At 45.3% G+C, this 65,000-nt stretch overlaps 1 long non-coding RNA gene and 1 pseudogene across 1 annotated transcript; both read left to right on the top strand.

Annotated features, from left to right (window-relative positions):
* Nucleotides 1-27,614: 27,614 nt before the first annotated feature.
* LOC139999398 (uncharacterized) lies at nucleotides 27,615-29,915 on the top strand. The gene is made up of 3 exons (XR_011804837.1): nucleotides 27,615-28,130; nucleotides 29,351-29,480; nucleotides 29,633-29,915. It is a non-coding gene; the product is annotated as an uncharacterized lncRNA (long non-coding RNA).
* Nucleotides 29,916-48,485: 18,570 nt separating this feature from the next.
* LOC139999411 (ubiquitin carboxyl-terminal hydrolase 42-like) lies at nucleotides 48,486-61,502 on the top strand (annotated as a pseudogene).
* The last annotated feature ends 3,498 nt before the right edge of the window (nucleotides 61,503-65,000 follow it).

Raw genomic sequence — 65,000 nt, 5'->3', positions numbered from 1 at the left:
AACTTAAAATCCTAAACATAAACCCTGAGAATACTTACCCTGAAACCCAACCCTAGTGCCCTACCCCTGAAACCTTAAAAGCGTCAATCAATCTTTGGAAAATAACATAGGCTCAGGAGAGGATCTCACTACGCTTACCCTGACTCTGACCCTTACCCTGACCCTAACCCTAACCCTAACCCCTAACCCTAACCCTAACCCTAACCCTAACCCTAACCCTAACCCTACCCCTACCCCTACCCCTAACCCTAACCCTAACCCTAACCCTAACCCTAACCCTAACCCTAACCCCTAACCCTACCCCCCTAACACTACCCCTAACCCCCTAATGATAACCCTAGCCCTAACCCTAACGAACCCTAACCCTAAACCAAAACCCTAACCCTAACCCTAACCCCCTGGCAACCGCACCCCGCACACTTGGTTCCCCCCTCATTTTGGTTCCCCCCCCCCCCCCCCTTGGGTTCCCCTCAAGCCCCATGGACCCCCCTCGGTGCTCCCCGCAAATGCGTCCCCCCGGCAACCGCACCCCGCACACTTGGTTCCCCCCTCATTTTGGTTCCTCCCCCGGTGCGCCATGCAAATGCGTCCCCCCGGCAACCGCACCCCGCACACTTGGTTCCCCCCTCATTTTGGTTCCCCCCCGGTGCGCCCCGCAAATGCGTCCCCCCGGCAACCGCACCCCGCACACTTGGTTCCCCCCTCATTTTGGTTCCCCCCCGGTGCGCCCTGCAAATGCGTCCCCCCGGCAACCGCACCCCGCACACTTGGTTTTCCCCTCATTTTGGTTCCCCCCAACCCTTGGGGTCCCCCCAAGCCCCATGGACCACACCCCCCTTGGTGCCCCCCCACAATTTTGTACCCCCTGCCGTCCTACCCGTGCCCGCAGCAGCCGCTCGCGTTCCGCCAGTGCCTCCCGCACCCGACGCTGCATCTCGGCCAGGTGGAGGCAGGCGCTGGGGGGGGGGAATAAATTGGGGGGGGCCAATTTGGGGGGTTCTGGGGGCATTTGTGGGGCTGCGGGCACATTTAGGGGGCGGAGGGGACTGGTTCTCATCTGTAGGACTCGGCGTTGAGCCCCCCCGGGGGCAGCTGCAGGGCCAGGATGCCTGGAGGGGTGCGGGGGGGGGCATGTCAGCACCCCCCAGACCGAAACCCCAAAACCGCTGCCGTTGACCCCAAAATCGCCGCTGTTGACCCCAAGGTGGCCGCTGGTGACGCCGGTAGGGCCACCGGGCGCCCCGCGGGCCACTGGGAGCGGAAGACGGGCATGAAGCTGCCGGTGGACGGCGGCCACGCTAAAATGCTAGGTCAGCCGCGGGTTGGGTCTTTGGGGGGGGCACCCCATAGGGTCACAACCCCCCCAAAACCCCCCCGGCCCCATAGAGACCCCCCCCAGCCCCACAGATCCCACCCCAAACCCTGCAGGTGCTCCCCCAAACCCTACAGGCACCTTCTCCAGATGTTCCCCACAACCTCCCAGCCCCACAAGTACAATGTGTCCGGGCGGCGCCGCGCTAAAATGTGTCTGGGCGGCGCCGCGCTTAAATGTGCCCAGGCGGCGCCGTGCTTAAATGTGTCCGGGCGGCGCCGCGCTAAAATGTGTCTGGGCGGCGGCGCGCTAAAATGTGCCCTAACCCTAACCCTAACCCTAACCCTGCATTTCCAGGCATGCTCTGGGCACCCAACATGGCCTCCCGGAAGCCTGGTGCCGGAAAACTATATTTACCAGCATTCCTTGGACAGCCGGAACAGCCAATCACGGGCCGAGTTTTCAAGAATTACATTTACCAGCACGCACTGTAACCCTAGCCCTTACCGCCTTTACAAAAAAGCCTCAAGCCCTAACCCTAAAAATCCTCGAAACCCCTACAGACATAACCCAAAATATTTACCACACTAAACACCTGAAGACCTATGCCTAAAACTCCTCACCCAATAAATTAAGACCTTCAAATCCCAAGCCCACAAAATTAAGACGTTCAAATCCCAAGCCCAAAAAATAGGACTCTCAAAACCTAAACCCAAAAACTAAAACCTAAAAACCCAAAAACCTAAACCCAAAAACGCTCCAAACACTAATCCAAAAAAATAAGACGCTCAAAGCACTAACACAAAATATTAAGATGCTCAAAACCCTAAGGCAAAAAATTAAGATGCTCCAAACCCTAACCCAAAAAATTAGGACACTCAAAACCCTAACCCTGGAGAACCTAACCTGAAAAAATAAATAAATAAATAAATAAATAAATAAATAAATAAATAAATAAATAAAAATAAAATTTTAAAACCCTAACCCTAAATAATTGACCAAAAAGAAAACCCTAAGACCCTAACCCTAAAAAACCTTTCAACACTACAACCCATAAACGCTAAAACCCTAACACACTGACCCTGAAAAACTTAAAAACTTAACCCCCAAATCCCTAAAATACTAACCGTTAAAAATCCAAACCTAAACAACTTAAAATCCTAAACATAAACCCTGAGAATACTTACCCTGAAACCCAACCCTAGTGCCCTACCCCTGAAACCTTAAAAGCGTCAATCAATCTTTGGAAAATAACATAGGCTCAGGAGAGGATCTCACTACGCTTACCCTGACTCTGACCCTGACCCTAACCCTAACCCTTACCCCTAACCCTAACCCTAACCCTAACCCTAACCCTAACCCTAACCCCTAACCCTACCCCCCTATCACTACCCCTAACCCCCTAACGATAACCCTAGCCCTAACCCTAACGAACCCTAACCCTAAACCAAAACCCTAACCCTAACCCTAACCCCCTGGCAACCGCACCCCGCACACTTGGTTCCCCCCTCATTTTGTTTCCCCACCCCCATCCCTTGGGTTCCCCTCAAGCCCCATGGACCCCCCCGCCGGTGCGCCCCGCAAATGCGTCCCCCCGGCAACCGCACCCCGCACACTTGGTTCCCCCCTCATTTTGGTTCCCCCCCCCCGGTGCGCCCCGCAAATGCGTCCCCCCGGCAACCGCACCCCGCACACTTGGTTCCCCCATCATTTTGGTTCCGCCCCACCCTTGGGGTCCCCCCATGCCCCATGGACCCCCCTCCCCTTGGTGCCCCCCCCAAATTTTTTCCCCCCCGCGGTCCTACCCGTGCCCGCAGTAGCCGCTCGCGCTCCGCCAGCGCCTCCCGCACCCGATGCTGCATCTCGGCCAGGTGGAGGCAGGCGCTGACGGGGGGGGAATAAATTGGGGGGGGGCAATTTGGGGGGTTCTGGGGGCATTTGTGGGGCTGGGGGCGCATTTAGGGGGCGCAGGGAACTGGTTCTCATCTGTAGGACTCGGCGTTGAGCCCCCCCGGGGGCAGCTGCAGGGCCAGGATGCCTGGGGGCGTGCGGGGGGGGGCATGTCAGCACCCCCCAGACCGAAACCCCAAAACCGCTGCCGTTGACCCCAAAATCGCCGCTGTTGACCCCAAGGTGGCCGCTGGTGACGCCGGTAGGGCCACCGGGCGCCCCGCGGGCCACTGGGAGCGGAAGACGGGCATGAAGCTGCCGGTGGACGGCGGCCACGCTAAAATGCTAGGTCAGCCGCGGGTTGGGGCTCTGGGGGGGGCACCCCATAGGGTCACAACCCCCCCAAAACCCCCCCGGCCCCATAGAGACCCCCCCCAGCCCCACAGATCCCACCCCAAACCCTGTAGGTGCTCCCCCAAACCCTACAGGCACCTTCTCCAGATGTTCCCCACAACCTCCCAGCCCCACAAGTACAATGTGTCCGGGCGGCGCCGCGCTAAAATGTGTCTGGGCGGCGCCGCGCTTAAATGTGCCCGGGCGGCGCCACGCTAAAATGTGTCTGGGCGGCGGCGCGCTAAAATGTGCCCTAACCCTAACCCTAACCCTAACCCTGCATTTCCAGGCATGCTCTGGGCACCCAACATGGCCTCCCGGAAGCCTGGTGCCGGAAAACTATATTTACCAGCATTCCTTGGACAGCCGGAACAGCCAATCACGGGCCGAGTTTTCAAGAATTACATTTACCAGCACGCACTGTAACCCTAGCCCTTACCGCCTTTACAAAAAAGCCTCAAGCCCTAACCCTAAAAATCCTCGAAACCCCTACAGACATAACCCAAAATATTTACCACACTAAACACCTGAAGACCTATGCCTAAAACTCCTCACCCAATAAATTAAGACCTTCAAATCCCAAGCCCACAAAATTAAGACGTTCAAATCCCAAGCCCAAAAAATAGGACTCTCAAAACCTAAACCCAAAAACTAAAACCTAAAAACCCAAAAACCTAAACCCAAAAACGCTCCAAACACTAATCCAAAAAAATAAGACGCTCAAAGCACTAACACAAAATATTAAGATGCTCAAAACCCTAAGGCAAAAAATTAAGATGCTCCAAACCCTAACCCAAAAAATTAGGACACTCAAAACCCTAACCCTGGAGAACCTAACCAGAAAAAATAAATAAATAAATAAATAAATAAATAAATAAATAAATAAATAAAAATAAAATTTTAAAACCCTAACCCTAAATAATTGACCAAAAAGAAAACCCTAAGACCCTAACCCTAAAAAACCTTTCAACACTACAACCCATAAACTCTAAAACCCTAACACAGTAACCCTGAAAAACTTAAAACCTTAACCCCCAAATCCCTAAAATACTAACCGTTAAAAATCCAAACCTAAACAACTTAAAATCCTAAACATAAACCCTGAGAATACTTACCCTGAAACCCAACCCTAGTGCCCTACCCCTGAAACCTTAAAAGCGTCAATCAATCTTTGGAAAATAACATAGGCTCAGGAGAGGATCTCACTACGCTTACCCTGACTCTGACCCTTACCCTGACCCTAACCCTAACCCTAACCCCTAACCCTAACCCTAACCCTAACCCTAACCCTAACCCTAACCCTAACCCTAACCCTACCCCCCTAACACTACCCCTAACCCCCTAATGATAACCCTAGCCCTAACCCTAACGAACCCTAACCCTAAACCAAAACCCTAACCCTAACCCTAACCCCCTGGCAACCGCACCCCGCACACTTTGTTCCCCCTTCATTTTGGTTCCCCCCCCCCCCCTTGGGTTCCCCTCAAGCCCCATGGACCCTCCCTCGGTGCTCCCCGCAAATGCGTCCCCCCGGCAACCGCACCCCGCACACTTGGTTCCCCCCTCATTTTGGTTCCTACCCCGTTGCGCCTTGTAAATGCGAACCCCCGGCAACCGCACCCCGCACACTTGGTTCCCCCCTCATTTTGGTTCCCCCCGGTGCGCCTAGCAAATGCGTCCCCCCGGCAACCGCACCCCGCGCACTTGGTTCCCCCCTCATTTTGGTTCCCCCCCCCCGGTGCACCCCGCAAATGCGTCCCCCCGGCAACCGCACCCCGCACACTTGGTTTTCCCCTCATTTTGGTTCCCCCCAACCCTTGGGGTCCCCCCAAGCCCCATGGACCACACCCCCCTTGGTGCCCCCCCACAATTTTGTACCCCCCGCCGTCCTACCCGTGCCCGCAGCAGCCGCTCGCGTTCCGCCAGTGCCTCCTGCACCCGACGCTGCATCTCGGCCAGGTGGAGGCAGGCGCTGACGGGGGGGGAATAAATTGGGGGGGGGCAATTTGGGGGGTTCTGGGGGCATTTGTGGGGCTGGGGGCGCATTTAGGGGGCGGAGGGGACTGGTTCTCATCTGTAGGACTCGGCGTCGAGCCCCCCCGGGGGCAGCTGCAGGGCCAGGATGCCTGGGGGCGTGCGGGGGGGGGCATGTCAGCACCCCCCAGACCGAAACCCCAAAACCGCTGCCGTTGACCCCAAAATCGCCGCTGTTGACCCCAAGGTGGCCGCTGGTGACGCCGGTAGGGCCACCGGGCGCCCCGCGGGCCACTGGGAGCGGAAGACGGGCATGAAGCTGCCGGTGGACGGCGGCCACGCTAAAATGCTAGGTCAGCCGCGGGTTGGGGCTCTGGGGGGGGCACCCCATAGGGTCACAACCCCCCCAAAACCCCCCCGGCCCCATAGAGACCCCCCCCAGCCCCACAGATCCCACCCCAAACCCTGTAGGTGCTCCCCCAAACCCTACAGGCACCTTCTCCAGATGTTCCCCACAACCTCCCAGCCCCACAAGTACAATGTGTCCGGGCGGCGCCGCGCTAAAATGTGTCTGGGCGGCGCCGCGCTTAAATGTGCCCGGGCGGCGCCGCGCTAAAATGTGTCTGGGCGGCGGTGCGCTAAAATGTGCCCTAACCCTAACCCTAACCCTAACCCTAACCCTGCATTTCCAGGCATGCTCCGGGCACCCAACATGGCCTCCCGGAAGCCTGGTGCCGGAAAACTATATTTACCAGCATTCCTTGGACAGCCGGAACAGCCAATCACGGGCCGAGTTTTCAAGAATTACATTTACCAGCACGCACTGTAACCCTAGCCCTTACCGCCGTTACAAAAAAGCCTCAAGCCCTAACCCTAAAAATCCTCGAAACCCCTACAGACATAACCCAAAATATTTACCACACTAAACACCTGAAGACCTATGCCTAAAACTCCTCACCCAATAAATTAAGACGTTCAAATCCCAAGCCCACAAAATTAAGACGTTCAAATCCCAAGCCCAAAAAATAGGACTCTCAAAACCTAAACCCAAAAACTAAAACCTAAAAACCCAAAAACCTAAACCCAAAAACGCTCCAAACACTAATCCAAAAAAATAAGACACTCAAAGCACTAACACAAAATATTAAGATGCTCAAAACCCTAACGCAAAAAATTAAGATGCTCCAAACCCTGACCCAAAAAATTAGGACACTCAAAACCCTAACCCTGGAGAACCTAACCTGAAAAAATAAATAAATAAATAAATAAATAAATAAATAAATAAATAAAAATAAAATTTTAAAACCCTAACCCTAAATAATTGACCAAAAAGAAAACCCTAAGACCCTAACCCTAAAAAACCTTTCAACACTACAACCCATAAACGCTAAAACCCTAACACACTGACCCTGAAAAACTTAAAAACTTAACCCCCAAATCCCTAAAATACTAACCGTTAAAAATCCAAACCTAAACAACTTAAAATCCTAAACATAAACCCTGAGAATACTTACCCTGAAACCCAACCCTAGTGCCCTACCCCTGAAACCTTAAAAGCGTCAATCAATCTTTGGAAAATAACATAGGCTCAGGAGAGGATCTCACTACGCTTACCCTGACTCTGACCCTGACCCTAACCCTAACCCTTACCCCTAACCCTAACCCTAACCCTAACCCTAACCCTAACCCTAACCCCTAACCCTACCCCCCTATCACTACCCCTAACCCCCTAACGATAACCCTAGCCCTAACCCTAACGAACCCTAACCCTAAACCAAAACCCTAACCCTAACCCTAACCCCCTGGCAACCGCACCCCGCACACTTGGTTCCCCCCTCATTTTGTTTCCCCACCCCCATCCCTTGGGTTCCCCTCAAGCCCCATGGACCCCCCCGCCGGTGCGCCCCGCAAATGCGTCCCCCCGGCAACCGCACCCCGCACACTTGGTTCCCCCCTCATTTTGGTTCCCCCCCCCCGGTGCACCCCGCAAATGCGTCCCCCCGGCAACCGCACCCCGCATACTTGGTTCCCCCATCATTTTGGTTCCGCCCCACCCTTGGGGTCCCCCCATGCCCCATGGACCACACCCCCCTTGGTGCCCCCCCCAAATTTTTTCCCCCCCGCGGTCCTACCCGTGCCCGCAGTAGCCGCTCGCGCTCCGCCAGCGCCTCCCGCACCCGATGCTGCATCTCGGCCAGGTGGAGGCAGGCGCTGACGGGGGGGGAATAAATTGGGGGGGGGCAATTTGGGGGGGGTCTGGGGGCATTTGTGGGGCTGGGGGCGCATTTAGGGGGCAGAGGGGACTGGTTCTCACCTGTAGGACTCGGCGTCGAGCCTCCCCGGGAGCAGCTGCAGGGCCAGGATGCCTGCGGGGGTGCGGGGGGGGCATGTCAGCACCCCCCAGACCAAAACCCCAAAACCGCTGCCGTTGACCCCAAAACCGCCGCTGTTGACCCCAAGGTGGCCGCTGGTGACGCCGGTAGGGCCACCGGGCGCCCCGCGGGCCACTGGGAGCGGAAGACGGGCATGAAGCTGCCGGTGGACGGCGGCCACGCTAAAATGCTAGGTCAGCCGCGGGTTGGGGCTCTGGGGGGGGCACCCCATAGGGTCACAACCCCCCCAAAACCCCCCCGGCCCCATAGAGACCCCCCCCAGCCCCACAGATTCCACCCCAAACCCTGCAGGTGCTCCCCCAAACCCTACAGGCACCTTCTCCAGATGTTCCCCACAACCTCCCAGCCCCACAAGTACAATGTGTCCGGGCGGCGCCGCGCTTAAATGTGTCCGTGCGGCGCCGCGCTTAAATGTGCCCAGGCGGCGCCGTGCTTAAATGTGTCCGGGCGGCGCCGCGCTTAAATGTGCCCGGGCGGCGTCGCGCTAAAATGTGCCCTAACCCTAACCCTAACCCTAACCCTGCATTTCCAGGCATGCTCTGGGCACCCAACATGGCCTCCCGGAAGCCTGGTGCCGGAAAACTATATTTACATTTTGGTTCCCCCCCCACCCCCCTTGTTTTCCCCCCAAGCCCCATGGACCCCCCCCAGTGTGCCCCGCAAATGTGTCCCCCCGGCAACCGCACCCCGCACTCTTGGTTAACCCCTCATTTTGCCCCCCCCGGTGCGCCCCGCTAATGCGTCCCCCCGGCAACCGAACGCCGCACACTTGGTTCCCCCCTCATTTTGGTTCCCCACCCCGGTGAGCCCCGCAAATGCGTCCCCCCGGCAACAGCACCCCGCACACTTGGTTCCCCCCTCATTTTGGTTCCACCCCCGGTGCGCCCCTCAAATGGTTCCCCCCCGGTAACCGCACCCCGCACACTTGGTTCCCCCCTAACCCTAACCCCCCCTAACCCCCTAACCCTAACCCTAACCCTAACCCTAACCCTAACCCTTACCCTAACCCTAACCCTAACCCTAACCCGCCTAACCCTAACCCTAACCCTAACCCTAACCAACCAATGAATGACAGAAACCGGTATCTTTACAGATTGTTTAAAGCTTTAGAAACACATCCCACTGGTGACTACTGCCAATCACCCAATCACAGGCTACTGGCATGGGATCAGATCCAATTTTTTCAAATACCACAGTACCCCCATGACATTTTGGCTGAATTACAAATAATACATTTGTATTTGTACTTTGGGGTGAAATACAATAATTTCTCTTAAACATTTTTAACTTATGATAGAAAGTAAGTTTAAGTAACTTGTCTAGAGGTGACCAAACATAAAGTAGTGATAGAATAAAACCCGTAAACCTGTTTCAGTTCCTTGCTCTGACCATTATAATGCCTCTTGAAAGAAGTAAAAGCTGCTCAGTAAAGAAAACAAAGCGAGCTCCCTACAGTACAGACAGCTCCCCACTTGCCCTAAGATTCTCCATGTAGTTATGTACAAACTACTATGTGTTGATCACAGAAGACAGCTTTGTGATCTTGGTTCTGTTCAAGGAGATGCATTGCTGCCCTTACCAATGTAGAGAGACATTACTTTGAGGTAAAGTACATGCATTCCAGATTTCCTGACACTTACTAAAGCTACTGAAGGGTCCAAATTCATGATCTTCATTCTATGTGGGGCTTCCTGGCAGTGGAAACTCTCATCGTCAACCGTGCCATTTTCTTCTGAATCTACAAAGCTTTGAGTGGTGTGAGGGTCCAGATAGATCAGCTCATTGCCTGGATGGGTAAAAGCCGTATGTTAAAAATAAGCAAGTGACATTAATAAGCACTTGGTCCAGAACTGTAAAATAGAAATTAGATTGCCATCGCAGTCAGTATAATCTAGACTTTCCAGCTAGGGATTCTTTAAGAGAATCGGAAGGTTTAGCCACAACGTTTCCCACAGGGTATTTAGTATAACTTCCTATTGGTGACCTATTACTGTAATTTTTTGGTTGGTTATGTTCTATCTTTGTCACATACTTTTATTTTTCCATGTGAGATCCAGTACTTTTTTTTTTTTTTTTTAAAATCTCAAGTGTTGTAAACACTAACATTTGACAGATTAAAAGGTACAGGATGTTCACAGATGCAATCTGTAATCCCATTAGGCATTCATTCAGAAATTGGAACAAAAAAGCCTAACTAAAACAGGTTAGGTTTTACAAAAGGACAAAATAGGGTTGCAAAATTTTGGCCCAAAGTGGGGTGAAATCTGAAGGAATGCATTTTAAATTAATTAGAGCAATACTTAATAACAGAAGGTATGCAAAAGGTGAAAAAGATACTGCCATCAGAAACAGTTTTGAAATACAAGAAAATAAAAGTGACATTTGACCAATACACTTGTCAAATGCTATCAGCTATTCTTAGTATGCTGCTCTTGTTGATGTCATCACTTATTTTTACACCTAGCTTTGCTGTTAACTTTCTGCTCCTGTTAAGGATCATCTCATACTGTTTCTAAACTCTTTTAGATATGCTTCTTCATTTATTTTATTCTATTCTCATCTTTCTTTACTTCTAGAGGTTCACGCTTAGACCCCTTACTATTTCCCCTTCAAAAAATGTTCTCTTTTGATCATCTGCACATTTGGAATAAGTTTCTTTTTTCCTTACCTAAAAATCCTATGAAATAATAGGCATTATTTGGTTTCCCTCCTAATGCTCCCAAAGACTGTGGCATCTTAAAGCATTCCTAGGAGTTCAAAAGGAGTAAAGGAAATTGTCATTCATTTCTTTACTGACATCACAGATACCCAAACTTATTTGACAGTAACGAGCAATGAATTGAAAGAAAACCTTACTTTAAATGCATCAATATATATGGGATTTATGTGATTTATCCCTAGTCGTAGAGGTATAACAAGCAAGAGGGCTTTCCAGCCTGTGCAGAGTCCTCCTGCGTTCTTGCTTCGGCCAAGAGCACTTCTGTGCAAATGTGCACTGCTGTGGGACGCGCTGCTGCTCTGAGGAGGGGACCAGCACATTTTTTCTGCGGGAATAAAACTGGAAATCAGTCAACGCACAGAGGAACACAAAGCAGATCTTCCTCTCAGTAGTGAATTAAGCTAGTTTGCCAGGGATCTTTATAGGGCACCCAAGACAAAACGAGCCGGGCATGGCAATTACAGCTATTTAGTAGAAGTAATTCTAGCAGACAGTATGTGCTGGCACGTCCAAGTGAGACGTTAGATAAATGATTGGGGGATGACAATTTAAGACTGCAGTGGCATGTACTATTAATGTTATTAATACTGTCAAGCTTTGCCTATAAAACGACAGAGAAATGAAATGGCAGAAATGAGGACAGTAGAAATTCTTCAAGGAGCTCTTCACATCCAGTGATGTGAGCACGGAGTTGGCATCAGGGATCAAAAAAGCACAACTGAGTTTGTATGTCCTTCTTCCCTCTTCTTACCCTTGCAAGACAAAGCCATGGCCCCCCAAGTATTTGTTCATGTTTAGATACATGCTGGCAAATGGAGTCAAATCAGAAACTGTTACCAGAAAACTGATGAGGTGTCACTTACTGATGTCTTCAATGACCACCGTATTGCCCATAGATACATAAACTGCTAATGAATTCCATTCATCAAATAAAGCAAGCTTCCTAGAAAACATTAAGGTACTAATTAATATAAACTAGTTGGATCAAAAGGGTAGCTTTACACTCAGAACCCTTTATTTTTTTTTTTTCTTAAGAAAAAACATCCTTTCTGCATTTTTTAAAGTCTCCATGTAAGAAAAAGAAAACTTTAAACATTAAATGTTTAATATCTTTAGAAAAATAGGTACTGAGTGGTACCAGGAAAAACATATGCGCTGCACCATGTGCAAACTGTTTTGTCTTACTGCTAAGTGCAGTGACAGTAACAGTCCAACTACATCAAGTTTATTACTTTTTATTGCACTCGACAGTCTCTGCAATGGGTTCTTGCCCAATTGTGTCTTTTCTCATCTGGAAAAGAAAAAAATTCCTATGCCAGTTTTGCAGATTACTTTTTGCTTAAGAAATTCCACTGAATTCAGTGGAATTACTTCTGCCTGAGCCTGCGTGCACAGCAGAAATGGGGCGTTAAAAGCTAAATCAGCTAAGGGTTTGGGGCACCAAAACTTCAGTGGGAGACAGCAGCACACAGTTTTATGTCCACTTCTGCAAAATCCAAACCTTTGGGGAAGGGAGCTACACTCTTAAGCTGCACTGGCAGAATTAGCTGTTTCAAATAAGCCAGAAAGAAATGGGGGTGAGTGTTTCACCATGAAAAACTTGGCCATGAAAGATCTGGAGTCCAGGGCATGCTTCAGCTCCCCTCCCTCTTCAGATCATGTGCCTGTTCCAGGGTGTCAAAGACTTGCTGCTGAGCTCGCAGGACCTGTAGCCTAGCCCCTGCCTGAGGTAAGACACCTCCACGTACCCCTGGAGAACTGAGCAGCCTCAGTTCCTTTCAGTGTGGCTCCCAGACTATGAGGAGCTGCCCATCTTTATCCAGTAGCCTTGCTGGCAGAACTGCTGCTCAGAAAGGGAGGGATTGCAGCTCAGTTCCCTCCTCAGCCGAGATGGCTTCTCTCTGATGTTTCACACCACCACTCCGACCTACACGGTGGCACTCTCGACCTGCCAGAGCTGTGCCACTGTGCAGAAAGGAATATACATCTGTGGTGTGACTGGTGAGGGCATGCAGACGGCATAGCAGGAGACTTTCCTGCAGTTTCTTCTCCTCAGGCTCTTCCTTTATTAAAATTTAGAGGTCACCCATTCCCAACTCAGTACCTGCACACCGAGCTGTGGCATGACATTCCATGCTGCACTTGTAAAGAGATGGCAAGTACATTCCTGACTGTGGGACAGGGGGAGATGCAGCCTTCAAAACTCTGCCTGGGCCTTGTCTTGGCTGCCCCAGGGGAGTACGTTCTGAATGAGACTGGTATGATCTCACTTACTTTAGTACTTGAGCAACTGTATTTGGTCCAAACCATTCTCCAATTGACTTCCCCTCTCCAACACCCACCTGTGCTGTTTTCATAGTGAAAAAAAGACACACGTACACAAAATCAAAGAAAAATGAGACCATAAAGAATGTGGGAACAATATACAGTAAATACCGTGACTGTCAAACATTCTAGAGTAACTGCAATCTGTATTTAGCAATAACAATTATTTTCTCAATCTATGCTCTTTTCAAAACTTAGGGAGTGCCAGTTTCTTTAATAAACAAAAGGCTTCTAAACTACAATGAGAATTACAAGTTAACAAATGTTAGTGCCCTTTATTACAAATTACAGCAATAAGCTACAAGACTGCCTATTCTAACATTACTGACTCTGGTACCCAAGGCTTACAGAGTTTATCAAGAGCTAGATTCTAGTACATGGCTTTATTTAGGTCTCAGGGAATGTTTCTGTACTACTAGTCTTTGCGCCCATCTGCATACCTTTTTATTTTTGTATAAGCATACACATTGTCTTCACATCCACTTTTTAAAATTATGAATTAACATACTGCAAATTAGTGATTCAACACAGTAGAAATTCCAGTGGAAAAAACCTGAAAGTTTATGTTTGTTCTTACCCATCTGGTGGATTGAATAACAGCAAGCCTTCCTGTCGAGAAAGCATCGTAGGATTCTGTGATATTCTTCTGGTTGTTTTTTGTGTTTTTCCCATTGCCAATCTGAAAGGAAAAATTGATATAGAATAAAAAATGGTGACGTTTTCATTACACTGATCAAATGTCTAGACAGCAGAAAGCTTTATAATGAGATGTTAAAAGACATTTCAATTCATCTCGAATATTTACATTTTGTGTAGAGCTCCTAGAATTCCAAGCTTGTTATTTATCATCAAGCTGCCCTTTATCATCATAGGCTAGATTGTAAAAACAGGGAAAATAAAACAAAACAAAAACATCAACTGCAAACATATTCTGACGGATCATGCTGTGTGTTGATAGCCATTCCAGTATCTATGAGCTTCCAAGATTATTTAAAAGTACAGGCTGTGTTTAGACCTTGTTGGATTTCTAAGCACCCATTAAATAACAACATAAGATCCATACAGAAAGTCCAAACACTCCACTGGCAGCATCCTGGGATGTGACATGCATGCTTAAGAGCTTGCACCAGGGGGGTTTGGACCTCGTGCTGCTGACAAGTGAGTAGTGAAGAGAAGGGTAAGAGCACTGTCCCACGGTGGCAGGTTTTCCCTTGGCCTCAACTTGGGTGTTACACTTGGGTGAGGTTTATAAAATAATGGCGACAGGATTCCCCATTTGTTCTCCTTCTATGCCTATTTCTCTGCTTCAGGCTGGGATGATTTCACCCAGCTGAATATGAATTGATTCATTAGGAACTGTTACCAGGGCATCAAAGAAAGTCTCACTAATAAATTCAGGGTTTGTGCTTTTAATGGAGTACTTACGAAGAAGCGTCTGCAGACAATACCAAAGTTCCCTCAGGACCAGCACTCACCTCTCCCTAAGTGTCTGCAGATCAGTGCTTGGGCCAGCATCATCTGCCCGCATCGCAGCATACATCCCCAGCCAGCGTCCGACGAAGGACCCGTGCCTCCTGTTAGGAAAGTTCATCACAATCAGTGCAGGCTTTCAACTGGGTGCAGCACCACAGAGGACATTTCAGACTGCTAGAAAACAGATAGGGCTGCTGAAGCCTCCATGAACTGTCCTACAGATAAAAGGCACACAGCAAGACTTTGGTTCCATGCTGTTGGTCTAATTCTAATCTCTGCATTGCACAAATAAACACAATTCATTTATTCCTTGTGGAGCTGACTTACTCTTTTCATTCTTCAAGCAGCATTCACAAACCATTTACTGCATGCTATACAACATGATCACCTGTTTACATACAGACATAAATAAACACCGATTTTAATAATCTTCATGTTTGCATAAACAGTTAAAATGATGCTCAAAATGCGCTAATACTCTAGAAATGTTTTCCCAGCCTACGATGCCATCACTTATCTTGCTATTTCATTTAGAACAATGCAGCAAATCTGCAGTATACTCACCAATAGGCGAAAACTTTCTTCTATACGTAAACCACACGTAAACCACAGTAAACCACACGTGAACACACCTTGGCTTATTGTCTGACTTTGGCTTATGGTGCGTCTGTTGCTGTGTCCAGCACAGTGCAGCCCCTAAATTGCTACCAAAAGCTTGCCACAAACCTCAATCCCCCTCTTAAAAGAGACCCTCTTGTTTGTTGCCCTTCTTTCGACACTCTCTAACAGGTTTATGTCTTCATACATATATATACAACAAAACATCAAAGAGCTCAGCAAGGTCCACCAAGGAAAGGAAGCAATGCAGGAGAAAGAAGACAGGACAACAGGGAGAATGGGCAGCATAAGGGAGGAGGCAGCCAGTGGCCTTAAAAACAAAGCCTAAAAAATAACTTCCACTAGTGGGACATAGTGAATTGGAGCTCTGGGGTCTGCATCTAGAGATGTCTTTTCTATTTATCGTGTTGTTGCGGAGATGGGTCCTCTGGCTTTGGTTGTGTTTTTTCATGTTGGGCAATTATCTCCCAAGAAGAACCCCCTGTTGGACAGAAAGGTAGAGGTGTGCTCCAGAAACACAGTGATGGCAAGGAGTCCTCCACTTCATTCTGGCATTTTTTTCCAGCTGGAAGCATTCCCAGTTGTCAACGGAATTGGTTTTGAGGAGTAGGAAAGACAGCATTGCTGGATTTCTGCTTTCTCCTCCATCCTATCAGACCACATCGTGAGAGTTGTCTTTGTTTGATGTTCTTATGTCGCGTTCTGTTATTCTATATTTTTTTCTCTCTGATGTGATTTTATGTTCTTCTGTTACATTATGTTCTTATGTTCACAACAGGACTCCTTGCCAACACCGCCTCACAGACACCTGGGCCAAAGAGCAGGGCCTTGAGCGGCTAGCTCACCATGACAGAGCTCATTTCCTTCCCAGTAGCTGCCAGGTGCCCTCTGGGGGCATTTCGGGGCTACAGCATGGGAAGACTTCCTTGGGGTGGGAAGCCATTGGGCTAGGAAATGGGCAATGTTCCCTAGGAAGGAAATCCCTGGGAAGCAAAAGCCTTGGGATGGGAAGTCTTGAATGGGGTGGGTACCATTCCCTGGGGAAGAAAGTGCTTGGAGAAGTCCTCCAAGAGAGGGGAATTCTTTGGGACAAGGTCTCTTTGGCTGAAGAAACGCTCTGTGTTGATAGGGCAGATTTCGTCTGGGTTGCTGGGAATGTGCCATGCGGTGAAATGGCAAGGACGGGCACTGCCGCTGAGGCCGAGAAGCTGGTCGTGGGCTGGGCAAGCCTTGGGCCGGGCAAGTGGTGGTGTGGAAGCGTCCTGGGCATGGCAAGTGCTGCGTGGGAGGGAAAGCCTGCTGGGGATGGCCAAGTCTTGCGCTGGGCAGCCTGCTTGGCTCCAAAGCCTGCAGTCCTCCCCAAGATGTTGGCGAGGGGCTGGTCAGCCGTTGGGACGGAACCCCTGTTGCCCGCGTTCCCCAAGCGACCGCCAGCACCCAGACGGCGACGCCCGATGGTGAGTTTGGGGCTGGCACAGCCGGCCGCTTGTGGCCCCACACCCAGGGGCCATGGCAAAGCTGGCAGTGGGGGATGCTTGGGGGATTGCATTGGCTTGCTTTTTCCTCAGCGGCGACACTTGCAGAGGTGCCTGAGGAGCCCCTGGAGCTGCTGGAGCTGGGCCCCGATGCCTTCGCCGAGGCCTTTCCCCAGCTGGCAGGGGACAGCCAGCAGCTGCAGCACCTGCAGGACCAGCTCCCGGCCGACCTGGACAGCTCCGGCTTGGAGGAGCTGCTCAGCTGCCTCGATGCCGTGGAGCCCCACGACGCCTTCGCCGCTGTCCCCAGCAGTCCTGTCCTCAAGCGCTTCCTCTCGCAGCTGCCCGACCTCTGCGAGGACATCGAGGAGCCCAGCACACAGGGACTGGCAGCCACCAGAGCGCTGGGTGAGGTCCCCTCAAGCCCTGGGCTGCACCCCGACAAGGTGCAGGCTGGGCGGGCGCTGCAGCCCCCTGCAGCTGCTGTGCCACCACTCAGCTCCCCCCTCAAGCCTGCAGCCCGGCCCCAGCTCAGGAGAGCCCTGCCCAAAAGGCCCCCCCAGCAGGAATTCATCCCTGCCTGCAGGAGAACCCTGCCCCAGCCTCCCTTGGCTCCCCTCAAGAGGCGCCCCGACCCTGACTGCCTCCCTGCCCACAAGAGACCCCTGCCCCAGCCTCCCCAGGCTCCCGTCCAGAGCCCCCCCGACCCTGACTTCCTCACTGCCCTCAGGAGAGCCCTGCCCAAGCCTCGCCTGAGTCCCCTCCAGAGCCCCTCTGACCCTGCCCGCAGGAGACCCATGCCCAAGCCTCTCCCCAAAAGGCCCCCCCAGCAGGAATTCATCCCTGCCCGCAAGAGAACCCTGCCCCAGCCTCCCTTGGCTCCCCTCAAGAGGCCTCAACTTCTCCCAGCCCTCAGGAGAGCCCTGCCCAGTCCCCCTTGCAGTCCGGCGCAGCCCCGCGGGGGACTACGTGCCCTGTGTGGGGCCCTGGGCGGGCGGCGACGCAGCGCCCACACCGCTGGAGGAGCAGGAGTTGTCGGTGCCCATCACGCCGCAGCAGCGTCCCGAGCGGGAGCGCCTCAAGAAGCTGGCCCAAGAGGAGCGGCAGCGGGCGGCCCACCACATGAAGATCGGCCCCGGGCAATTCTTCGAGCAGCGGCAGAAGGACCACGCCAGTGCCTACTCTTACGGCTACCCGTGACCGACCTCGGGCTTCTCCTCGACGGCCCCCGCAGCACCATCATCAGATCAGGGGATCAGAACTGGGAGGTTATTGGGATAGGAAATGATCAGTGGGATGGGAAGTGATGATGGGGATAGGAACACATTGGGATGGGAAAAATGGGTTTTATTTGTATTAAATTTGCATTTTTAAATTTTATTTAATTTCCTGGGTTTTATTATTTATTTAATTAAATCCACTTGATTGACTGTGTTGTACGGTATGGCATTGTTTCATTATTATAAAATGATAAGTATTTAATATTATTAATTAAACAATATTTCTATATTTTATACGCGTAAGGGGGTGTCTAGAGGCAGGAGACCTTTTCTCCATGAACACCAGCGACAGGACCCACGGGAACGGGGTTAAGGCAGGAGACCTTTTCTCCATGAACACCAGCGACAGGACCCACGGCAACGGGGTTAAGCTGAGGCAGGGGAAATTTAGGCTTGACATAAGGAGGGGGTTCTTCACAGAGAGGGTGGTTGCACACTGGAACGGGCTCCCCAGGGAAGTGGTCACTGCACCGAGCCTGTCTGAATTTAAGAAGAGATTGGACTGTGCACTTAGTCACATGCTCTGAACTTTTGGGTAGACCTGTGCGGTGTCAAGAGTTGGACTTGATGATCCTTAAGGGTCCCTTCCAACTCAGGATATTCTATGCTTCTATGATTCTATGATACATTATAAATTATCAATATTCTCATTTCTTATTTTGTTTGTTTTTATTCCTTTTGTACCCTATTAAAGTCTCTTTACCACAGTGCACTGGTTTGTTCTTATACTTTTTCTTATACTGTGGAGCCCAAAACTGCACTCAGTACTCAGTACATGGAATACCAAGAGAGACTGCCTGGCATTTTCTCTTCTCTGCAGAAGCTCTGTTGCTAACACTGTCCAGAAATCACCACTGTCACAGACAGTAGTAGCATTCCCTCCTCCCACAGTTGGTTCTTCCCCCCCAAGACTTAGACACCATCCAGAAAAATAAGAAGAATAATACTAATAAAGAAAATAAAATAAAATAAAATAAAATAAAATAAAATAAAATAAAATAAAATAAAATAAAATAAAATAAAATAAAATAAAATAAAATAAAATAAAATAATAAAATAAAATAAAGTAAAGTAAAGTAAAGTAAAGTAAAATAAAATTAATTAAAATAGTCAAAAGCCGTCAGGAAGGCAGTGGTGCAGACTGTGGAGAGCCTGGGTTGAAATCCTTCTTCTGTGAGGCTCTGAACCTATATCCCACCACAATCTCTCTGCTAATGTATGGCAGGGAAAGGAGGAAGAAAGAACATATCTCCTGCACTTTCCATTTATTGTTGACTGACAATTCTGTAGAGTTATAAAGCCTCAATCAGTGAGATACAGGGTTCTTCTCACATTGTCTCACTGTGCCCTAAGCGGAACAGCTCTCATTTAGTAGATGCTTCACCACAAAATCATGAGTCATCTGCAGTTTTGAACTTTTCTGGGATCAAGTCCCTTCAGATGGTTGAGGAATCTGCTCCAGCACCTATGTAAACTGGTGCTCTACTAAGCTAGTGAGTGAACAAGAGAGAAATCCTCTGCTAGATGACTTGACAAATTGGGTCTGAAAATAGTGTTGAGGCAGAATAGTCCACGATTTTTGCCTTGGGTGCACAGAGGGATTGGGTGTTGTAGACTTCTTTTATTCTTCATTAAGATAAACATTTTCAAAAATGTGCTTGTTCAACCTTGCTCCCACTGTGTGCATGGGAGGGAGATAACTGAAAGTGGGGAGCGTTGCTTGGATCCTGCAAGTGGCTGAGGTCCAGTGGGGTTGGAGGCTTTCTTCCTCCTTTTGGAAATGCAAAGCAACCCTGCACCTCCCCTGCACTTGCAGGAGGATCGTGACAGCCCAAAGCACAGCGGCTTTGTAATTGCTGCATACACTTCGATCGGATTTACGTGGCAAGGGTTTGGTAGCAGGGGCCTGCAGGGATGGCGTCTGTGAGAACAGTCCAGACAACAGCCAGCTCCAGATAGCTCCAAAAGGGCCCCGGCGCTTGCCAGAGCTGAGCCAATAAGCGATGTTGTTTGCACCTCTGGGAGAGCAGATGGAAGAAGGGGGAAATACTGCTGCACAACAGAAGCTGGAAGAGCAAGGAGTGAGAAGCAGCCCTGCACCCCCAAGGTGAGTGCAGCAGGAGGCAGGAGGTGCTCCAGGCTCACAGCAGCAGTTCCCCTGCGGGCTGTGCAGGGAGAGGCCCCTGGTGGAGCAGGCTGTCCCCCTGCACCCATGGGTCCCACATGGAGCAGATCTCCACGCTGCTGCCCCCCTGTGGGTGGAGGAGCCCCCGGTGGAGCAGGTGGCTGTGGCAAGGAGGAGGCTGCGGCCTGTGGAGAGCCCCCGCAGGAGCAGGCCCCGGGCCGGAGTTGCAGCCATGGAGAGGAGCCCACGGGGAGCAGGGGCAGAGAGGGACCTTGGAGGAGGGAACTGTATCCTCTTTTTTCATCGGTGCTGAGATTGAGGATCAGGATTTTGTGGTAGGAATTTGTTTAGATGAACCAATTTACATATGGGCTTTGTATGTTTGTTTCACCTTGTCTTGCAGGACCATCTTGGCTGGGTCTGCAGTGTTGTGCAAAAGTGAAGTTTTTCACAATAAAGAGCAGCTTTTTTTTCGGGGAAAAGGCTGAGGTGGCCTTCATCAGAGTCTTGTGACCTGAAAATGCAGAAAATGGGTGCATGGCTGGCTGGATGGGTGGGTGGGAGTTGGGAATTCAGCCTTGGGATCAGAACTGGGACGTTGTTGGGATAGGAAATGATCAGTGGGATGGGAAGTGATGATGGGGATAGGAACTCATTGGGATGGGAAAAATGGGTTTTATTTTTATTGCATTCAATCCACTTTATTGACTGTTTTGTACAGTATGGCATTGTTTTATTACTATAAAATTATAATGATTATTATTTAATCTTATCATGTTTGCATCTGTTGTTGTGAAGCAATGTTAAGAACAGCAACAAAATAGTTCCCTACTTGCTAGCAGCATCCCTACGTTTGCTGGGGTCTGCTCTGTGCATTTTGAAGACCGTTCCATGCTATTCAGCCCCTTCAGGAGGAAATGGATGGTTCTAGGAAAATGCGTCTTGACCTGATGCAAAGCTGTGACTCAGCACCCTGCAGCCCCCGCAACCCCTGGCATTTTACCTGCAGCCCCTCCAACAACTCTGATGTTCCCTGCATCGACTTCAACCACTGCGCTGGGACCTGAGGCCCCTCAAAGCCTTGTCACTCGCCTTGCAGCCCCTCGAGCCCCTGGCATGTTCCCTGCAGCCCCTCCAAGCCTGGCACAGGCCCTAAGAGCTGGCTCCGGGGACTACCCCGGTGCTGTCTCAGGCGCCAATACACACAAGGGGAAGGAATGCATGCAGAAGTCATCTCGTTTTGGAAGGGCAGAAAGTCCTCCCAAGAAGGGGAAGGAGCAAGAGGAAGGCAAGGCAGCCTACCCCAAGGTAGGGCCATCCCAGGGAACAGGAGGCTGTTGGAAAGGAGAGCAGAGAGAAAAGCAGCAGCAAGCAGGTGATCCCCATCCCTGGGCGAGCTGCGAGCCATGGGACAAGATTGCAGCTGTCCTCCAGGCGAGCACATTGTCAGCTGGCTGCTGCGCTGCTGGGATAGCAGCTGCGGGAGCCTGGCAGCAGAGGGCAGGGAAGCCAAGCAGCTGGGATCCTTCTCTGGGGAAGGGGGCACTGAGAAAGCGCTTGCAAACGGGGCACAAGCCCTCAGCCTCTGGAGGCGGCGCCTGGCAGGCGTGAAGGAAAGGGATCCCTTCAAGGAAGATGCTGTGGGCTTGCTGAGGCTCGAAGAACAGACGCTGCTGGCTGCTACCAGCGTGCTGCAGCAGCGGCAAGAGAGAGCAAACCGTGGTGGTTTTCCTCAGCTGGGCAGCTGAGCTCCAGCACAAGCGCTCTCTCCCTGCCCCTCCTCCAATGCCAAGGGGAGAAAAGAGGCTGGAAAGGGCTCAAGGGCTGCCAGAAGGACAGGGAGATCACTCCACAAGGAGCGTCACGGGCAAAGCAGGCTCAGCACAGCCTGTTCCAGTCCAGCCCAGGGCCTGCTCCTGCGGGGGCTCTCCACAGGCTGCGGTCTCCTCCAGGCCACAGCCACCTGCTCCACCGGGGGCTCCTCCAGCCACAGGGGGGCTGCAGCGTGGAGATCTGCTCCACGGGGGACCCATGGGCTGCAGGGGGACAGCCTGCTCCACCAGGGGCCTCTCCCTGCACAGGCCGCAAGGGAACTGCTGCTGTGAGCCTGGAGCACCTCCTGCCTCCTGCTGCACGGCCCTTGGGGGCTGCACAGAGCTTTCCCACTCCTCCCTGAGCCAGAGGCTGCTGGGCAGCAACTTTTGTTCCCTTTCTTAGATGCAAGATCCCTTCTTAAATTCAGTCCAGCCAAGTAGGAAAAGTAAATGTGGACAGCTGTACCTTGGCAAAGAAGATAGTAGGGGACAAGGAGGTTTAGCAGTCAAGATGGAAGGTGATGCCATGAGGCTTACAGGCTAGTAATGTTCTAGTGAAACCCAGCCTTCCTAAAGAAACCTGCCTGACTACTTCACGTGAATAACAGACTCTGTTCAGCTATTTCCTAACATAGAAAGGGTGCTGACTGCTTCTTCAGAGTAACATGGTAGTGATACTGCTGAAATAGTTGTGGTTCAGACGTAGATCTGATTTCTCCTAAGCACGCTGAATTCACAGCTGTTGATCCTCCAGCGGAGGCTTTGCAATTGAACACCTGGAGAATAGGTAAATTTCCCGCTGTTGTTCTCCTCTCCTCTTGTTTTGTTTTGTTTTTTTTTCCTAGTAGCATAGGCTTAAGACTCTGAAGAAACGGGCTGCTTTTTTTCATTTCCAACACTGGCTGTTCCTCCTGTAGAGATTATATCAAACAGTCTTGAAGTGCTTGATGACTTACCAGTCTGCAGATGTATTATCAAACCAAAAAAAACCCCGACTTGGTAGACTATTTTTTTCCCACTTTTGAATGACTACTAGGAAGAAGGTTGTTCCGGCATCAAGAAAGTCACGTGGAATGTAATAAAATTTACTGAACCAGTAAATAAAAATTATATTTTTCTATTAGTTCCATTGTTTCAACTCTTCTGACGCTTATGGATGGCATAGATAACAGAGGGGAGATCGTGGTAATCGGAGCTACCAACAGACTGGATTCTATAGATCCTGCTTTACGAAGACCAGGACGCTTTGGCAGAGAGTTCCTCTTCAACTTGCCAAATAAAGAGGTGAGAACTTAAATTGAATGTTAGTGCTACCATGGCAAAGTCCAACTTTATAGGAAAAAAAAATAATTGACAACTTGAACAAAAGAGTGATATGTGGAGACACTGCAAAGTTGTACCTGTTTGCTTAATTATTTAGTCCACTTGGGCGTTTTCATCATGAAGTTGTGTTTTTGGTCTCAATCCTTCACTTCTGAATGAATAGGGGACGTGTTTGCATTTGATTGTGCCCCGGATTGGTGGTAGTAGTTTGAGTCATAATTATTTTCTTCTTTATAGTAATTGTAGCAATTTGAAGCATTGTGCCAGAAGTGCTTTCTGTGCATTTACTGACTGAAAAGCAAATGTGATGAAGTAATGAGACTGTCACAATGAAAGCTTGCTAAGTTTTAGAGAAGATTTTTGGACAACAAAGAAATGTTTCTGGATAAATTTTTCATTACAGTATTTTCCTCTGGGTCATTAGGTCTCGTAGTTTGGAAACTTGTTATTGAAGCTATAAATGCCTTTTCTTTCATTGTAGGTTCCTAGAAAAAGTTCAGTATAACAAATAAGAAATATTCAATTTCCTGGTTGAAAATGCAGAGTGTATATTAAATAACTGTAAAATACTTGAAAGTTGAGCAAGTAAGAAAAGTGTATTAATAGATGAGGGGTTTTGAGGAAGGACTGGTTTTTTTTTGTTTGTTTGTTTGCTTTTTGGTTTGTTTGTTTCTTCTTGGTATTTTTAAGGAAAACTTGGGACAAGCTAAAACGCAATGATTTTGCTTCCAGGCTAGAAAAGAAATTTTCAAGATTCATACTCGTGACTGGACCCCTAAGCCACCGGACATGTTGCTTGATGAACTAGCTGAGAAATGCATTGGTAAGACTGAAACCAAAATGGATTCTTGCTTGTGAGCAAGTTGTAAAGAACCTTAGCTTGTACCAGGCAGTACCCAAGCTCTTGTGCCTTGCTGCACAACTAGTCAACGAGGCAGCTGGCACGCCTTCATAGCAATCAGAGTTAGATGCTTTCATCTATTTACTCTTTGTTGTCGTTCTTTCTGTTGTCTGAAAACGTTAAATGGTTCTGGGGCATCTTCCTCAAGAGTATAGTTTTTGATGAGGAGTCTGCTTCAGCTGCATAAGCGCAGGGTATCAGGCAGTGAGCAACATGAAACTTCCCTGCAGAGCGGTAGCACTTTGAATTCCCTGTTAACCTGTTTGGTTTTGGCATTACAAATTGTTTAAATGTTGCATGTTGTAAACCTGGGCCTTGACTTATGTAACGTTTGATTTTTGTTTGTTAGGATACTGTGGTGCAGATATCAAATCTTTATGTACTGAAGCTGCGCTGTGCTCTCTACGTCGATGCTATCCTCAGATTTATGCAAGTAGGGAGAAGTTGCTACTAGACGTTAATTCTATTAAAATAAAAGCAAAGGACTTTTTCATGGCTCTGAAGAAGGTTGTTCCGGCATCAAACAGGATCGTGGCTTCACCCGGACAAGCACTATCACCCATTTTCAAGCCACTTTTTAAAAGATCAGGAGCGAATATTTTACAAGTTGTGCAGAAGATCTTCCCGCATGCACAGCTCGCACTAAAGGAGGACCGACAGCAAGGTATAACCACAGCATCCACTTCTTTATAATTCTGCTAAAGCAAAAACTTGTGGTTTGTGCAATCAACTTAAACCTTTCAGACATAATGATGGTAGAATTTTATTATTTGCATGTGCATGTCTTTCTTTTGGGCATGTCTGGAAGATAACGCATAGGTTTTATTCTGGATTCGAAACTGAAATGCCAAATGGAAGCCCTGAATGACTCAATACACAGTAAAGGACGATGCGTTCTCTACTGAAGCATCCTGCTTCTGACGGCAGCTAAGATAATTAGCATTTGTAGAGGTTGACTTGAGGTTTGAAGTATAAGGCACCTATTTTTCTTTAAAAAATCAAAACTCAGATATTTGGAGGGGAAGCATTTCTAGGTCAATGTTTCTAATTCCTTTCTGAAGAATGTCGGGACCAGGATACAAGTATAACTGGTCTAAGCTAAATATTGTTTTAGCTATCATCATTTTTAACCAGTCTCCTAATTTAAATGTTTGTAGATCGTACTATACATGTGCACGTGAGATCAATTAGCACTGATATTTACTAGATGAATGGAATTCTGTGGCCATCACATCCTTAATCCCCGTGCTTTCATTGTGGGAACCTCCTCCAGAAAGAAATGGTCTTGTTTTTTTGTTTGTTTTTTTTTGTTTTTTTTTTTTTTTGTTTTTGTTTGTTTGTTTGTTTGTTTGTTTTTTAGCTATTTAGCAACTGCGGAAATTGTTTGTAATCTCCTTTATTCTAAGGGGGAGAAAAAAATCACCAAGAGTAGCGTACCTTATACGTACACATCAGTGGGACTTAGTACAGCTTTGTAGGGCCTTGTGCCATCTCCTTAGATCTGTGGTGGGATGAACTCTAGGAAATAGCTTTCAGTGTGTGCTCTCAAATGAAGAAAGGGTTTTGGCACTGATTTAGAAGCTGTATTCATGTAAGAGAACGAGACAAAGGCTATTCAGGAAAGTTAACAAACCTCTTTTGTCTTTCAGACCATTTAAATCCTATTTTACAAGATGATACGTTCGACAGTGATGACGATGCATCCTTGGTTTCTGGAGATGAATTAAAAGAGGGAATGCCTGACGGACCAGAGAAAAAAACGCCTCTGTTTCAGCAGGTAAAGAAAGATAGATCCCTGTTATGTTTAGATTCTCAGGACTGCTGAGTCTTTGTAAACAGTTCCAGCTGTTAAAAGTGCGAGGGGTGGTAGACGAAGGGGTAACATCAAGTTTGTGTGTTGAAGGGGTGCTTGGTATTCACAAGGAGAAAGGGTGAAGGGACTAAAGTGGTAATGAAGTTGCTCTGAATGACCAAATTGAAAAGCCCAGGCTTGTCTTCCTAAGCCAAAGTGATCCGTAGACTACCAGAACACGTTGACTTAATCCATGGCATTCTTTGAAAGACTCAAGACCACATAAATGTCCTGTCTGTCCTTTTAGCTAAAAATACCCCAACTTTATGGGTTTGTGTTGCCACCTTTTGCCCTTCTGTTTTCCAGGATTCTTAAACCAATGGTGAATTATGTAGCAGAAAGAAAACTGAGAAATGGCTTGTTAAAACACCTTGAGAAAAATCTGAATGGTGTCTTTATTTGTTAAGCCACCAAGTTGTGTTAATCTTGTGGTATTTTAGTATGGAAGTCATGCAAGCCCACTGTTGGAAAGTTAGATCATGTTGTCACAGCTGGATCAGTTATTTTTCTCAGTTTCTATTGCTGTGCTGTCCAGAAGATTTTCTGTCCTCTAGAGCAAGGCTAAGTCTCTAGCATCTTTGATTTAAGCCAGCAAAGGTACAGCCTGATTGTAGTGGGGAAACAAATGCTCCTCACAAATTTATTTCCTAGTAGTAAAGCAAGATTGCAGGGATATTAATTTGCAGTCTTGGTTCAGTAAAGAATAGGAAACACAAGGGAAGAAGATGAAACAATTGGAATGACTGAATAACTTAACTGGAAATCTTACGTGTATTTAATGTACCGCTACCATTTGGATTATTTGGGGATGGAAAAGTAAGTCTATAGGAAAATTACTTGGAACATCTGTGTGTGTCTATTCAGCACCTCATTTATAAACTTGTTTTCTTAACTCTTGTTCTAGGAGTGCTTTCTGCGAACCAACATCACGCCGGCCCCGTCTGCTAATAGTAGGAAAAGAAGGGTACGGCCAGGTTTCTTACGTGGCACCCGTGGTGTTGCACGCTTTGGAGAAGTTTCCCGTTCACACCCTGGACCTTTCTGTTCTGCTTACAAACGTTGCACCGCCAGAAGAGATCTGCAGACAGGTACCTTTTTTCTTTTTATTCTCATTGGATTCACTGACTGTATGTAAAGGATCAATCGAGTTGCAAGTAAGGTGAGCAAAATTCATTGGTAATGGAGGTGGCGTTGTTTTAATGTGCTGGGATGTTTGCTTCTGTCTGAAAATCCCCTTTTCTTTTAGACAAAACCACAAACAATCTGGATGTTGTACATGTCCACATTTTCCATACCCAATTTTACAGTGATGATGTTGCTAGCAGCTCAGGAAGCTGGGCGGTGTTGCTAATAAACATCTCTTTGTGGAAAGAAATGCTGCTCATCTCCCTGGGATCCAGAAAGTAGTTCTCATTGCCTCCGAAGACTGTGTGCTCCCAGTAGATGGCTCTGTATCAGACTGCATGTCGGCTACTTTTTGTAGCCTTCTTCTAAATTGTATTAGTAAGGCAACCAAGGTTTGGGGCTTCTGTTTATTTTGTTTTCACGCGGACATACACAACTTGTGCCGTTGCAGTATGTGCAATAAAAGCATTAACATTCACTAAACACTTCATTTGCACGCTGATGTGGTTTTAACTAGAAAAACTAAACAGATCTGGTGTTTTTACTTTTAGGCAGGAAATCCATTTTATTGTTTGGCATCACTACCTTTAAATATTTTTACCGTTAGTGGGAACATTTGAGAGCCATACAAGTAAGGACAGACATGTTACACGACTGAATACTGATGTGTCCCATAAGAGGGACATTTCCTTTCTTTGTTATGCGATGATTGTGGCTGTGGCCATATAGCTACGGTGTCTAGCCACTGCCTGAATATATCCTTCCCATCTTCTGACTAGAGTTCTTCGAATACTGGTAATCTGAAAGGGTGCACAGAGAAATTCCTTATGTGAAAGGATGCTTGCCACTCTGTTCACATAGTTTCCTTTCATGGGGCAGTCAGGTGGCTATGTAGCTATGTATTAACAGGTTATTCTACGTGTTTTAGTTTTCTTACCCAAGCTTTCCTTTTCACTAGCTGATCCGAAATGCTCAGAAGACAGCACCAAGCATAATTTATGTCCCAGATATCCATTTATGGTGGGACAACGTTGGACCTGCCTTGAAACTTACTTTTCTAACTCTAACTCTTCCAGCATTTTCGCCTGTTTTGCTGCTTGCTACGTCTGATGTACGTCACTCAGATCTCCCAGAAGAGGTATTTGTCAATACTTTTCTTACTATTTCTTCAGTGTCTTGTAATTTATGAATGCTTTCAGCATCAAAATGCTGCGCTTTCTTAAATGCCTACTGTTATTACTCAGGCACCCTAACAAATCACTTAAAATTTGCTTAGAGAAAAAGAATACTGTGAAAGCATCTGCTTAAGGTTTTTTCTGAGTCAAGCAAGTGACTTTCACCCCCTTCTCATGCATGCAAATAATAAATTAATACAATAATTCTGGTGGCTACAAAGTGGTTCAGTCAAGAATATGCAGTGCTTGAAATGACAAGAAGATGTTTTTACTGAAGAGATTTCTTCTGACAGTCTGCCATTCCATGCTATGTTGGGTAAACTGCTAATAATGCAATTTAGTAGAGAATTGAAACACTTTGATTAAAAAAAAAAAAAAAAATCAGTTTCTTTCTTCATATAGGCCAAAGCTTTCCAAGCTGGAAAGCTGAGTTCCAATTTCTGCTCAAGTAACTTTGGAATGGAATTCTAGTTGTATTCCTAAATAAACTGTAGTAAAAGTACATGCAGAACTTCATTGACTTCTGAGAGTTTACATTAAGGGAAGGTGCCCAAAACAGGAACACGCTGTTCTCATTCCGATTATTTTGTCTCAGTTACTGGGGGAAGAGAACAGGTCTTACCTAGATGTGTTTATTATCAACTGCTTTGAAAGTGCTTGAGTTCCCACAGAAGTTTTTGTACAGGTTCTAAATTCCTTCTAAAATAAGTAGTGAAATTCCTTACCTACCTTTTAATACTAGAAATTGAAAATGGAGGAAGATGTAGAGGTACTAGCTACTTCAGACACCTTTTGGTAGAGAAATAAAAACTCAGCAAAAAGCCCTCACTTGTCTGCTGAAGCCTTTCTCTTCCCTCTATAGCCATAAAGGTTCTAAGTAAAGGATGCAGCAGGGCCAGTAAATACAAAGGAAGCGATGTTGGATGTGGTGAAAGCCATTACTTTATCAGTGTAGCGTACAATCCCTTCACCAAGATTTAATTCTACAGGTGATTCTTAAAGGTGATATTTGAATTTGCCATGCCAGCCTGTGAAAATGTAGCCATTTAAGGCCAGGAAGATAACTTTTTTCAGTTTGTGTTCTTCAGGTTATTATTCATTTTAAAAGGTACTCATCTTTTTGGAATAGAAGATGAGTTTTTGTGGCCTTAAATCTGAAATGTCTTTCCTCCTTCTGCTTTAGATCCAAAAATTATTTAATAAGGAATTTGGAGAAGTGTGCAATATTGAGTTGCCTGGTAGGGCAGAGAGAGCAGCTTTTTTTGAGGACCTAATTCTAAATCAAGTGGCTAAGCCTCCTGTAAAGAAAACAGGTGAGGAGGATATAAGAAGTACATCTAAAACTTTCCTATCGAAGTTACTAGCTCTTTGGGATTTGCTTTGGCGGTCATTTTCTGTCAGTAATTTTGTCATATGCTTGTATTTGAGTACTGTAAATTGGCTAATTTTTCCTGGTTAATTGAAGTTGATCGGACATTGGAAGTCCTGCCTGTAGCACCACCAGCTGAGCCTCAGAAGCCACAAGAGGAAGAAGTAGGGATGCTGGAGGAGGAAGAGGAGGATGCCTTGCGTGAACTTAGAATTTTCTTGAGGGACGTTACTCACAGACTTGCCACTGACAGACGTTTCAGGGAATTTGCAAAGCCCGTTGACCCACAGAAGGTAAACTAGTGCTGATCTGTGTGTGTCTGTAACTTCTCAGCGTTCGTATTTCTCAGCGTTTTGGGGAAGGTTCAACTTTGTTTTTAGGGCTGCACTATTAGGATTTTGCAAGAAGCAGAGGCAGTGCTTTTACTTCTGCTGACTCTCAGATGTCTCTTATCGGATTATTCGCTGAAAGCCCTGGTTTCATTCTAAGAAGCCAGTCCAAATGCCAACACAGTCTGTTCGTGAAAAGGCTTTGATATGTAGGCATGTCACAGCACTGAAAAGCACAGAGATCTTTCCTTATAATTACAAACAGTACTTACAGGACTACTTTAATGAAGTCTAAAGCCCTTTATTGGACTGTCAGTTCCTGTGGGAACAGGAATAGGAGCAGCAGTTTGTAAAAATAAGTTTTGAGATCCTGTTCTCTGTTTCATCTGGAACTCCTCAAGAGGAATCAACCATAAGTGCAGTGTGTTTTCTTTTTCCTCCAATAGGCTGCTTAGATCCCTTTTTCTCCTTAATTGATTAGATAAGCCTAAACTAGGGGCGTATATTTCAAAGACAGGTGTAACTTGACTATACCTGCGGATCAGCAAAGGCCTCTTCACGTGGGCATCCACTGGCTTTTCTTCCCCTTTTCTCCTAGGTTCTTGAGCTGTGAAAAATCTAGACAGATACGTATGTCTTCATCTGAACTAGTCATTAGGCTCCTCTTATGGTCTGAGGGAAGAAATCAGCACCTCTGGGCCCAGTTATCTCATTCTAAAGTAGATGCCTGCAATAGGTACTTCACAGGTGCAATTTATGCACCTTTTCCTCAATGTTGACAGCAAAAAGAATGTCGGATGGCTTACTCAGCTTTCACTGTTGTGATTTTCTGAAGCAAAGTGAAATGAATCTCCCACCCTCAGTGTTTCTTCTGTACCATGCACGTGCTTCTGACCTCCCTACTTCTTGTTGTCCTCTCCTAGCAGCTCTAATGCCAGTTGAAAGAGCCCTTCCATTTTTGAGAAGCAAACTGGTTAATTTCAGCATCTTCTGATGCATCGCAAATGTTCAGGGTTTTTAGGAAGTCGTTTATTTAAAGTTTTCAGAGTAATTTTGGTAGACAGTGTGCAAGGTTAAGAAAACCTCTGAATGCTTGTATTTGATCTGCAGGTACCTGACTATGCCACAAGGATTAAAGAGCCGATGGATCTTTTAACAGTTCTGACTCAAATTGACTCGTGCCAGTACCCCGCTGCAGGAGACTATCTGAAGGACATCGATCTAATCTGTAACAATGCCTTAGAGTACTACCCAGATCAAAGATCTACAAGTGAGGATGTGCTTTTTAGCCCTAGTTTAAAAAATCTGTCAAACGTATAGATGGATAAATGCTGTGTGCGGACAATAGACTTTGGATGGATTCGATGATTTTGGACATCCACAGAGAACATCTCTTACCACATTGTAAATATTTTATCATTTTGCTACTTGGGCATGGAATTGTGATATAAATGTTCCCAAGGAACTAGTGCTTTTGTTTTAATTAACTTCTATGTTGATATGCTGAAAATATTCACTGAGATAACCTTTCGGAACCAACCTATGAAGAAAGCAATTTTTTTCTGTGATCAAAACAGTTTCATTGGTTGGTAGACAACATTCAGTTAAAGTCTGTAAAATTTCAGATTGTCACAGAGCCTATGTTTTGCAAGACACTGCATATTCAATGGTGAGGAACAAAATGGATACAGAGTTTGGACGACTTTGTGAACAAATTAAAGAATCTCGTGAGAAAAGAGGTACGTGCTTTAACGCTAAGGATTTTAAGACTTGTCTCTGCATTTGTAACTGAAAATGCACAACGAAGATCTTTGGTATCTATTCTTTAATGCAAGGTCGCACCTCTCCAGCATGTGCTCCATGTGACAACTCCAAGTCACCACAGCAGAACCCTGCTACTGAAGACGACAAACCAGATGAAGAGAGTAATGAAAATGAGGCGATGACAGCGGCACCTGTAGATGCCAGTACACCCATTTCTAATGGTAAGTTGCATTTTATTCAGCTGCTCTTGTCATTCATACCTTCTCTGTCCTTGAGGCGCAACAGGTGTCTCTGATGCCTGGCTCTTTATGCCAGAGGTATTTTGTTTTCAAATTTACTTCAAAATGTGAGAGAGAAATCCAGAGGTCATCCATTCAATATAGTTATGAATTAAAGTTCAAAGAAAGTTGGTTTACAATATAAAAAACAAAAAAAACAAAAAACAAAATAAAACAAAACAAACAAACAAAAACTTTGACGGCCCAATTGCCATTTAGTCGCCCCTAAATTGCTAATTCTTGAGGTAAAAAATGTTGTGGATGGCAGTTTCTGAATACTTAACTAGTTTTTAATTATGCAAAATGGTATTTTTACCCCCACTCCACCCCTCCCTTCCCCAAATGCTAAAATCTTAGCTACCTCATACTATGATTTCCAGTTGAAGGAGGGAAGTCTAACTAGTGAGAGTGGGAATTTTGCCATGGACTCCACCCATATCCTTTTGCAATACTATATGAATACTACGAATGTTGGGCAAAACCACAAAGTTTGTTTTTTCACAAAAGGTTTACCGAATCAGGAAGCATACGAGGTATAAGTCTTCACGTTTTTTCTCCTTTGAATATTCCCTTAAAATTGTCTCATTAATTAATCTCTTCCAAACATGTATTCAGCTTTTGAAGTCTTCAGCTTGATACCAGACTCGAAGGAGAGCTTATTTCCAGAGGCTTTTATGATGTTCATCTGTATTAGTTCATGCAGTAAGACAGTGACTTTATCAAATAACCTCACGTTGTATTAATACTGCCAATCCAAAGTAAGAATCCTCAGCATGTAAAATCCTGAAAGTGACTGTTTAGTGAATGAAATTCCATAGCAGTGTGTGTGGTTTGTTTGCTTGTTTTTAATCTTAATAGCAAACTGACCCCATTAACTTTCAACTCTTTTCTCAGCATATGTAGGCAGTGGTAGCTCAGTTCCTTTGTTTTCCTTGTCAGTCAAGTAAGATGAAGATAATGGATTTTGAAGAAAGAATTCTTTTGGTTATGTTTTGGATTACTTTTTTATGCTGTCTCTTTGTAGGTGCGTCAGAAAGAAAGTGCAGAAGGAACAACTGTGCGCATGCTGCAGCAAAGCGAAGAAGGAGTTCTCAATTCGATACAGAGAACAGAGTACCAACAGATGACCAAAACGATAGTGATGAAGAAGAGTTTGTGGACAAACGTGTTTCTGACATATGTCAAGTAAAACTTAACACTGAAAAGGAAAGTGCTAAGCTTTGTGAATATTCCCCACCAAGATGGGGAACTATAACTAATGAAAATCCAAGTTCAAATGGTAAGGGAGAAGTCCAACGGATCCTTTAGCACCTTATTCTTGCTGAGGAGGATTGCACTATTTATTAGCTTTAGCCTTCAATTTCACTCTATTTTTTCTGTTACAGCTCTCAAAAGTCATCACACAGTTTATTCCGTAATGATGTTGCTCCTCTAATTGTGCAAGCCAAGCCCGCATGTTTCTGTAGGTGCTGTTTTTTTGATTCTGAAGTCTGTTTTTTTTCTAATGGTACCTAACTGAAAGCCAGCAGTCACTGACATTCTTTTATTGTACGAGGTGCTTTCCAATAACGAGCAGCTTAGGTGAAAAAGCTGCACTTCAAGATGCGTGGATCCAGAGTAACATGTGGAATAGGAGACTTAAGCCCTAATGTTGTACTCTAAGATGTGTTCCCTAACCTGAATTGGCAACATGACTATTTTTTTCCACTATTAAGCTTTTCATTAGTGCTTTTGGTTTGTTTGTGGGTATTTTTGTTTGCTTTTTTTGTCTTAGTTTCTAATTTTTGTGGAGCAGTGACTTTAGCTGGAAAGAAGGGAGAAGCCAAGTATTTCTCAGTGAAGACGATAACAATTCTGTCTCTGTATTTGTAGAAAGAGACTGTTTGGCAGGTACAGGATACTTCACTGAGACTGTATTCTAGATAAACAGAAAACCTGACTGAAGAAATCTGTGTCCTTCCAGATTCCTGGGCATTTCAAGCGGTGACTCCTGAACGTTCTTGGGAAGAAGACCAACAACAGGTAAGTGATGAGAACACTGTACAAGTCCCTACGGAGACAGACTACATAGTTATTGTGGATCGCTATGAGCTCAAAGTATGTCTAATTTCAGCTTTTTTTTAATGCTCAAATAGGACATATTCCTGCGTCATGTAAAATTGCAAATTAAGCCCATTGTTAACCAATGCCAATTAAAACAATTAATTGGAAGGACATACAGATAGTGAAATAATTCAGCCTGTAATGCACTGTGACTGTTTAGTTTCCACACCTCATGGAGATTTCTGTAGGCTACCATTTGCTTCTGGTCATCTGTAGTTTAGGAGACAGATTCTTTGCCTAATTTTTAAGACAAAAGGCCTTGCTGAATTTTAAAATACCACACTGACAACCTGCTAGTACTATTATGGATATCATTTTAATGATTCATAATTCTTATGATGGGTTTGAGGGCTTTTATTTGGGGATTTTTTTTCATGCTTTGATGTATTAAGAACCTGAAAAGGATCTTTATTTCTTGCAGTGATGATATTAAACCTGAAGTTAGCAGGTTGACGTAAACTAGCTAGCCATGGAGAAGTGACTACTTTTCTGAAATTCCTTGAAAGTGCAGTATTAGAATTTCTTATATTGTGTGTGTGTGTGTATATATATATATATATATAAATATATATATACATGAAGGAGGCAGAGTTTGCTGATAAGATGATAAGCAGCATTATTTCCAGGGGGCAGTAGTATTTCCATTTGGTATGGCTGCTCCCTAAAGCTACATGCTTGCAGGCTCACACAGGTAGTGGACAGCTGTGGCAGTGGAAGAAGGTGCTGCCACTAGCTTGTCACTGTTGCTGTGCCAGAGATTATCATCTCTGCATCTTTGGTAATAGAAATGACTGTGTGAGAGAGAGGTGATTGCTACAAGCAGTCGCTTTGCTATTTACCCACCCCTGAATTTAAAGGTAGGATTGAGCAAACTAATCCACCTTTGCTCTGGGCGTTTGAGCAATCTGTTCTGCCAGCAGAGTTGTAGGCATGGCACACGTGGGTAAAGGTAATCACCTAAGGGTGCTTCCTTTTCCAGCTGGCACAGCTGTATCTACAAGATCTGCAGCCTTTTTACAGTGCCCCACGCTGCTGCAATGCTTCTCTAATGAAATGCAACAGTGGCTTTGCTGTGGCAGCAGCTGTCCTACAAAGAGGATCGTGTCATTCCCTGCTGCTTTGGGAGCAGTCGACTTGCAATTACAACCACTGATGTGATAGATTGGTTAGTAGTAAAAGATTGTCCGAAATTTCAGCCTTTCCTTTCTCTGAAATATGAAAAATTAACTCATTTTCCCTGCTGAAATCTCATGGGATATTTAATCTGTTCTCTGAAGTGTCACATTTTATTTAATAGCGTAAGAAAAAGTAGGCTCTCATTTGTATTGTTACTGTTCAACCTCCGAAAACATATAGAGCGTATTCAAAGTTGTTGTTTTGCTCCATTGTTGTCTTCAGAAATTGTTATGCTTTGTCACTGAGATAACGAAGGGATTTGACATTTATCACCTGGAAAAAGTATATGGCGTCATTAATCAGTGTATTTACAACCAGAGAGAAGACTACGACAAAACCGATTTGGTGGAGGTAATTTTTGTTTTGAATGCTAGCACTTTCTGTCACTGTTACGCAGTATTTGTGTGTTCTGGGGTATCGTGGTTGTTTAGCATTGCTCTTCACTGCTTAGCTGTCTGTGCACAGACAACAACAGTACGACTTCTCCCTTTCAGTCTGGAAGACGTTTATCCACCTTGCAAAACAATTGTTATATTTGGCATAACTGTTGGCAGTTTCTGCAGGAAAAAGCTTGAACTTGAAGACAATGGGTCCACCCACACAGCCCTTTCAAAGCAGTTAACCTTAGTCTGTCAGTAGTTTTCCTTGGGAACCATTTTGGGAGCGGGAGGACTACGAAGGGAAGGTGCTTTTCTAAGTCTTTCACTCGCTCTCTCCCTCTACAGCCAGTCATGCACGGTGATAGCAGTTGTTCCATCCTTGGAGAGAAATTTAAGTATATAACAAGAGTTTGAGACTTCTCTCTAGTCACACTCTAATCTCTTTTTAACTAATGCGCTTGAGCATCTGTAATTGGGGAGATTTCTGCCTGTGCCAGTTTTACACTGAGTCAAATTCTCTGGTCTCTTCCTGTAAAAGATGATTTCGGAGTTGTCCGAACTCCTCAGAAATCTGTGTGAGGCGTCCATGGTCCAAGTCAGGTGTTCCCAGTATACGCTTGGATATTCACTCTTCACATTGAAGATCCTTGAACCCATTTATCTTAGAGTTGCTTGTGCTTGAGAACAGATGAAATTTGTTGTGCCGATCAGTCTGCCTTGAAAAGAGAGTGCCTCTTTTTTTTAGGCACTGGTCATCTCGATCTCTTCTTCCACATGTGATAAAGAGTTAGAACGGACACTCTGTTCTGCCTGTGAGAGGATTATTTAGATTCAGGGAGGCCGCTCCTGAAAAAAAAAATGAGATCTTTTAGCTCGAGAAGGGATTTATTTATGTTATCTCATGGCCTGTGAACTTTTGTAACTTAACATTTAATTTAAGTGTTAAAAGTTAAGTAGCTTTCTTGGTTTTCTATTTCTTCCTTTAGCTTAGGCAAACAAATCTCTCCTATTCAGAGTGCACTGTACAAGTTAGTCAGGAGCGTGCTCTACTGTATGGAGAGAGAGAGAACTTAAGGAGTAATTATTCAAAGTCCAGAAATTAACTTGAGCTTGTTGTGGCTTCTCAGCAACTGTTTCTTCCTTCTAATTGTTGTGAAACCACTGCTGAGAGAGATCCATATAGTTTATATCCTCCTCTCTATTTTGGATGTGTAAGGATGCCTCTGAAGCTAGAAGGGGTAATAGGCCGTTGTGATGGTGGTAGCACACTGTTTGCTAAATATTACTAACCATGTATTACAAATTATTTATTTTTATAGTAATAGAAAGTGTTCTTAAGCTTTCATTTGTGCTTACTGCTATTTTAGTAATAGGTAGTAATGGTAATAGAAGGATGGTTGGACTAGATGATCTTGTGGGTCCTTTCCAACCTTGTGTTTCTATGATTCTTTCATGAGGAAGCTGTAGACCGCGATGAGGTCTCCCCTCAGCCTGCTCCTTTCCAGGCCGCACGGGCCCAGTGCCCTCAGCCGCTCCTCATATGTCTTCCCCTCAAGGCCCTTCACCATCTTCGTAGCTCTTCTCTGGACACTCTCCAACAGTTTAATGTTCTTTTTGTACTGTGGTGCCCAGAACTGCACACAGTGCTCGAGGTGAGGCCGCACAGCGCGGAGCAGTGCAGGACAATCACCTCCCTCAACCGATTAGCAGTGCTGTGCTTGATGCACCCCAGGGTATGGTTGGCCCTCCTGGCTGCCAGGGCACACTGCTGGCTCATACTCAACTTGCTGTCAACCACGACCCCCCTAGATCCGTCTCTGCAGAGCTGCTCTCCAGCATCTCATCGCCCAGTCTGTACATATAACCAGTGTTGCCCCGTCCCCCGGTGCAGGACCCGGCACTTGCTCTTGTAAAACTTCATGCGGTTGGTGATCGCCCAGCTCTCCAATCTGTCCAGATCTCTCTGCAAGGCCTTTCCACCCTCAACAGTCAACAACTTCAAGTTTAGTGTCATCAGCAAATTTGCTCAAAACACCTTCTAGTCCTACATCCAAATTGTTTATAAAAGCATTGAAAAGAACTGGCCCTAAAACGGAGCCCTGGGGGACCCCACTGGTGACCAGCCACCAGCCTGATGTAGCCCCATTTACCATAACCCTCTGAGCCCTACCCGTCAGACATTGCTCACCCATCGTATGATGTTTTTTATCTATGCTTGACATTTTTAATGGGATTGTGTATATGGTTTGCTTTTCTTGTTCTCTAAAATGACTTTTTGAGAAATCCTTTATATAATGAACATGAAGTTGAGGAATCACAGACAAGACAGGTGACAAGAACTTCTGAGGTGCTCAAAAGAGTACACCATAAAAATATCCATTTCTGCTTCCTAGCTTTTTTCCTAATCTGTTGTAAGTGCATTGTCATCTTTCTCCCGTGACTGCATTCTACAGGGCTGAGTTTTTGGGATACTAGCTAGCACTCCTGAGCACATTACTTCAGATTTCTAGGCCAGTCTAATAAGCGTCTTCCACCACTGTGGCACCAGTATGAATATGAACCAGTCCTTTTTGTTAGAATTGTAGGGGTTGGAAGGGACCTGCAGAGATCATCGGGTCCAACTCCCCTGCCAAAGCAGGTTCCTTAGAGCAGGTTGCCCAGGTAGGCATCCAGATGGGCCTTGAATATCTCCAGAGAAGGAGACTCCACAACCTCCCTGGGCTGCCTGTCCCAGTGCTCCGTCACCCTCACCGTGAAGAAGTTCTTTCACATGTTGGTGCGGAGCTTCCTGGGCTCCATTTTGTGGCCATTGCCCCTTGTCCTGTCCCCACAAACCACTGAAAAGAGGTTGGCCAAATCCCTCTGTCCACCACATCTCAGATATTTATACACATTGAGGAGATCCCCTCTCAGTCTTTTCTCCAGGCTGAACAGCCCCGGGTCTCTCAGCCTTTCCTCACAGGGGAGATGCTCCAGGCCCCATTATCGTCTTTGTTGCCCTCTGCTGGACTCTTTCCAGGAGACCCCTGTCTTTTTTGTACTGGGGAGCCCAGAACTGCTGGACACAGTGCTCCAAGTCTAACTTTTCTCAATTGTTTCAGGATCTATCTATGCTATATAAACCATGGAGCTTTCTAGGCAAACACTGGCAAATCGTGAGCCAGGTGCAACTCAATGCCGACGTTTCCGTCAGTGTGTTAGGGGTGGCAGCTTTTTCCAAGACTGACCTACGCCTGGCACCTAATCTGCGTTTCAGTAGATGTACAGAAGGGAACAAAGAGCTGTGTTGTTAGCACTGTATTTAAAAAGCTACCGTGAAGAAGATGCCTGTGGTGAGCGGACAACAGGAAGCTTTCATTGCATCTCCAGGCAAAGGAGAGGAAAAAAAAATATCACTGAGGCAAAAATGTGTTTCTTCTTATCCACTTCAAGACGATGTTGAAAACCTGGTATCCTAAATGCATCTTTACCTCTGGAACCACAGTCAGCTCATTGCATTGCAACTGGAAAATTTCATACTTAAAAGGGAATGACAGGCAACGAGGAAGCAGGAGCGTTCCTGGCATCAAAACTTTTGCTCTTCAAAGTTTTGGGCAAACTTCTCCCCGTTATTAGTCTGGAGAGAAGAAGACCTTCACAGTTAAATATATATAAAGGTGTAAATCTCAGTTGGACATGAACAGCTGTCACAGCTAAGGGTTCCCAGAAGCCCCATTCTGTTTTTTCTGACTTGGGGAAAAGATCAACTTTTAGCGTCTGAGGTAAAAACATTGCTAAAAGCAGCGGTATTGAAGAAAAGTACGTAGTGGGAGTTAAAGCGAAGCGTAGACTAAGATATCTGGACACGTACTGAAGGAAGAGCTCCTCTTTATTCAACTTGGAGGTGGAAAAAAAGGGGGTTGGGGGTGGGTTTTTTGTTTGTTCGCTGTTTGTTTGTTTTTTCTCCAAAGGTTTTGGGGGTGTCCCAGCCAGCCCCGGAGGGCATTCCTCCCTCAGCAGCGGGCACCTGAGGGGAACTCGGGGCTGGAGAAGAAGCCGAGGTCGGGGAGCCGGGCGCCCTCAGCGCCTTTATGCCCTGAGCCGAGGCGAGGCGAGCCGAGCCGGGCCGGCCGCCGCCTGCCGGGCGGAGTGGCTCCGCCCCGCTCCCTGCCGGGGGAGGCTGAGGCACCGCGGCCCGCCGCTGCCTGGCCCTGCCCGGCTCTCAAACCCTCCCGGGGACGGGGGGGGAAGCTGCGAGGCGCCAGGAGGATGCGAGTGGGTGCCGCGGGCTGCGAGGCGAGGGCCCGGGCGGCCGGCGGAGCTGGGACTTGGCGACGGCTCAGCACCCACCCCGCCGGCGGCGGACGACTCCCGGAGACACAAAATGGCGGCGGCGGCGGAGGAGGCAGGCGGCGGGGCTGAGAGGAGAGGGGGGCGAGGCGGCTGCGGGAGGCGACCCCAGGCGGCCACGGGAGACCCCCGGGGAGAAGGCGAGGCGCTCCCCCGGCCGGCCCTGAGGAGAGGGGCGGCTGCGAGCACCCCTTCCCCGGCTCTGTGAGGGGGGAACGGGGCGCGGTTGGGCTGTGACAGAGCCGGGGGTATGGGGGGCACACGGGCAGGGCGAGCAACTTCGCTTTCCGTGCCTTGAAACGGGACGGAGCCAGCCGAGACCGGGCTCCCCCCCCCTCTATATATACACACACGCGCTCGGTGTGGCGGTGGGAGGGGAGCGGGGCCATGTCCCCAGCCCTGCCGGGGGGTTTTGCGGTGCCGGGGGCTTTTGCGGTACCAGGGGCCGCCCTGACGCCCGGCTGACCCCCAGGTGCTGCGCGGCGCTGGAGATCGGCAGCCGGCGGGGCGAGGCACCTAATGGAGGCAGCGGCGGGGCTCTGAGGGAGCGGAGAGGCTGCGGCTGTCAGCGCTGCCCGGTAGGTGCTGGGGCTCCCTGTCAGGCTTGACGGAGGAGTTTGGCTTCGTTGAAGGGTGAGTCAAGGCTGAGGTGGCGGTCCCAGCCGGGACAGGCGCCCCAGAGAGCGCCTTGGGGCTGTCAAAGTGCACGGCGATCCGTGCAAAGGGGGCTTTGTTGTGGAAGGCCTGAGGTGAACACGAGCAGCCCGCTGGAGGGGGAAAGGAGAGGGGAGTTTGGAAAGCTGTGCTGCTGGTGTTAAGCAGCAGCCTGTGCTGTGTTGGTGTTTGCTCAGAGGGGTTTCACGCACGAGGAGCTGGTGGGTGCTCTGAGGAACCTGGTCCAGCTGTGGAGATCAACCTGTATGAGGCAAACCCCAGGACCTAAATGCCATAGGCTGTAAGTCCAAACCTCCCCGAACAAGCAGACATTATGTAGAAAACCCATTTGTTACCGTCTTGAAACATTGCCAGCAAGGCAGCCTCTTCCAGTTACGCTGTTAATTGGGTTCTCCGGAGCTCGTTAGAAGGAGGTGCCATTTTTTCTAAACGAGGTGACTGCTAACTTCAGGCTGGCAGTCTTACTAGCTTTCCTCAGCCAAAAAGCCCTTTGCATTTCCGTAAAGCACCTGTGCACTGTGCTTGTTTAACAAAGACAAGTTTGAGACATAACACTTGGAGGTAGGGCACGCATTCTCTTTGTGAGGCTTTCCTACTCCTTGAATGCTTCTTGTGGCTCTCCTGGGCTCTCTCTTCTCTTGCCAAGCCCTCGATGACCTGTACCTGCTTCAGCTGCATCCAGCGCTCCGTTTGCTAGCCGTAATTGTCGTCATTTATCTCTGCTGGTTATTACTAGGAAAACCGATGTTTATCGCTGCGTGTCCATGCGTCCCTGGAGCCTGTTAGAGCTTGGTTTTGAACGGTTCTGCCTTTTGTAAATTTCTCTACGCTGAAGAATTTCTGTCAAGTGATGGACTTTGTGCTGTTGTTAGGATTCCTTTTGTTCCTAATGTACCAAAAAGGCTGTTTCCTTGGATCTTTTGCTTCCCTTAGCAGTTTGTGGTGTTTCACTTAGGCTTATTACTATCCTTGCACTGTTTTTTCCCCAGTCACTTACAAAGCCTGAGGGACAGGATTAAATTTTTTTTAATCTAGTTACCATTAATATAAATGATCTTTTTGTTTGGATGTGACTTCTGAATTCATAACAGTCTTACTTCAAAGATCTACGACTGGTTTTGAAGTCTGATGCTTTCTTCAAGTTTGAGTTGAGAATTTCTTCCATCTTTATGGAACTAACTTCTAAAGCAGCAAGTCAGTGTAAACTGTTTTTCTAGTTCTGTTTGCACATAATAAATATAACGGAGGCATACTCTCTTGTGGCTGAGCTCTGGCCAATCTCTATTTCTATGGTCAGTTTCGCTTTGTCTCAAGGCTGAAGTCTAGCTGAGAATTCCCCTGTGCCAGATGCAGTATTTTTGTATATTATGAAATTAGCCTCTCTAATTTTGAGAAATGCTGAGCTGTCGTGGTTTAACCCGGCCGGCAGCTAAACACCACGCAGCCGTTCGCTCACCCTCCCCCCTCCCTCTCTGGGACGGGGGAGAGAAATGGAGAGTGAAGCCCGTGAGTTGAGATAAAGACAGTTTAATAAGACAGGAAAATAATAATAACAAAAATAATAATAACAATAATAATAATAATGATACAATGGTGATAATACGAAAGTAATAGTATGTACAAACAAGTGATGCACAATGCCATTGCTCACCACCCGCTGACCGATGCCCAGCCTAACCCCGAGCAGTCCGGACCCCTCCCCCCAGCTAGCCACCCCTATATATTGTTTAGCATGACGTCAGATGGGATGGAATACCCCTTTGGCTAGTTTGGGTCACCTGTCCTGGGTCTGTCCCCTCCCAGCTCTTACTGCACCCCCAGCCTGCCCGTTGGCAGGACAGAGCAAAAGGCTGAGATGTCCTTGGCTTAGTATAAGCACTGCTCTGCAACAATTAAAGCATCGGGGTGTTATCAGCACTCTTCTCATCCTAAGCCAAAACACAGCATTCCACCAGCTACTAGGAAGAAAATTAATTCTGTGCTAACTGAAACCAGGACATGAGCCTGTTGCAAAATTGACAGAAGGAGCTCTTTGGGGTCTGTTTAATAGAAGTCCTACGTGATAAGTTTTGGGGTGATGAGGGGAGGGGACATTCTGACCACATTTGGCGCAGTGCAGGAGGGCCTGGACGCGCTGTTCCCTTCTGTGAACTCACGGTCGGTATTCCCTCTCCGTCCTGTGCCAGAGACGTGAGGTCACTGATCCATAAATGCCCGAGATGGTTTGCCTCGGAGTTGCCGGTGACTTGTAAACAAGTGATGCAATTTTCAGGATAGCACGGTTTCCCCTCCTCCCTTTGTTTCCTCGCTATTTCCCAGTCAGGTACCAGTATCAGTGTTCAAGTCCGGCTGTCGGTTGTATCACCTTTGCCGAGTGTGTGCTCACAGGAATCCAGTTTTGTGGTGTTATTAATTAACTTTCTGACACTGTCACATCAGGCACTAAAGGTGCTTCCTCCTGCAGTCTACACAAGGGATGTGATGACTCAAGTTTTCAACATCTTTATTGTCATGGGTAGTATTAATTCTGATGTTCATCTTTTATTGCAGTCCATCATGTTAGTTTGGTTTGGTTTCGGTTTGGTTTGTGGTTTCGTTGTTGTTTTTTGGGGTAGCTCAGGGCCTCCTGAAATACTCCAACCACTCTGCTGCATAAATAGTTGTTTCTTTTTCTGTGGAGATGGGAGCCACCAAAAATGCCTCCTTTCCTTATCCTGTAGCAGCCAGATGGCATTTCATAAGGCTGCGCCGTGCCTCCCTTTGGCTGATGGTTCATTTCCAGTTCTCTTGCCTTTCTGAGAGCTGGAAGGAACCACACCAGGACCACTCACCTCTTTTCGTGTACCCTTCAGAGTGCAGTGAGCTGCAAGGTGTTGCATAAAGCAGCATCTCTGCTTCCAGGGGATCCTTTCTACCCAGCTCTGGAAGTCAGCCCAAAGGGAGCACAGGGCTGCTGACGTGGAAGAACGTGAAGGGAAAAACAGGCAAGAACTCTGACCACGTTGCTACTAGCTCTTAGAAGACCTTGGAGATAGATCATGGAGAGCTTAATGATACAAACATGCTTTGAGAGTTTGACTTCTGCTTGCACCTAACAGGTCCAGAAGAGCTCACTTCCAAAAAAACCAACAGGCTTCCAGTTGTGTTTGGAGCCGTTCCAGAAAGCCACTTGGTGTTGCAGGTTCTCGTTGGGTGTCTTGGCCTTCTTGACCCACAGCTTGAAGCCGCTGCTGGAGCCAGCCTTGGAGCCAGCAGGGAGCTCCTGAACTTTGTCATGGTTGTGGCAAAGGCTGCAGGTGTTCAGCGCCCTGAATCTGGAGAGCATCTCTCAAGCCACATATAGTTTGTGAGACCAGAAAGAACTGCCGGCTTATAATGAGTGCTGTGACTTAGGCGCACGGTTTGTAGAGGTTTTAAGGCGTAGTGCATGAGTGCCAGGCTCCTGTTTGGTCACTGGGACAAAACAAGATCTGGGAATGTTGGATGTCCTAAAAAGAGTACAGGGGAGACAACCGGGGAGGAGATGTGGCTCTTCTTGGCCTTGTTTAGCCCCCAGCCCCTCTACACCCCACAAACCTTAGTTACAGCTTTGGGCTTCTGCAGAACGTCACAATGCCTAGTAAACCTTTGGGATATACTTAAAAGCAGGAAAATACTGTGTTGGTTTCTTCTTTTTTGTATACATAGGGCAGCTGCCAGCAGCAGCACCTGCTGGAGTCGAGGGTGCTGAGCAAGGCAGGGTCGTGTCCCGAGCAGCAGTCACAAGGGGAGCTGAGCGGAGCCCGTCTGAAAACTCGGGGGGTTTCTGCTTCTTAGCAAGCTGAAACACAGCTCCCCGTCCCCAGTACTCCTCGCTGTGAGGATGAGGACTGAGGAAGGCTCACCCTGCCTGCAGCTTCTTCAGTTCTTCGTGCGGGGAACTCGTGGAGGAGCCAGTGCCTCTGGAAAGAAAGCACCTGTTGGTACTGTGGGCATCTGAGCGTGATGCTAACCCACGCAACGCTGCCCCTTGCATCTGACAAATGTTTTACAACTTCAACTTCTTTGCAGGTTTTACTTAAATTTGGTGGAGGAGGCTGTGGCTGAGCAGAGAACTAATTTGTTATTTCACTAACTGGAATAATTTACAATGGAAAGAAGCTTTTTTTAGTTAAAAGTTGTGTTTCTGATTACAGCTTCCGGTATTTTACCTCGCAGTCCACAAACACTCTTCTTAAACTTGATTCCTGACAAGTCGCTTTTCTCAATTCTCGCGTTCTTGGACTCCACCAGGGGAAAAGGAAGGCCCTGCTAATATTGCTTGGCTGTTTCCTTCCAGAGGAAGGAGGGGAGAGTTGAGAAAAAGAGGAATGAAGTAAAATGAATTTACTCTTTGCACACGTGCTGAAAGAATAGGCAAGTGTTCTTGGGAATATCTCATTTAAATCTCTGTGTATGTGTTTCGAGAGGATGCGTCCTCACTTAGAGGAGCCAACATCCCATTGCTGGACCTAATCCTGATGGGGCTGGCATCTGAGGGTTACGCGGGCTGCTCCCGGCAGAGCTCTTCCCACGCGGGGAGGCCGAGGGAGCCGGTCGAGCACTGCTCCGCTGCCTGGAAAGATTCAGTCATTTCCACCCAAAGCGAGGAAATAAAAAGCTCGGTCAGCCATTTCATCTGGAGATACCCCGCCCTCCTCCAACAAATACGAAAAAGGGAAAATGTAGGCTTGGGCCCTCACATATCCCAGCAGTTTGCACCCATTCGGGCGATGCGATTGGGGTCGGGGCAGGCAAAATAGAAGTTACCTTTATTTTTTTTTTTAATTTCGGCAGAGGAAGTTATAAGGTTGATGTTGCCCCTTTGATATTTGATTTAACCCACTGACTGCCTGGGAAGGAAGGCGTCTGTTTAGTTTACCTTTGTCCTAGATTCAGTTTTAATATCTCATGTTTAATTGGAGGGGGAGGGGGGGGAGGAATCTTTATTCTTAATGATTCATGCCGCCTCAAAGCACAGTGGTTTCTACTTGTGTGCTGCCTTTCCCACTGGGGGAGGCAAACAAAAGAACAATAATTTCAGACTCCTCCTTCAGTTTCCAAGAGAACCTTAGCTGCTCAGGGATAGCTCTGAATTTTAAAAGCATTTTTTTCTTCCAAATTATGTATTGATTGCACATAAAATAGCAGCACCGTAATATGCAATTTCAAACAAATGCACGGGGGTGCTTGGTTGCTTTTAATGCTCCTCCTTTATTTTTATTTTATTTTTTTTCCTCCAGCAGAAAACAAAAAGTGGATTCTGTTCCCATAAGCCGCTCTTGCAAAATCTGCACAAACATTTATTAGTCTAGACACAAAATATTCTCAGCCGGCCTCAGCCTGACGATGGCAAAAAGAAATAAAAATAATAATAATAATAATAAAAAAAAAAAAGAAAAGGCAAGCTAATATTGTACTTGGCTGTGAAAAGGGAAGGGGGGAATCATGCCCCAGGCTAGTGAAGCTGTAACATTTTGCTGGGGCTGCCTGCAACAACAGATGCATCTCGTTCCCCTGGGCTTCCAGTCCTGCCTATTCTCTTCTGCTGAACTTGGCCGCTCGCAAACATTCCCTGTGAGTACCACACCCCGGGCTTCTCCTGGACGCTTTTGATTTGATTGAATGATGGCACCAGGCATGCTCCTCTTCACCAGGCCTGCTCTTCTGCCCCAGAAATCATGTAGCGAATTCATTGATTGGAAAACGTGCAAAATAGGTGGGATCTGGGGTGACTGGTAGAAATCAAAAGGGTTTGAAATAGGCGATGTGACCGCAGCTTAAACCTGCAGGAAGGGAGCATCGACCCGAATGGTTTATCTGAATCTTCAGCTGCAACTTCTGTAAATACCAGCTCCTTCTCCTCATTTGCTACCATGGCAGTTTGCAGACTTTTGCTGAGTTAAAAGGACAAATCATAGTTGTGTGCGTTTGTTTGATCAGGCCTTTACCTCAGCGCTCACGTTCTCAGACTGCTGGGGTTTTATATTTTTGTCATTTTCTTAGAAAATGGCGAATGATGCATATCCCGGCTTCCAGATGATTAGTTCCTTTTGCTCCCAATTTGTGTCAGGCTGCGTTTGGTTGGAAATGAAAATGTAATTGCAAATTCCCCTCAACAGCACAACATGTCTGTGGTATTAATTAAAGCACTGTAAATACGTAGAATATCTGAGAATGCATTCCTTCAAGCATGGCCGTGTTTTTTTAAACCTACAGAGGAGGCAAAATACGGTATTTAGGCTTAGTAGATGAAATGTATTGCTTCTGTGGTGGCAGATCCGTGTCTTGAGATTTTAAACCTGGTGTATCTCATGCTCGAGCCTTCAAAGGAGATGTTACATAGACAATAAAACGTCCTGCTTTTCGGGGAGGGCTCTCCTTAGGTCACTCAGAAAACGCCTTCAGTCTTCACTCACTGCAGCATTCACAAAGTGAATGCCTTCCTGTAAGGTTAGTCACCGATGGCCACTCATTCCATGCTTTCACTAAGAAAAACCTTCGCAGCTTTGAATCTGAATTTCCTGCCCCGCGTTTAGGTGAGCCCGGAGCGGCGTCAGGCATTGCTGGGCTCCTCGTCCGGCGGCGATGGTGAAGTGAAAGATGCCAAAAGTGAAGTTTGACAGTGAGCTCGGGGGCTTGTGCTGGCCCGGTGGCTCTCTAAGCCCCCGTGTCTGAGCAGCGGGAGCATCCGAGCAGCACAGGACGGAGCTCAGCAAGAGGCTGGGGTCAGGGCACTGCTGCAAATAGCAATGCTTTGCTGGCTGCAGAAGTTAACCAGGTACACAGCGCTGTTTTACTACATGGTGGAGACCTACGGAGAGTGTTTCTGCCCTCCTTTTTAGCTGAAACATCCCCAGATTCTAAGGGGAAAAGGAATAGAAGGGACTTGCGGAGCAATGTTCTAGTGAAACCCAGCCTTCCTAAAGAAGCCTGCCTGAATAATTCCTGTGAATAACAGACTCTGTTCAGCTATTTCCTAACATAGAAACGGTGCTGACTGCTTCTTCAGAGTAACATAAGTTAGTGATGCTACTGAAATAGTTGTGGTTCAGACGTAGATCTGATTTCTCCTAAGCACGCTGAATTCACAGCTGTTGATCCTCCAGAGGAGGCTTTGCAATTGAACACCTGGAGAATAGGTAAATTTCCCGCTGTTGTTCTCCTCTCCTCTTGTTTTGTTTTGTTTTTTTTTTTTTTTTTTTTTTTTTCCTAGTAGCATAGGCTTAAGACTCTGAAGAAACGGGCTGCTTTTTTTCATTTCCAACACTGGCTGTTCCTTTTGAGCCCCGCCTTCTATTTTTGCAGTCACAAGATATGTGAATGTAAATTCCTGGGAGAGAGGTAGAAAACTCTGTTTCAACTGGTGTCTTTTTCGGCTATGTGGGGAGACCAAATAGGGTGGTTTTGAATCTTCTGGCTCTTATTCAGAGCAGCAGCATGTGGAGGGAGACAGATGCGTGTGCTTTTTTAGTGCAATGGCTTCAGAAGCAAGAGGGGAAAAAACACTTTCTCTGGGAGCTGGAGAAGGTGTCCTAATCACAGGAGAGGTTTCTAAATGGCATATCTCTGCGAGTGTTCCTGTAGTCTGGAGGTTTTTGTTTGTTTGTTTGCCTTTGGAAGGTTTTACTGTTAATCTTCACGTCCTTCAGCAGAAGTGAGAAATGTGATTTTATTTTGTGCAGTGTCGCGGACCCTCCGAAATCTACTGGGAAGGATGAATACCTCGCACAGTACCAATGTGATGACAGTGGAGACAAGGAGAAACCAAGAAGATCAAAAGAACGTGACCTTATTTCAAAAGAAAACGTTTTGTACGGCAAAGAGTCTTCTGAGCCTGGTGAGAAATTGCGGCAAACTTCCTCTCTCAAGTGTGACACTGAATGTAGCTCTAAAAAGCTTTCCTCCTCAGCTATTGCAGAGAGATGCCAAGGTAGAAAGGACAAGACTAAAAACACTGAGAAAGAGCATTACCAAAGCACGAGGGAACATGCTCCTAGTGAAGAGAAGGAGAGTCAAAAAGCAGGTCCTTCCAGCGGCCAGGTTCAAAAGGCGTCACGCTGGAGCTCCGAGTTCGGCAGCATTCCGAGACCGTTTTGGCGGTTGTGGAGACGGCCCTGGCTGAGGTGGCTGCTGCTGTTGCTGCTGTCCCCTCTGTCCTCGCTGTTGCCGCTGTTGCCGCTGTTCCCGGACCTTGGAGACCTCCGGCGGCTCCCTGTGACAGGCCCTGTGGCCCCGGGGAGCTGCCCGCCGCCTCGTCGGCCAGCCCGGCAGCAATCCTGCCAGCACAGAATAGCTCACTGCGTTTCAGGGTAAAGTGACGATTAATTTCTATTTCCTGGCCTGGGTGCTGCTTCCTTCTTTAAGGAAGCTTCAAGGTTAAAGGTTAAGCTCAGTTATGTCAGGGCCCAAGTCCGTTTTGTGAAGGGGCTCTTGTACGAAAGCTTAAGCTGGGATTGACTCTCTGCTAAGCGGAGGCCAAACGTGTACCTACTGAGAAGCAGGTCCTAAGTGATAACATTTTCTAAAGAGACTGCTAAACACATCTGAACAGTGCTGCTGCAGAACTCTGAATGGGGGGATAGCAACTGTCTTAACTGATCTGGAATCTTGAGTTTACTTTTCAGTGGACAAGAGGTGTGTCTCTCAAGGCAAACAAAGAGAGGAGTAACACCCGATACTCATGTCAACATAAATTTATGCTCAGAGCGTAGGTGTAGGAACAGCATCGGTATGTATATGGAACATCGGGAGAGGAAGCTCTGTCGGTATTTACAGTTTTTCTACTACCTTGTCAGAGAGACGTTATCTCCACATTAGAAATGGATGTATTTTGAAACAGTGGTGGTGGATCGGATTTCTTCTTTCTAGTGTTAATATTTGCTCTTGAATCGTACTTAATACCTGGTAACGCCTCAATCAGTTGTCAAAAATAAACTTAAAAATGTGTAAGGCTTATCTCGTTGGTCAGTATAAAGATCAAGGCTTTTTTCCTTTTTCCTTTTTCCTTTACCTTTTCCTTTCTTCCCCAGTGTTGTTTTTCTTTTCTCCTTCTCACTACAGTCTTAATTTTGTTTCTTGTCCCTTAAGTGTGTTTTCAGTGTGTTGCTGAAACATTTTCTCTTTCAATCCGAAAAAAGGAGCTGTCACTGGTGAAGATCGGAGCTTATCTGAAAATCCCTGAGCCCAGGAGCTGTCACCTTAGTCTTCCAGTCGGACAAGGACGACTTCATTTCTCGTGTAAATGCATTTTTCAGGTTTGCGTATTGTTTTTTCAGGAATGGAAAGTGTGTATAAAATGGATTTAAAATCAATCTTAAATGTAAAATGTCAAGGGAAAAAAGTTCTAGTTACAACCTCTGCACATAATTTGCCAGCTGTGGGACTAGGAGTTTTCTTATTTACTGTGTTTTGTTTAACGTGTCTGAAGTTTAATGGATAGCAATCAAGGCGTGCTAGAAATCTGAAAGCACTTTATGCTTTGTTCTCTCAGTCATTTTGGTATAACAAACTAGCTTATGTTTTAAACGCTCCATTAGGTTAGTGGTTTCCCTATAGGTAACAAGTCCCTGTGTGCTACAGTAAGACAGTAACAAAACATGAAGTATAGAAGTTCATCCTGTCATGGATGCTTCTGCCTACGGACACACAATTATGCTTATTTAAAGCGGTATCACCTTGAAACCTAATCAGCATTTTAAAAAGGACTTTGTAGCAGTTATTGGCTTTTGTCCTGGAGGGCTGAGGTTTGTTTTGTTTTGTTTTACATTCAGCATTTCCATTTCTAGCTTACATTGCCCTGTTGTTTTGCATGAGGAAAACGTGCAACTTTACAAAGCAGAACGGAAAGAGCTGCTTTTTAGTCTAACGTTTCAGTTTTTTGTAGGAGTTTTAAATGTGGTAGGAGTAAAACACCAGAAGTACTGCTGCCAAAGTTATATTCAAACTCGTATTTCGTGGAGAAGCAGAAGAAGCCCAGGGAGAAATAAATTTGCAAACGTGCTCTTCATGCTCTCCTTTCCCAAGATTTCTCTGAGATATAGCCCATCCTCTGTGGGTTTTGAGGTATATGGTTCCCAGGAGTGAGAAGGAGGGCCAAACATCTCTCTTCTTGGATCTCAACATGCCAGGGCTTTAGTGTACTGCCACTTACGGCTCCGCTTTTTCACCTGGAAAAAGCGACCACATGATGTAGACTGAGGAGCCCTCACAAATTAACTTGCTATCACAAAGTGACGCCCAGAAAAGGTGTATTTAAAAGCTAGGCTCATTATAGAATAACAACAAACCCCTCATGATTGGTGCAGTAGACAGTGAGGTAGAGGGCGATCCCTGGAAAGACAGAAGAAAAGGAGCAGTGAGTTCTGGGTACCTTTGTGCACACGAAACAGAAAAACACAGGCAGTGAAGTAATAGTGTTCCATTACTAACGCCAGCAATAGATAATTGCAACAATTACCTATTAGATCATAGGTAATAATTAACAGATAATTGTGCAACTCTGGAAATCAATAAATAACTGATTCCCCTCAGAGAATGTCTTCTACATTTTTATATTAAAAAGACTCCAGAGTTGTAATGGATTAAAATCCTACGGAAGTGAAAGAAATGGCATCAGCCACTAGTTCTGCAGAAGCTAAAAGTAATACCGATAGAGTTTAGATGGAAATTTTCACTTTGTGTGTTTAGTTTGGGGATTCTTTTTAAATCATTCATACCAGCGATTTAGTTCTTAAGGCTGTTTCTTTGAGATTAAGTGACAGGACTTCTGCTACTCTTTTCTTCTTGGAATGCTTCTTGATATTCTTACGTCAACCAGAACTTCTGTCTCTGTCGCAGATGTCAACAATGACCGTAGTTAAGAAGCCCAAATCTTCAAAGTCTAAAAAGCCCTCTTCAAGGCGGTCTGGCAAATCCAAGAAACCAAGTACTAAAATACTGATGTCACGCACCGCAAACTGGGGCCAGATACCGCCTGCAGAAGATTCAAGCCAAGTCTCTGTGGCCCAAGGACGTGGAGGTGCTATTTACTGTAGATCATCTGAAAAATCTAAGGCTTTTGCCCCAAGAGATCTAAGTAAGTGTGAGCTTTATCCTGACTCCATTTTCTTCAAAGCAAAAGTAGAAAATGCAGTTCTTACTTGTTGCACTGATAGAGAAGGGGACTAGTGTGAACAAAGACTTCAAAAGCGAATCCCCTAAGGCAACTGAAGTGACTGATGTTACAGAAATTAATTTTGATATATTTACAGTCAACAGAGAAATATGGGGAGCTTTTTGTAATGCACAGATTCATCCATGTCTTTTCCGTTTTGCAAAGAAAAGTGTTTGATTGTTGCTATTCACAGCTTCCATTTTTCACACGTTTTTTGAATGATAACATTGCTCAGGAAAAGATCTGGTATCTGTAGGGGTACCGTCATTCCTAGTTACTAGTTTTTACCTTTTTTCCGTATAATTTCAAGTCTAAGCTTGTGGTTTAAGTTATAATAAGGAAAAAAACAGTAGTTGAGTTAATCAGGTTAAAGATTATAGATGGAGAGGAACTTGGCATTAGGTACTACAAACAGAATGGCAGTTAGCCTTGCCTTAGAAAAATTAAAATGGTTGACGAAAGCTGTTTTTTGTTTTTTTTTTTTTTTCCCCAAAACATTGTGTTGACCAGCCAATTTGAATTTGGCGGTATTAAAGCTGTCTGCAATAATTTTCTTCTGGCTTGGATTGTAGCTAGCTCCTCTAGGTGCTCCTGCAGAATAGTATTTTTTTAAATACCTTCCTTAGAAACAAACAAACAAAATCTCTTTTTAAATTTAACTTTCTTGCAGTCGTTAATGATGGAATTGCTCCACCACAGAGCATTCTTTTTCCACCTGAGAAGATTTGTATGGATTGGCGAGAAACACAAAGTGTTGGAGTTGGCCTGTACAATCTTGGCAACACATGTTTTCTTAATGCTACTCTACAGTGTTTGACCTACACACCCCCACTTGCCAATTACATGCTTTCTCTCGAGCACGGCCAGTCATGTGAGTACTTTCTAAGAGTATTTCAAATCTGTTGGACAGCTCTGAAGGTGAAAGAACAGCAGTGATTCTGAGACAAGCTTATTTGCCTGATTTTACCTGTAGAAGCTGGCTTTGAGCACTGTATTAGCAGTGGGCTCCGAATAGCATACGGAGTGCAATTAATGCACTGTTTGTTTAATGAATGAATTTATTTATTTATGTATTTATTAAAGGATCATTTATTGCTTCGTGGGAATAATGAAGTGCATTGGACAGTAATGCATTTAGTAGTAATTTTAGAGAGTAATACATTTTTCAGCCTGTGGAGTTCACATTCCTGTCAGCCTTTACAAATGTGACTTTGCAGTAGTCTTTTAGATTTCTCATCACAAAATGCATTTGAATACAGGCTTAGTGGATACTTTTATTCTGTAAAGTTGTGTGAAATGAAATGTTACAAGACTGTTGGGACATTGGCATCTTGGGAGAATAGAATGTAGCAAGGAGAGTGGATATCGTATCTATAGTTTAAATTTTACTTAGATGTTTGTTTGTAGTTATGGATATTTTGCTGGACTGGGATGCTTTCTTCTTTCACTCTTCAGGTCGTGAACAAGATTTTTGCATGATGTGCACAATGGAGACTCACATTAACCAGGCCCTGCGTTGCACTGTTGATGCCATCGAGCCTACGCATGTTATCAGTAATCTCAGTCGTAAGTGGCTTCAGATGTGTTTCTTTTCGATAGCTTGTAATCTTCAAATACTTATTTGATGTGTATAAGTGGTTTTAACACTAGAAAGAAGAGAGATTTTAGAAATACAAGAATGATTTCATTTTTAAATGAGGTGAATACTATCATCTTCTTCTTTAGGAATAGGACAACATTTCCGTTTTGGCAGTCAAGAAGACGCACACGAGTTCTTGCGCTATACTGTTGATGCTATGCAGGAAGCGTGCTTGAATGGAAGCACTGAGTAAGCATAAACAAGTTCACTTTCATACATTCTCTAGCCCCTTCTAGTCCTTTATTTACTATCAAAAATGATCTCTAGCACCTTTTAGTGCCTTATTTACTATCAGCAACGAAAGTCTACATCATCCTTAGTTTTCATAAAACTCTTTGAAGAGTTAACTCTGCGCCTTAAATCTTCTGAGGTCTGATTATAATTTATTTCCAGATTGGACAGATCTTCTCAAGCTACCACCATCATTCATCAAATATTTGGAGGATTTCTAAGATCGAGAGGTACTTTAAAAAATATTCCTGTCCTTAGAACTGATCTGTGTCTTTTGTCGGTAGTAAAGCAGTCTGTAGTTTGTCTAAAGTAGTATCTGGCAACAACTTGAATTTGGACAGTTAGTCTCCTTCACATAAGGTTAAGCATTTATATTTTGCTTCCAGTGAAGTGCTTGAATTGCAAAGCAGTTTCGGATACGTATGAGGCATTTCTTGATATCACTTTGGATATAAAGGTAAGATGTTTTCTAAATATAATTCATGATGTTTAAGTACATGCCTAACTTTCTAAATTAAACTTGTTTACCTTAAAAAACCAAACCACATATAATGTTAAAACGTAAGAGCTTGGTGGTGCTAAGGAAGTGGATTGGACTTTGTCCTTCTGTGGAACCCATGTAAATAGTCTCCACATTTGCATTGGGTTTAAGGGGAAAGAATTCTCTTTCTGCAAAAATTATAATGCTGTCATACTTCTCTGTTGTTCTACCCCAATGTACATCTAATTGTTAGACTGATGAATTTGTCCCCAGTATTGATGACAAAGCACACTATAGGTGCTGTCTAGGCTACTGGAAAAGTATTTGTTCCGAAGTCAAATGACTTCCAGGTGAGGTCAATGCTGAGCATGCTCTTTCTGCCTCCTTCTTCACAGTGCTCATAGTAGATCGCTGGAGTATGTTAGTAAGATTCTCTTACAAACTACTAGTACGTCTCTGGAATTTTGAATTTACGGTGACTTTACGCTCTTCTTTCTCGCTCCTCTAGGCGGTTTCATCTGTTACCAGAGCTCTGGAACTCTTTGTGAAACCTGAAGAGCTGGGTGGAGAGAATTGCTATAAATGTAGCGAGTAAGATTTTGACGAATTAGGTCTTAATCCTAGATGTCAGTTTTATATGTTGCATGACTCTGTTGGACTACCTCTAAACTTTGGATCTACTTACGAGTTTTGTGGAAGTTTATAAAACACTTGGATTTTTGTTTCTTTGGAGGGGGGAAGTCTTGTTCAGAGGCATTCCCTATGGGTTTGCAATTCTCTGGCTCGTATTTTGCCATCAGAATTCAAAAAGAGATACTTTTGTTCTTTCTATTTATTAGCTCTCGACAGTACTTTTCTTGATGTAAACTGCCCAGTTTCCGTTGTTCTCTGGGCTAGTGGCTAATTTTCACTGCTTACACTGTAGGTCCTACCTTGGAGCGGGCAATGTATCAAACTGAACTATTGTGTTTCAAAGGATGGCAGACAGTTTCAGTGTCTTTCCAGACAAGCTCAGTACATGAAGACTTCCTACTGTTAAATGTCTCCCTCCTGTAGAATGACCATGTGCTTCTGTTGTATTTTTGATGTTGATAGACGACCTATGTTGGAGATTATTTGCAATTTCTAGTCCTGGGGACCAAGGCTCTCTCGTTCCACTTTCATTATTTGTATTTCCCTTGAAAGCTGAAAGAATGTATCCAGGATTGGAGTTCAAATAGCCACTTTTGTAGACCAAGAAATGGTACCTTGCCATCCAACCTGGTAATACCCTTTCGTGAGAGATTCCTGTTCCTGCTATGCCCGGGGTTTTGGGAGAATTTACCTTCTTCACTGTATTAACAAACCTGACACGCAGTGCATGGGTTTATGAAAAGAAAAAAGACCAACCTATTATGCAAGTAAATGTCATTCAAATAGCATAGGCATGCGTGAGACATTAAAACGAGTTTGTTTTGGGGGCGAAAAAAGAAGATGCCTTCAAACACTTATCTCTGCTTGTTTTTAAGGTGTAAAAAGATGGTTCCTGCATCCAAGAGATTTACCATACACCGTTCTTCCAAGGTTCTCACAATATCACTGAAAAGATTTGCAGATTTCACAGGTGGAAAGATCAACAAGGTATATTTACCACTGTAATGCAACTATATCATTGTGTAATGGGACATCCCCCAAAGCTGAAAGTTGTTTATATTTTCAGACAGTAATTGTAGACTAACGACTATGGCTTATTCTTTCTCTTAATATCAATAAAGTTCCCGCTTGACAAGAAGCATATGCTTTCCTCTGAGAAGGCTGATTCATCAGGAAACAGTTCTCTGCAACTTCTAGTCTTCAACATTGTTTATGGGAAGACTTATTTGTAGTGAATCAAGAAATATCTTCTAGAAATATATTCTAGAAATAAATTCTAGTCTGTGTTTTTTGGAAGTGTTTTTCTCTGGCTAGTCCACGAAGTACTCTGGGATAATTTTCTATCTTCTTGGTCTCTCTTTAGGTGGTGAAATATCCGGAGTATTTGGACCTGAGAGCCTACATGTCACAGTCAATGGGAGAACCACTGCTCTATGCCTTATACGCGGTGCTGGTACATCACGGTGTCAGCTGTCACTCAGGACACTATATATGCTATGTAAAGGTAGAAGTCAACAGCATTTCTAACAGGGTAAAGGTTGTGCTGGCAAACCAGTGAAAGCGTGACTAGCAGCTACTGTTTCTAGGGAAAAAGATTTCATTATATTTTTATTTGACACGTGTGTATTTTGTTCCTATCCGTGATTTCATTTGGAACACGTGCAATTCACCTAAAGAAATGGTTGTCTTTATTTGCAGGCTGGTAATGGACTTTGGTATCAGATGAATGATGCTAAAGTAGTCCGTACTGACATTAAGAGAGTTCTTGGTCAGCAAGCTTACATACTTTTTTATATCAGGTAATAACAAATCTTAACATGTGTTCAGAAGAGATTTACTTTCCTGTTATTGATATTTTTCTGTTTTGCAAGTGTTTTTCTTGCTATCCCAGGGAAAGATTATTATTTGTCTAATTCAGTTCTGTCTAACCTGAAATTCTCTGTGTCATTTATTATCTTTTGTTGCTTGGCCTGAAACTGCAGCACTTGTGTAAATTGCTATCTATGTGTTACCTGTAGCTGGCTAATTTAGAGAAGGAGAGGAATGAAGGTCATCTGTCGTGTAAGAATGAATTATTGTTCTGAAAGTGATAGTCTTAGTAGGAAGACTGTTCTCTCCTTTTCAGTTTGTAGTCTTGGCGAAGCCTTCTGTAGAGAAGGCTTCCATATCGTATGAACTGTTCCTCTAAAATTATAGGATGGGATTTAATCCAAGAGTAGGCTGAAAGAAAAACTAAACTCCGATCACTGCTCTTTTCTGAAGGCGCTATGATTTGACACTTGGAGAACGTGCGTTTTACTTGCCAGCACCATCTTATCCCTGTTCATTCCCTCCTGGTCAGCAGGGGGCTAATAGTAAGCAGGCTGGATTTATGGGACCACGACTTCTTCCTCATATGATTAAGGTAATTCAGGGAAGTGGGAGGGCAGGTAACGGCACCAAACTGCTAGTGGGTTTGGGGTTTGGTGTGGGGTTTTTTGTTTGGTTTTCAGCATCTTAGTTTTGTTTTCCTTCCCATGCTGCAGCTTTCTTCACAGCCTTCATGCTACAGCCAGAGTCATTCAAACAGTGGTTACTGCTAAATTGTGCAGCCATGCGACTCCATTACTTAATACCTCCAAGACAGCTTTCTAAAGCACAGAGAGCTACGCTCTTTGACAATTTAAGCAGAGTGTACTAATCCTCGAATCATTTAAAAGAGGACTTGTTTTTCCTATCGTCGTCACTTTAGCTAAGACAGGGAAAACTAAGTGTCTTATTCCTGAGCACCAGAACAATTACTTCAGGCTTTTCAGGGTATGTTTAAAGGGGAAAATAAATATATTTGGGAATAGCAGCAGGTAATGTTAAGTTGTTTGGCTGGTTTTCAAAGATGATGTTAATTTGATTCCAATCGGCTGTAAACCAAAAGCAGGAATTGAATACGCTTATTGGACTTGCATTTATCTTTAAAGGGCAGTGTGTTTTTCTTTGTAGGTGTTAAGACCATTTGTAGAAATACTCAGTAGGAGAGTTTTGTGTTTCAAAATGTTAAATGCAGTGTTTGCGTTAATCCATCTTGCCATTTCTTCTTTTTAAATACAGAATTCAAGCCGTTTAAATGGAAATGGATCCATAAAAGAGGACGCAAAGACCACTGGTGTCACCCTAAAAAGGCCATCTTCAGCACCACCGATGGCCTGTGTTCAAAACCAGACAATTACCAGGCCTTCAATTACTGATCCGTCAAGAAAACAGAAGATCACCACCAGTATTCACAATAAATTGCCTGCTCGTCGGACTGTGTCACAGCCTGACTGTCTTAGCAGTGCTGCGGAGGACGAAGATCTCTACCAGGCTGTTCCTTCATCCACAATTACAAATTCGGTAATGCAAATGAAGCAAATGCAAACAAGCAAAAAAGTTTCTGATGAGATTTTTGTGGAGCCAACAGTGAATGAAAATCCTAAACTCAGCTCTGATAACACAGTCCCTTACGGTGCAGAATCTTCAGGAAAATCTGAGGAGGAGTCAAAGGGCTTATTTAAAAGGAATTGCAATGCAATGTCCTCTAATGGAATTTTGGTTGGAAAGGTAGTCCGTACATTGCAGCATTCCGGTTCTTCCTGTCAGAATGCTGACGAAGGAAGATCCCAGCATGAGCTGCCAAAAACCGATTCACTAAATGGTGCTATTAGGTTAGTTAATGAATCGAAAGAAAACGGACTGAAACTTGATGATTCCACTTGCCGAGTTGAACCTGTTAAACCTTCTGAGATGTTCTTTTCTAAAACAAATGGATTGCTTGAAACATAGATTTGCTCCATCGAGAATTTCTCACCTATGATGTATTCGGGAGTGTTTATTGTGTTCCTAATTCAGGTGAAATACTGAGAAAACACAGCACAAATGTGATTGTAAGACTTTGTGGTATTATCCCATTAGAATCTGCAGACCTGAGCTTACATTAGAACTTGTCAACTTAAGCTCAGCTGAGATAAAAATTCCTAAGTTTCATAAAGTAGATTTTGGGAGGTGAGTTGGGGTTATCTTTGAAGTGTAGATAATGCATACAACTCAAAACGGTCTTGCTTACCATTTAATGGAGAAATTCTGACAAGACTAGTCCTCAGTACTACTACAAATAGTATTTTTTTGTCTGCTGACTTGTGCGTTTTGATTGCAGATGCCTGGAGCTATGCCTTCAGTCAATCGAGAAATCATCACGGAGTCCCTCACAGCCAGCCAGCTGAACAGCTTGTCAGAGGAAACGAGGTAAAATGAGCACAGTCTGATTAAGACAAGACCTTATGGAAGTTCGTTACGGTTTTATCTGTCTACTAATAGTATTTAATGGAAGGATTTAAATTAGTACAATTCCATGCTGTATGTCCAGCGTTACGAACAGAACTAATGATCAGCACTGAGCATATCACTCTGATGCAGGTTGGTGCCTCAAGGAGAACTTGTGTTCCTTCATAGAATGTTTTTCCATTTTTCTCCACTGTCTGGAGAAACACTGGCTGTTCCCCGCTCGCCCCTATGCCTTTTTTCTCAGAGCAGCAGGTGGAAGGAGACGGATGCATTTGCTTTTTTAGTGCAATGGCTTCAGAAGCAAGAGGGGAGAAAGCACTTTCTCTGGGAGCTGGAGAAGGTGTCCTAATCACAGGAGAGGTTTCTAAATGGCATATCTCTGCGACTGTTCCTGTAGTCTGGAGGTTTTTGTTTGTTTGTTTGCCTTTGGAAGGTTTTACTGTTAATCTTCACGTCCTTCAGCAGAAGTGAGAAATGTGATTTTATTTTGTGCAGTGTCGCGGACCCTCCGAAATCTACTGGGAAGGATGAATACCTCGCACAGTACCAATGTGATGACGGTGGAGACAAGGAGAAACCAAGAAGATCAAAAGAACGTGACCTCATTTCAAAAGAAAACGTTTTGTACGGCAAAGAGTCTTCTGAGCCTGGTGAGAAATTGCGGCAAACTTCCTCTCTCAAGTGTGACACTGAATGTAGCTCTAAAAAGCTTTCCTCCTCAGCTATTGCAGAGAGATGCCAAGGTAGAAAGGACAAGACTAAAAACACTGAGAAAGAGCATTACCAAAGCAAGAGGGAACATGCTCCTAGTGAAGAGAAGGAGAGTCAAAAAGCAGGTCCTTCCAGCAAGAGGAGGTGTTCTCAGAGCGTGGAAGTTGTTGAGCAAAAGCGTCACAAGCAGGAGCACTGGGAGGGAAGCAGGTGCAGATCTTTCCCTGGTGAAAGAAACAGCCCTGAGAATGGCAGAAGAGCAGTCAAATATTCAAAGTACAGATCTGGCAGCGGAGGAAGATCAGAACAAGGTAGCAATAGATATTACCGATCCAAAGGGGAAAGAAGTTGGAGCAGAGAAAGATACTATCGAGATGAAGCACGGAGGTGGGAAAGATGTAGCTATTACAATGATTACTATTCACCTCATGCGACAGGAGACAGTAGAGAGAGAAAGTTCTCTCACGGCGATGCAGCCTTTGACAAATGGACTGCAACTTACTACGGCAGGTCACATAAGCATTGTCATTACAAAAGTGGATGGCCTCACGGTTCCCTCTTGAGAGATGAAGATGGACGTCGCTTTAGCACACCCCGAGCAGACTTGCATCGTTGCTCGGTATCTCAGCAACATTCTGGAAGACATTCTCGTGAAAGACATGCGCTTCCACCTGTGTCAGCTCATTTGGAGAACTGTCGCCAGAAAAATGAAACAGAAGGAAACAGAAAAAGAAAATCTACCCGTGCAGAAGGTAGTGAAAGTGAAATAGAAAGGAAAGACAGAAAGATAGAAAAGGAGCTTTTAGGTGGTGAAAAAAATGCAAAAATATCACAAGTTCTAGAAGAAAAAGAAGTCTAAGGATAAACATGGAGAGAAGGATTCCAAGTAAGCAAGGATTCCAGCATACTCCGCATTTTTTATCCTAATTCTTTTCTGGGTGCTTCTCATGTATTCCTTCTTTTTTTTTTTTTCTCCTTTCTTTTTTCTTCTCTTTTTTTTTTTTTTTTTTTTTTCTGGTATTTTCTAAGTTACTTAGATAGCATCAGCTGGCTGGGGATCATGTTGTTAGGTTGATCAGTGAAGATAGGAAAGCTATTGCTGAATTGTTTCAGAGCACTAGCTTTGGACCACATAGTTGGAAACACATCCGTACACCATTCTGGATTAGGTTAAAAGTTTTTTTCTGCTTGCACGTATTCCAGAGCTAGCCATTGTTAATGATCTGTGTACAAACCAGGACCTATGGTCCTCCAATCTGAGGGCTTAAGTTTGCTACATCTAAAGTAAGTGGCGTGTGCACAAAGCACCACAAAATAGCTGACATGCTGCAAATCATCACCTGTGGTAAAATAAATAAAGTTTCATATAGGCAACAAGTGCCACATCTTTTTTTCTCTTTTAAACTTGCATGTTTCTTTCAGACTTCACGATTTGTGTTTCTGTGTGCTCCACTTTGACAATGCCAATCGCAAGCGTAAAACAAGAAGAAAAAGGAGAAGAAAAAGAAGAAAAAAGAGAAACAGCAGGAAAGTGAAAGGCTCCTTGGAACACTTAGATCCTCATTTCCAGAAGATAACGCGGGAAAAGAAGGAAGAATCCCATCCTCCAGATGGCTCTTCATGTGAGCAATGCAGAAGTGAGAGCAGTAAACAACCTTACAAGGAAGGGAAGCCTTCCAGCGCAGGCGAAAGCAAGAAATACAGCTCCGTCTCATCCAACGAGTGTATTAAAGGTAAGCGGCCGCAGTGTGTTTGAGGAATTCCTTTTCTATTAATGTAGAGATTATTTCCAACAGTCTTGAAGTGCTTGGTGACTTAACAGTCTGCTGGATATTAAAAAAAAAAGCTGATGGACTTTTTCTTTCCGTTTTTAAATGACCACTAGGAAAGAATGCCTGAAATAAAGAGGTGAAAGGCAAATAGTTTTCATTTGGTGTGATGATTAAGTGGCAAACAAGAGGAAGAGTTGCAAGATCCCTTCTTAAATTCAGTCCAGCCAAGTAGGAAAAGTAAACGTGGACAGCTGTATCTTGGCAAAGAAGATAGTAGGGAGCAAGGAGGTTTAGCAGTCAAGATGGAAGGTGATGCCATGAGGCTTACAGGCTAGTAATGTTCTAGTGAAACCCAGCCTTCCTAAAGAAGCCTGCCTGAATAATTCCTGTGAATAACAGACTCTGTTCAGCTATTTCCTAACATAGAAACGGTGCTGACTGCTTCTTCAGAGTAACATAAGTTAGTGATACTACTGAAATAGTTGTGGTTCAGACGTAGATCTGATTTCTCCTAAGCACGCTGAATTCACAGCTGTTGATCCTCCAGAGGAGGCTTTGCAATTGAACACCTGGAGAATAGGTAAATTTCCCGCTGTTGTTCTCCTCTCCTCTTGTTTTGTTTTGTTTTGTTTTCCTAGTAGAATAGGCTTAAGACTCTGAAGAAACAGGCTGCTTTTTTTCATTTCCAACACTGGCTGTTCCTCCTGAGCCCCGCCTTCTATTTTTGCAGTCACAAGATATGTGAATGTAAATTCTTGGGAGAGAGGTAGAAAACTCTGTTTCAACTGGTGTTTTTTTCGGCTATGTGGGGAGACCAAATAGGGTGGTTTTGAATCTTCTGGCTCTTATTCAGAGCAGCAGCATGTGGAGGGAGACAGATGCGTGTGCTTTTTTAGTGCAATGGCTTCAGAAGCAAGAGGGGAAAAACACTTTCTCTGGGAGCTGGAGAAGGTGTCCTTATCGCAGGAGAGGTTTCTAAATGGCATATCTTTGCGAGTGTTCCTGTAGTCTGGAGGTTTTTGTTTGTTTGTTTGCCTTTGGAAGGTTTTACTGTTAATCTTCACGTCCTTCAGCAGAAGTGAGAAATGTGATTTTATTTTGTGCAGTGTCGCGGACCCTCCGAAATCTACTGGGAAGGATGAATACCTCGCACAGTACCAATGTGATGACGGTGGAGACAAGGAGAAACCAAGAAGATCAAAAGAACGTGACCTCATTTCTAATGAAAATGTTTTGTACGGCAAAGAGACTTCTGAGCCTGGTGAGAAATTGCGGCAAACTTCCTCTCTCAAGTGTGACACTGAATGTAGCTCTAAAAAGCTTTCCTCCTCAGCTATTGCAGAGAGATGCCAAGGTAGAAAGGACAAGACTAAAAACACTGAGAAAGAGCATTACCAAAGCACGAGGGAACATCACGGAACATTTTCCGTGATTTTCTTCCTGAGCAGAAGTGTGCAGTACTCCTTTTCCATTAATGTAGAGATTATTTCAAACAGTCTTGAAGTGCTTGATGACTTACCAGTCTGCAGATGTATTATCAAACCAAAAAAACAAACCCGACTTGGTAGACTATTTTTTTCCCACTTTTGAATGACTACTAGGAAGAAGGTTGTTCCGGCATCAAGAAAGTCATGTGGAATGTAACAAAATTTACTGAACCAGTAAATAAAAACTATATTTTTCTATTAGTTCCATTGTTTCAACTCTTCTGACGCTTATGGATGGCACAGATAACAGAGGGGAGATCGTGGTAATCGGAGCTACCAACAGACTGGATTCTATAGATCCTGCTTTACGAAGACCAGGACGCTTTGGCAGAGAGTTCCTCTTCAACTTGCCAAATAAAGAGGTGAGAACTTAAATTCAACGTTAGTTCTACCATGGCAAAGTCCAACTTTATAGGAAAAAAAAATAATTGACAACTTGAACAAAAGAGTGATATGTGGAGACACTGCGTTGTTCCATGGAGGGCAAATCTGGTACTGGATATATATGGTCAGGATGATACCACCAAGTAGTTAGTTCTATAATCAAACCTTTCATTCCCAAAGTTGTACCTGTTTGCTTAATTATTTAGTCCACTTGGGCGTTTTCATCATGAAGTTGTGATTTTGGTCTCAATCCTTCACTTCTGAATGAATAGGGGACGTGTTTGCATTTGATTGTGCCCCGGATCGGTGGTAGTAGTTTGAGTCATAATTATTTTCTTCTTTATAGTAATTGTAGCAATTTGAAGCATTGTGCCAGAAGTGCTTTCTGTGAATTTACTGCCTGAAAAGCAAATGTGATGAAGTAATGAGACTGTCACAATGAAAGCTTGCTAAGTTTTAGAGAAGATTTTTGGACAACAAAGAAATGTTTCTGGATAAATTTTTCATTACAGTATTTTCCTCTGGGTCATTAGGTCCCGTAGTTTGGAAACTTGTTATTGAAGCTATAAATGCCTTTTCTTTCATTGTAGGTTCCTAGAAAAAGTTCAGTATAACAAATAAGAAATATTCAATTTCCTGGTTGAAAATGCAGAGTGTATATTAAATAACTGTAAAATACTTGAAAGTTGAGCAAATAAGAAAAGCGTATTAATAGATGAGGGGTTTTGAGGAAGGACTGGGTTTTTTTTGTTTGTTTATTTGTTTGCTTGCTTTTTGGTTTGTTTGTTTCTTGGTATTTTTAAGGAAAACTTGGGACAAGCTAAAACGCAATGATTTTGCTTCCAGGCTAGAAAAGAAATTTTCAAGATTCATACTCGTGACTGGACCCCTAAGCCACCGGACATGTTGCTTGATGAACTAGCTGAGAAATGCATTGGTAAGACTGAAACCAAAATGGATTCTTGCTTGTGAGCAAGTTGTAAAGAACCTTAGCTTGTACCAGGCAGTACCCAAGCTCTTGTGCCTTGCTGCACAACTAGTCAACGAGGCAGCTGGCACGCCTTCATAGCAATCAGAGTTAGATGCTTTCATCTATTTACTCTTTGTTGTCGTTCTTTTTGTTGTCTGAGAACGTTAAATGGTTCTGGGGCATCTTCCTCAAGAGTATAGTTTTTGATGAGGAGTCTGTTTCAGCTGCATAAGCGCAAGATGAGACAGTGCGCAACATGAAACTTCCCTGCAGAGCGGTAGCACTTTGAATTCCCTGTTAACCTGTTTGGTTTTGGCATTACAAATTGTTTAAATGTTGCATGTTGTAAACCTGGGCCTTGACTGATGTAACGTTTGATTTTTGTTTGTTAGGATACTGTGGTGCAGATATCAAATCTTTATGTACTGAAGCTGCGCTGTGCTCTCTACGTCGATGCTATCCTCAGATTTATGCAAGTAGGGAGAGGTTGCTACTATTAAAATAAAAGCAAAAAAAAAGCATTATATAAAAAAAAAAAAAAGCATTATATTATGCAAGTAGGGAGAGGTTGCTTCTATTAAAATAAAAGCAAAGGACTTTTTCATGGCTCTGAAGAAGGTTGTTCCGGCATCAAACAGGATCGTGGCTTCACCCGG

Source organism: Anas platyrhynchos, chromosome 24, assembly GCF_047663525.1.
Source record: "Anas platyrhynchos isolate ZD024472 breed Pekin duck chromosome 24, IASCAAS_PekinDuck_T2T, whole genome shotgun sequence".
Lineage (NCBI taxonomy): Eukaryota > Metazoa > Chordata > Aves > Anseriformes > Anatidae > Anas > Anas platyrhynchos.
The sequence above is the reverse complement of the archived record's forward strand: the minus strand, read 5'-3'. Positions and strand labels throughout refer to the sequence as shown.